Source organism: Microcaecilia unicolor, chromosome 9 (genome assembly GCF_901765095.1).
Source record: "Microcaecilia unicolor chromosome 9, aMicUni1.1, whole genome shotgun sequence".
Taxonomy (NCBI): Eukaryota; Metazoa; Chordata; class Amphibia; order Gymnophiona; family Siphonopidae; genus Microcaecilia; species Microcaecilia unicolor.
In genome coordinates, this window is record NC_044039.1 from 21,086,998 (window position 1) to 21,159,086 (window position 72,089).

Below are 72,089 nucleotides of genomic sequence, written 5' to 3' on the forward strand. Positions count from 1 at the left end.
AATACATTATTTATTAAAAGAAATATATTTAAATCAAAAATTCATCACTTACTTTGCAATTGCTGTGTATATAGCAAAGACAGACTTTCGTCTCGGCTAGGCGCTGCTGACGTCACATGCCAAACCTGGCGCTTTAATAACGGATACTCAACACGTGACTACACAATAATCAAATTAAAATCCAAACATTTTAAAAACATACATTAAAACTGCATCTTAATGGCATCAAATATTGCTAATGATTATCCTTTAGTACAAACTATGTCAGACACGCTGCCCTTTCAATGTCTTGATTCAAACCAGCAGCAAGTTGTAGAGAATTCAATGTATAAATCCATTGTGCCTCACATCGTCGTAACCTCTGTATACGATTGCCACCACGGTGCCACAGTGGTACTCGATCAATTACAAAGCACCTCAGATCTTTAAAAACATGCATTTTTGCATCGTACAATGATCTACAATTTAAAACGGTGTATGGATTTACTAAGGAAGAGGCGAATACTTTCTCTGTCCCTAAAGGGCTCATAATCTAAGTTTCTGTACCTGGGGCAATGGAGGGTTAAGTGACTTTTTTTTTTGTATGCCTTAGTTATATCGCACATGCAGCAGGTCCAAACATCTTTTCGCCAAAGCAACAGAATTGAATTGTAAAAATCTACTGGAGAAATCTATCAGCTGGCATTCCTTTTAAATGCCTGATCTCTGCAACACAACAAAACTAAAGTAACGTAATGGACATAACACAACTCTTCCGTTGCACAATTCCCTTCTATGAAAAAGTAAAGTAAATAACATCCAGAAACTGTACAAAAAGCACCGGAAGGTAGATGAACAAACAGGAGCGAATGTATCTTAATTCAGGTTTGCCGCTATTTCACTGAGTGTTCCAAATGTCCAACAGAAATCCCCGTTTCAAAACTCTTCCTCAGGGACGCCAGTGCTGCTTTCACAACGGGTCCAAATCCAAGAAAACAGGAGGAGCCTCCAGGGAGAATCAAAGCAAAACAGCGAAAGTAGAGGCTGACAAATGCGCAAACCAATAGGGAGATAATATCAAGAAGCAGTTTATTACTACTACTACTACTACTTAGCATTTTTATAGTGCTACAAGGCGTACGCAGTGCTGCACAAACATAGAAGAAAGACAGTCCCTGCTCAAAGAGCTTACAATCTAATAGACAAAAAATAAAGTAATCAAATCAATTAATGTGTACAGGAAGGAGGAGAGGAGGGTAGGTGGAGGCGAGTGGTTACAAGTGGTTACAAGTCAAAAGCAATGGGGCTTTCAGTCTAGATTTAAAGGTGGTCAAAGATGGGGCAAGATGTAGGGGCTCAGGAAGTTTATTCCAGGCGCGAAGTCTGGAGTTGGCAGTAGTGGAGCAGGGAACAAATAAGAAGGATTTATCCATGGAGCGGAGTGCACGAGAAGGGGTGTAGGGAAGGACGAGTGTGGAGAGATACTGGGGAGCAGCAGAGTGAGTACATTTATAGGTTAGTAGAAGAAGTTTGAACAGGATGCGAAAATGGATAGGGAGCCAGTGAAGCGACTTGAGGAGAGGGGTAGTATGAGTAAAGCGATCCTGGCGGAAGACGAGACAGGCAGCAGAGTTTTGAACCGATTGGAGAGGGGAGAGGTGACTAAGTGGGAGACCATAAAGAAGCATATTGCAGTAGTCTAAACGAGAGGTGACAAGGGTGTGGATGAGGGTTCTGGTAGAGTGCTCAGAAAGAAAGGGGAGGATTTTACGGATGTTGTAAAGAAAGAAACGACAGGTCTTGGCGATCTGCTGGATATGAGCAGAGAAGGAAAGAGAAGAGTCAAAGATGACCCCAAGATTTCGAGCTGAGAATGAGAGAGCCATCAACAGAAATAGAAAACGGGGGGAGCGGGGAGGTGGGTTTGGGGGGGGGGGGGGGAATGAGAAGCTCGGTTTTGGTCATATTTAATTTCAGGTGGCGTTGAGACATCCAGACAGCAATGTCAGACAAGCACGCTGAAACTTTGGTTTGGATGCAAGGTGAGATATCAGGGGTAGAAAGGTAGATTTGGGAGTCATCAGCATAGAGATGGTAGGAAAAGCCATGGGATGAGATTAATGAACCAAGAGAAGAAGTGTAGATAGAAAAGAGGAGGGGACCAAGAACAGAACCTTGAGGTACGCCAACAGGCAGAGGGATAGAAGAAGAAGAGGATCCACCAGAGTGAACACTAAAGGTGTGGAGGGAGAGGTAGGAAGAGAACCAGGAAAGGACAGAGCCCTGGAATCCAAGTGAGGACAGGGTATCGAGAAGTATGCTGTGATCGACAGTGTCAAAAGCAGCGGAAAGATCAAGAAGAATGAGGATGGAATATTGACCTCTGGATTTAGCAAGTAATAGGTCATTGGAGACTTTAGTAAGCGCAGTTTCGGTTGAGTGGAGAGGGCGAAAGCCAGATTGTAGTGGGCCAAGAATAGCATGTGAGGAGAGAAAATCAAGGCAGCAGTGGTGAACAGCACGCTCAAGTAATTTGGAGAGAAAAGGGAGGAGGGAGATAGGTCAGTAATTAGAGGGTCAAGTGAAGGCTTCTTAAGGAGAGGTGTGACCACAGCATGTTTAAAGGCAGTAGGGACAGTTGCAGTGGAAAGTGAGAGGTTGAGAATGTGACAGATAAAAGGAATAAGAGCAGTAGAGATGGCATTAAGAAGGTGGGTGGGAATGGGATCAGAGGAACAAGTGGTACATTTTGAGGAAGAAAGGAGAAGTGTAGTTTCCTCTATAGTAACTTCAGGAAAGGAGGAAAAGGATTGAGGGGAAGGAGAGAGAGGAGAACGGACTAGTGGAGGGAGAGGTGGTGAGGTAGAGAATTCAAGGTTTATCTTTTGAACCTTGTCGTGAATGAATTCAGAATATTCATATCAAGGACCCGACACGGTCCGTGTTTCAGCGCCAAAGCGCCTGCCTCAGAGGTCACAATCAACTTTGAGAAGAAGCTGATTGGCTTGAATAAACCCTTTATGTATACACGTGGTTATAAAAACAAGTTAATCCACAGAGAGAACAAGGAAACAGCCCTACTGATCAGCAAGCAACACTTTGTCACAAAGTGTTGCTTGCTGATCGGTTGGCTGTTTCTTTGTTCTCTCTGTGGATTAACTTGTTTTTATACCCACGTATATTCACAACGAGTCCTCCATTTTGAAAAACGGCAGCTGCAACTCCTAGTGGTAGTTTCGCAGTACTACTGATATTTGTGTGCCAAACAACTGGTTGTTAAATGCTCATTTTAGTTGACAAGCACAAAGTCAAACTGTTTGCCGCACAAAGTAAAGAGGCACAAGAAAAGACATTTCTCTGAGCTGGGTTATTGAAAAACTATTAGTCATCCGCCAGAGCAGTTAATAAATCTTCATTAAGCTCAAAATCTGTACTTTATTATTCAATGTGAAAAATTTCAATGTGATTCAAGGGCAAAATAAATGAGAAAAGAAAAATTAGGTGCAGTTGGTTATTTTTGAAAAAATAATGGGCAAGCTATTTATACTGGAATCTATCATTCCTCTTCATTACAAGCTGTATTTCTCTTTATCATTACCTACATTTTTCTTCATTACTAGTTGTGGTCATGTTGGTGATGATGAGTACTATTTGCTGGAGTATTTCTGTGACCAACCAAGCATACTGATAACAATTATTCAAATTGATATGAGAACGCTGCAGAAAATGAGATGAATGAACATTTCATGTTGCCTTGTTTCTTTCTTCGGTACAGAAATTTGCATATGGTTAGGAATACTAGCCAATTGTAGAGCAACACATAGCAGGACAACTTTTAAAATACTTGACGACATCACAACGTACCCCGATATCCTCAAAATTTCAACAAAACTGAAGCATCTGCAGCACAGTAAAATGTGAGCTAAAGATCACAGGGCACTTTATCATCTTTGGCAGAAATTTGAATGAAATTGGATAAATGGTTCAATAGCTACTAGGTGGACAAACAAAACAGCAGATCAAGATAAACGTGAAGATTTTATTGATATCATATACCAGAATACTGCCCGACACAGGCCGTGTTTCGCCCAAAAGGGCTGCATCAGGGGCTAAATTATTAACTGTGCAGAACCAATGTTCCAACTGGAAATATGATTTTTGTATAACGATCCAAACACCTCATAACTCTGAATACTGACGCAGCCCTTTTGGGCGAAACACGGCCTGTGTCGGGCAGTATTCTGGTATATGATATCAATAAAATCTTCACGTTTATCTTGATCTGCTGTTTTGTTTGTCCACCTAGTAGCTATTGAACCATTTATCCAATTTCATTCAAATTTCTGCCAAAGATGATAAAGTGCCCTATGATCTTTAGCTCACATTTTATTGTGCTGCAGATGCTTCAGTTTTGTTGAAATTTTGAGGATATCGGGGTACGTTGTGATGTCGTCAGACTCACAGAAACAGAAGCCTGCACAGCCTTCTACATGGAATGTTGCTAGTGGAATAGCAACATTCCATGTAGAATCTCCAGTAGTATCTATTTTATTTTTGTTACATTTGTACCCTGCGCTTTCCCACTCATGGCAGGCTCAATGCGGCTTACATGGGGCAATGGAGGGTTAAATGACTTGCCCAGAGTCACAAGGAGCTGCCTGTGCCTGAAGTGGGAATCGAACTCAGTTCCCCAGGACCAGAGTCCACCACCCTAACCACTAGGCCACTCGAGTGAATTCCTTCAAAAAGGTGGTAAATAAATCCTAATAAATAAATACAATAAAATAAATAACAATTACTCTAGACCATCTACTACTACTACTACATGACTACTTATCATTTCTATAGCACTACTAGACATACGCAGCACTATACACAAAACATGTAAGAGACAGTCCCTGCTTGAGAGAGCTTACAATCTATTCAACACAAATAGGAGAAATAAGAGATTAGATGGTTAAGACTTAAAAGTAGACTTAAAAATGTGGGGTTTTAGCCCGGATTTACATAGGTCCAGAGATGGAGCTTGACACACCAACTCAGGAAGTCTATTCCAGGCAGCACTTAAAGATAGAAGGAATGGAGTCTGGAGATGGCAATAGAGAAGAAGGGTACAGATTAGAGTGTCTTATCTGATGAACATAGTTCCTGGGAGGGTTATAAGGAGACATAAGAGAGGAGCAGTGGCGTTCCTGGCCTGGATGGCACCCGGGGCGGATGGCCGATGCACCCCCCCCCCCCCCCACGGGTGTAGCACACACCCCCCCCCCGCTAAATGACACCTCCCCCCCTCCAGCAAAATGACACCCCCCCCGGGTGCACGCTGCTGGGGGGGGTGCCGTGGTGCGCGCCTGCTCCGAATTCGCTAACTTGCTCGTTCACTGCAGCTCCCTCTGCCCCGGAACAGGAAGTAACCTGTTCCGGGGCAGAGGGAGCTGCAGCGAACGAGCGAAGATAGCGAACTCGGAGCAGGCGCGTGCCGCGGCACCCCCCAGCGGCGTGCACCCGGGGCAGACCGCCCCCACCGCCCCCCCCCTTGGGTACGCCACTGGAGAGGAGTGTTACTGAGGAGCTGCAAAATGAATGCACTTGTAAGTCAATGAAAGGAGTTTGAACTATATAGAGCAACAGATAGAAAGCCAACAAAGCGGAGGAGTGGCCTAGTGGTTAGAGCACTGGTCTTGACAGCCAGAGGTGGCTGATTCAAATCCCACTACTGCTCCTTGTGATCTTGGGCAAGCCACTTAACCCTCCATTGCCTCAGGTACAAACTTAGATTGTGAGCCCTCCAGGGACAGGGAAATATCCAGTGTACCTGAATGTAACTCACCTTGAGCTACTACTGAAAAGGTGTGAGTAAAATCTGCATCTAAAAAGTGACTTGAGAAGAGGGGTTAAGTGAGTGTAGTGACATTGGTAGAAGGTAAGTCATGCAGCAGAATTTTGAAGGGGAATAGAGATGGCTCAGTAGGAAGCCTGTGAACAGCAGGTTGAAATAGTCTAAGTGGAAGATGATGAAAGTAGATAAGAGTTTTGGTAGTGTGTTCAGAAAAAAAGGGATCAATTTTGGTGATGTTATAGAGAAAGAAGTGACGTTTTAGCAGATGTAGGCAGAGAAAGAAAGAGGGGAGTCAAAGATAACCCCAAGGCTACGAGCTGATTTGGTCGTGTTCAGTTTCAAATGGTGGTGGGACATCCAGGTAGCAATGTCAGACAAATAGGCTGAGATTTGGGCCTGGATTCCTGGTGAAATTTCTGGTTAGTAATATGTAATTTATCTCTAAAATCAAGCATGGTACCGGAAGATTGGAGGGTGACCAATGTAACGCCGATTTTTAAAAAAAGGTTCCAGAGGTGATCTGGGAAATTATAAACCAGTGAGCCTGACGTCGGTGCCAGGCAAAATGATAGAGACTATTGTAAAGAACAAAATTACAGAGCATATTCAAAAGCATGGATTAATGAGACAAAGCCAACATGGATTTAGTGAAGGGAAATCTTGCCTCAACGATCTATTACATTTCTTTGAAGGGGTGAACAAACATGTGGATAAAGGTGAGCCAGTCAATATTGTGTATCTGGATTTTCACAAGGCACTCATGAAAAACTCCAGAGGAAATCGGAGAGTCATTGGATAGGAGGTAGTGTTCTATTGTGGATTAAAAACTGGTTTAAAAGATAGAAAACAGAGAGTAGGGTTAAATGGTCAGTATTCTCAATGGAGAAGGGTAGAAAGTGGGGGTCCCCAGGGATCTGAGCTGGGACTGCTGTTTTTTAAACATATTTATAAACGATCTAGTGATGGGAGTAACTAGTAAATGAACTAAATCTGCTGACGACTTACTGCCACTTAGTAAAAGGAGACCTAGAAGTTTCATATATATATTTAGAGTGTACAGTTATACAGTTACAGGGAATTTCCAGCGCATAAAACAAACAGCTGAAGCAACAGATCGGTAAACTTTTTCCTAAGTTGAGGGGAAACTCCAGAAACCGGCTTTACAATCCCTAGCACTTTTGGTTTTGCTACAACAGGAAATGGCCTTTATACATCTTGGTTGAAGTTTCAGTGAAATGGCCACAGGTTAACAGAAAGTAATTTCTAGTTCCACTATTTAAAGGGCAAATGTTAATCTGTCCTATATTTATTTATTTTTTATCAAAACAGGAATGAATTCAACACTGTACTATACCAGCGTATGGCAATTCGATGTTTTTGCTTTATAGTAAAAGCGGGAACACAATGATCCTGTCAAACCCTGCTGTAATAGATCAGTCATGATGTTGCTAATCACTTAAGAAAACACTGAAAAAATGTAAAGCTGTTTTACACGGTGAAGCCTGGAGGTGTAACAAAGAAGTAAAAAACCTTAATGGTACTAAAGGCACAATATTTTATTGATTAGGATTTATTTACCACCTTTTTGAAGGAATTCACTCAAGGCGGAGTACAGCAAGAATAAGTCAAACATAAGCAATAGACAATTACAGCTGTAAAAAATATTCAAACAACAGTACAAAGTATGGCATAGAGGGGCATAATCAAACGCGGACGCCCATCTCCATGGGCGACTATCTCCGAGGACGGGTCCGCGAAGGGGCGGGACAGACCGTATTTTTGAAAAAGATGGGCGTCCATCTTTTGTTTCGCTAATACGGTTGGTGCCGGGCAAATGCATCGGATTTGGGCGGATTTGAGCTGGGCGGTATCGGTTTTCAGCGATAATGGAAACCGAAGGCGCCCAGCTCAAAAACGAACAAATCCAAGGCATTGGGTCATGGGAGGGGCCAGGATTCGTAGTGCACTGGTCCCCCTCACATGCCAGGACACCAACCGGGCACCCTAGGGGGCACTTGTAAAAAAAAAAAAAAAAATTAAAATACCTCCCAAGTCCATAGCTCCCTTACCTTGGGTGCTGAGCCCCCCAAATCCCCCCCAAAACCCACTGCCCACAACTCTACACTTATGGCTGAAGGGGGGCACCTAGATGTGGGTACAGTGGGTTTTGGGGGCGGTTTGGAGGGCTCCCATTTACCAGCACAAGTGTAACAGGTAGGGGGGGATGGGCCTGGGTCCACCTGCCTGAAGTCCACTGAACTCACTAACTGCTCCAGGGACCTGCATACTGCTGTGATGGAGATGGGTATGACATTTGAGGCTGGCATACAGGCTGGAAAAAAAAAGTTTTTAAAGTTCTCTTTTTTTGGTGGGAGGGGGTTAGTGACCACTGGGGGAGTCAGGGGAGGTCATCCCTGATTCCCTCCGGTGGTCATCTGGGCAGTTGGGGCACTTTTGGGGGACTTGTTCGTGAAAAAAAGGGTCCAAAAAAAGCGGCCCAAATTCTCGCTACTGCCGCCCTTCTTTTTTCCATTATTGGCCGAGCGCGCCCAGTTCTCCTTGGCAGATAAACATGCCCCAGTCCCGCCTTCACCACGCCTCCAACACGCCCCCATCAACTTTATTCGTTCCCGCGACAGACTGCAGTTGGAGGCGCCCAAAATTGGCTTTCTAGTGTTTACAGTTACTTCAAAAATCCAAAATGATACTTTTGTAGCTTAGCTTCTTAACTGGCTCTCCTTGGATGCCCTGTTTTGTGAAATCCATCATTTATGCATGTGGGTAAGGGCAGTTAGATGTGTAGGTGGCAAAGTCTGCCACCCATATACAGTGGGGGAAATAAGTATTTGATCCCTTGCTGATTTTGTAAGTGTGCCCACTGACAAAGACATGAGCAGCCCATAATTGAAGGGTAGGTTATTGGTAACAGTGAGAGATAGCACATCACAAATTAAATCCGGAAAATCACATTGTGGAAAGTATATGAATTTATTTGCATTCTGCAGAGGGAAATAAGTATTTGATCCCCCACCAACCAGTAAGAGATCTGGCCCCTACAGACCAGGTAGATGCTCCAAATCAACTCGTTACCTGCATGACAGACAGCTGTCGGCAATGGTCACCTGTATGAAAGACACCTGTCCACAGACTCAGTGAATCAGTCAGACTCTAACCTCTACAAAATGGCCAAGAGCAAGGAGCTGTCTAAGGATGTCAGGGACAAGATCATACACCTGCACAAGGCTGGAATGGGCTACAAAACCATCAGTAAGACGCTGGGCGAGAAGGAGACAACTGTTGGTGCCATAGTAAGAAAATGGAAGAAGTACAAAATGACTGTCAATCGACAAAGATCTGGGGCTCCACGCAAAATCTCACCTCGTGGGGTATCCTTGATCATGAGGAAGGTTAGAAATCAGCCTACAACTACAAGGGGGGAACTTGTCAATGATCTCAAGGCAGCTGGGACCACTGTCACCACGAAAACCATTGGTAACACATTACGACATAACGGATTGCAATCCTGCAGTGCCCGCAAGGTCCCCCTGCTCCGGAAGGCACATGTGACGGCCCGTCTGAAGTTTGCCAGTGAACACCTGGATGATGCCGAGAGTGATTGGGAGAAGGTGCTGTGGTCAGATGAGACAAAAATTGAGCTCTTTGGCATGAACTCAACTCGCCGTGTTTGGAGGAAGAGAAATGCTGCCTATGACCCAAAGAACACCGTCCCCACTGTCAAGCATGGAGGTGGAAATGTTATGTTTTGGGGGTGTTTCTCTGCTAAGGGCACAGGACTACTTCACCGCATCAATGGGAGAATGGATGGGGCCATGTACCGTACAATTCTGAGTGACAACCTCCTTCCCTCCGCCAGGGCCTTAAAAATGGGTCGTGGCTGGGTCTTCCAGCACGACAATGACCCATAACATACAGCCAAGGCAACAAAGGAGTGGCTCAGGAAGAAGCACATTAGGGTCATGGAGTGGCCTAGCCAGTCACCAGACCTTAATCCCATTGAAAACTTATGGAGGGAGCTGAAGCTGCGAGTTGCCAAGCGACAGCCCAGAACTCTTAATGATTTAGAGATGATCTGCAAAGAGGAGTGGACCAAAATTCCTCCTGACATGTGTGCAAACCTCATCATCAACTACAGAAGACGTCTGACCGCTGTGCTTGCCAACAAGGGTTTTGCCACCAAGTATTAGGTCTTGTTTGCCAGAGGGATCAAATACTTATTTCCCTCTGCAGAATGCAAATAAATTCATATACTTTCCACAATGTGATTTTCCGGATTTAATTTGTGATGTGCTATCTCTCACTGTTACCAATAACCTACCCTTCAATTATGGGCTGCTCATGTCTTTGTCAGTGGGCACACTTACAAAATCAGCAAGGGATCAAATACTTATTTCCCCCACTGTATGTAAGTAGGGTTATTTACACGTCCATTGCCCCAAGTGATATCATGCTTCGTCCTCGAGGGCCTTGGCATCCCCTCCCCCTCTCTGGGGAAGAAAAAGGGGAGGAGGCCCCACGGCAGGCCTCTCTCCTTCCTTCCCTGCCCTTTCGTCTACGACCTCAGATTAGACGTGGCGACTCGCTGAATTTAAGCATATTACTAAGCAGAGGAAAAGAAACTAACCAGGATTCCCTCAGTAATGGCGAGTGAAGAGGGAAGAGCCCAGCGCCGAATCCCCACCCGTGCGGCGGGCGCGAGAAATGTGGCACTTGCACAGTTTGAACATACCTACTACTACTACTTATCATTTCTATAGTGCTACTAGAGGTACCTACTCAGAGATGCCGAGTCTTACTCATTAGGCGTGTGCCACACTCGTTTGAAAGCTTTCTCACTCTCACACTCTTTGAGCCCTATTTCTCATTCTTTCATGAGAGGGAAGCCTTAGAGAAGTAAACCTAGTGGTTCAATCAGTAAGACAAAATCTGAGCATACCTTCCTGCCTACTGCTTCCCCTTGCACTGTCTCTTTTCCCTTTACTGCAAGTACATGTGCTTGGAATGATTTCAATACTTTTAACTACTGGGTGGAAGCTCAAAACATTTACCCAAACTGCTCCCCACTTTGTATTCTTTCTGAGGCTCCAAAGAAAAGCCAATATCATTTAATGCTGCCTTGATTCATTGCACAGCAATACTACACTGAAGTGTTAAATCATTCTAGAGTTATAACCTAGATGTACTGTCTGAAAAAATCTCACTCTTTGTCCTTCAATCTCACTCCTTGGTGTGGTAAATCTCACTCTTCGGCCTTCAATCTCACTCTTTGGTGTGGTAAATCTCATTCTTTGGCCTTCAATCTTACTCCTTGGCTGGTAAATCTCATTCTTTGGCCTTCAATCTCACTCCTTGGCATGGTAAATCTCACTCTTTGTCCTTCAATCTCACTCCTTGGTGTGGTAAATCTCACTCTTCGGCCTTCAATCTCACTCTTTGGTGTGGTAAATCTCATTCTTTGGCCTTCAATCTTACTCCTTGGCTGGTAAATCTCACTCTTTGGCCTTCAATCTTACTCCTTGGTGTGGTAAGTCTCACTCTCTGGTCTTCAATCTCACTATTTGGTGTGGTAAATCTCATTCTTTGGCCTTCAATCTTACTCCTTGGCTGGTAAATCTCACTCTTTGGCCTTCAATCTCACTCCTTGGCATGGTACATTTCACTCTTTGGCCTTCAATCTCACTCCTTGGTGTGGTAAGTCTCACTCTCTGGTCTTCAATCTTACTCCTTGGCTGGTAAATCTCATTCTTTGGCCTTCAATCTCACTCCTTGGCATGGTAAATCTCACTCTTTGGCCTTCAATCTTACTCCTTGGTGTGGTAAGGCTCACTCTCTGGTCTTCAATCTTACTCCTTGGCGTGGTAAATCTCACTCTTTGGGAAGGCTCACCCTTGGCATGTGTGCTACTTGGACATTCCTTTCCCTACCAAGACTGTGCAAAAATGAGCTTTGAATAATCTCCATTTGAAGAAAGTCTTACTGTTTCCCCCTTGACTAACTGAGAAAACTAGATTGCTGAGACAGTGACAGAACTTTCAACATAAGATCAGGGTCATACTGAGAGATGAGTGGGCAGGATGATCTCACAGGGTGCAAGTGAGCCTGAAGTACCAAAATTGCTCTATTACACAGTGGATGGAGCAGGGCACCAGTGGGAGGGGGAGGGGAGATGTTGCATAGAGCACAATTCCTTCTTGGTATGGCCTTTTTCTCTTTCTACCTATTTCTAGGTTGAGAGTGAATAGAAATAGAATAAAATAAAATAAAACATAGAAAAGAAAATAAGATGATACCTTTTTTATTGTACATAAGTACATAAGTAATGCCACACTGGGAAAAGACCAAGGGTCCATCGAGCCCAGCATCCTGTCCACGACAGCGGCCAATCCAGGCCAAGGGCACCTGGCAAGCTTCTCAAACATACAAACACTCTACACGTTATTCCCGGAACTGTGGATTCTTCCCAAGTCCATTTAGTAGCGGTTTATGGACTTGTCCTTTAGGAAACCATCCAACCCCTTTTTAAACTCTGCTAAGCTAACCGCCTTCACCACTTTCTCCGGCAACGAATTCCAGAGTTTAATTATACGTTAGGTGAAGAAAATGTTTCTATGATTTGGACTAACAATACATTTTTTGGTTAGCTTTCGAGGGTAGCCCTTCTTCGTCAGATCAGAAAAAAATCCCACAGCAGTTCCTACAATCTTTTCTTGGCAGAACATTCCAGAAGTCGCCTGCCCCACTTCAGGTATCAGTCAGACTAGACCCTGCTCAGTTTCAAAGATTCAACAAAACTCTCCCACACTGTTTTGAATGGTCAGCAATTTTTTTAAAACAGTAGCAACACCGGTCAAAAAAAATCCGGATATTCAGCACCACTATCTGGATAGTGGCTGGCACTGAATATCTCGATAATGTGCTCAGTGCTGGAACCGATTCAGCTAGGGCAGAGATGGGCAACCTCATTCCTTTAGGGCCACAATCCATTTGGGTTTTCAGGATTTCCCCAATATGCATGAGATCTATCTACTACTACTACTATTTAGCATTTCTATAGCGCTACAAGGCGTACGCAGCGCTGCACAAACATAGAAGAAAGACAGTCCCTGCTCAAAGAGCTTACAATCTAATATCTGAATACAATGGAGGCAGTGCACACAAATAGATCACATCTGTATTCACTGGGTAAATCCTGAAAACCCGACTGGATCGTAGCCCTCAAGGACCGAGATTGCCCACTCCTGAGATAGGAGGACATTCAGGGCAGAAGTTATCAACATGGGCAACAGTTAAGCCATCTTATTTTACCATAACTCATGCTACTTTAGCTCAAGTACCATTTTATGCAATGAGACTTAGGGATCCTTTTACTAAGGTGCGCTGAAAATGTCCTGCGGTAGTGTAAGCACGGTTTTTGGACGCACACAGATCCATTTTTCAGCGCACCTGTAAAAATGCCTTTTAAATTTTGACCGAAAATGGACGTGTGGCAAAAATGGAAATTGACGCATGTCCATTTTGGGTCTGAGACCTTACCGCCAGCCATTGACTTAGCAGTAAGGTTTCACATGTTAACCAGACACAGACAGCAATAGTCTATGTGCATCAATTGCCTTTTACCGCCTGGTAGTGCCGTGCAGTCGACGCACGCCAAAAATGAAATTACCACCAGACACACGTAGTAGCCGAGTGTTAACTCAGAACTGGCGCGTGTTGGGAGCGCATAGGCCCTTACGTGGCTTAGTAAAAGGGCCCCTCAGTTACTAATAACTGGGTGAAACAGTAAAATAACACCATAGCCTAATTGATAACTTCCCCTCTGGATAATTTATCTGGATAAATTTCTGTCCTTTGTCTGCACAGCAATCTGGAGAGCAGTTTTAATCTCACTGCTATCTGTCTAAGTGCTGCAAACTTCTAAGGATATTCAATATCTGGATAATGCCTCTTAACTATCCCAGTCAGTGGCACTAATCCGCGTAGCAGGTGCTCCCATCTGGGTAACTGCTTTTTACTATTGACCTACAAGAAATCTCATTGCAGCATATTCATGCAATGAACTGCAAGAGCTACTATTAAAGAGAATTAATTTAAAATAGGAATTGGTGAAAGCCATAAAGGAAAGAAGGGGATATAATTTCATAATTTTAGAGGAGTTAAACATTCCATTTAGGGAGTAGAAACCCACGAGAGACTTATGTGTTAGGCGGTGAGAGTCTGATAGGTACTGAGGGGAAGAGGGATCTTGGGGTGATAGTATCCGAGGATCTGAAGGCGACGAAACAGTGTGACAAGGCGGTGGCCGTAGCGAGAAGGTTGCTAGGCTGTATAGAGAGAGGTGTGATCAGCAGAAGAAAGGAAGTGTTGATGCCCCTGTACAAGTCGTTGGTGAGGCCCCACCTGGAGTATTGTGTTCAGTTTTGGAGGCCGTACCTTGCGAAGGATGTTAAAAAAATAGAAGCGGTGCAAAGAAAAGCTACGAGAATGGTATGGGATTTGCGTTCCAAGACCTATGAGCAGAGACTTGCTGACCTGAACATGTATACCCTGGAGGAAAGGAGGAACAGGGGTGATATGATACAGATGTTCAAATACTTGAAAGGTATTAATCCGCAAACAAATCTTTTCCAGAGATGGGAAGGCGGTAGAACGAGAGGACATGAAATGAGATTGAAGGGGGGCAGACTCAGGAAAGATGTCAGGAAGTATTTTTTCACAGAGAGAGTGGTGGATGCTTGGAATACCCTCCCGCGGGAGGTGGTGGAGATGAAAATGGTAACGGAATTCAAACATGCGTGGGATATGCATAAAGGAATCCTGTGCAGTAGGAATGGATCCTCAGAAGCTTAGCCGAAATTGGGTGGCGGAGCAGGTGGGGGAAGAGGGGTTGGTGGTTGGGAGGCGAGGATAGTGGAGGGCAGACTTATACGGTCTGTGCCAGAGCCAGTGATAGGAGGCGGGACTGGTGGTTGGGAGGCGGGAAATACTGCTGGACAGACTTGTACAGTCTGTGCCCTGAAAAAGACAAGTACAAATCAAGGTAAGGTATACACATATGAGTATATCTTGTTGGGCAGAATGGATGGACTATGCAGGTCTTTTTCTGCCGTCATCTACTATGCTACTATGTTACTATTGCACAGCGAAACATGTTCATCCAACAAGCATCTGTCGCAAGGAAAGATTGCTTTAATTTCCAGCCACCAACATCAGGTGCGTAATACAACTTCACAGCTCGTTCTCCATTTGGAAATATCGACCTGGACTGCTTCGGACCACAGCCTATAAAACAAATCCCGCTTTTTAAAAATCTTTTGGATAAATGAAATAAAGAAAGCTGAGAGTAGAGCTGTGTAAGGGAGAGAACCATGGAGACTAATTTCTCTTTCTCATTTATCTAGTAAAATATTTTCTTGAAGTTTGCTGTTTTCAGAGAAGGGATGCGAAAGGGAATCTACAGTGAAGATATTACGGGTAGCCACTTCTGCAAAAACAAGTCATTAATAGTGTGGTAAAAGGTACTCACTTGCTCTGGGATTTGAGAGGTAAGTACCATGGATTTCTTGGCTGTGTATGGCTTTGTTTGTTGAGTTACACATGGGTTTGTGGTTGGATGCAAGATGACATTAAGGTACTCTATGCTGACTCACAGACCACAATAAACAGACTGCAGAGAAACTGACATTTAGGGCATTGTTCAGTAAAGGGTTTTTTTTTTTTGTTTGTTTGTTTTTTTCCATCAGCATGAAATGGGGAAAAAGGTGCTCAAAGGTTTTCGACACAATAACTTCAAGCACAGGCAGAGGAAAACTGGCATCTATGCAGACTTTGCTGAAAAAATGGTATTTTAATGCAGGATCAGGCATTCATAACTAGGAAATTTAAACTGCTACAGCTGCGGCTGGTCTGGTGACTCAGTTCTGCTGCCGTCCACAGCTTTGCTGAAGATTTGCGTTTATCTCCCAGATCAGTCAGGGCTAAGGATGCAACAGTACTGGTAGTCCACGGATGGGGGGGGAGGGGTGGTCACTGCACAACTTAGTAGCCAGGTTTAGGGCTAAGCTGGGAGATGAAAGAACAGGAAAAAAAACCTGGTAGACCACAGGAAATGACAATCCAAAAACCTGACAGATGTGCATATGGGTCTGTTAAGAATGTCTGTAGTACCTAAAGCTGTCATAGAGCCAGGTATCCCTTGCTTTCACATTTAGGCAGGGGCGTAGCCAGACACCCAATTTTGGGTGGGCCTGGGTCCAAGATGGGTGGGCAGAAGAACTCCGCCTTGTCCCACAAGTGATTTGGTCTCTCCCTCTCTCACCTGCATACCATATGGTCTGTCAAACATTCCCCTCCCCCCCCCCCCCCCCCCGCATACCTTTTAAATAGATTTTCACCTGCAGCGAGCAGCAACTAATACACACTGCTCATGTTGGACCTACAGCATGTATCAGTCGCTACTTGCTGCAGGTGAAGATCTATTTACAAGGTATGCAGGAGGGACAGTTGTTGGGAGTTTTCGGCTGGTGGGGCTTGGGAAGAGTGCCTGCCAGCCACATCATAGGTGTACTGCTACTGGATGGGCCTGAGCCCAAAGTGGGTGGGCCTGGGCCCACCTGGGCCCACCCTTGGCTACGCCACTGTATTTAGGGCAGAGGAAGGGAGATAGAAACCAATGGGGAATTAAGGTGTTGTGCCTTAATCTCTCCAGTAGATTGCTGCTCAACCAAAGCACCTTTCTGTAACCTGGATATGTCAAGTACCAGGTCTAAACAACAACGTCCATCTTTTTAGACATGGATGTCTGTTCCCCTTCTATGATTGGAGTGGGACATCCATATTTTGGCCCCTCCCTAGTCCTGTCCAAAACATGCCCAGGCATGCACCCTTGCCATATGGATGTAGTGCAGTGTTAGATGTTGATATCCTGGCTTTATATAATCAGGATTTGGACATCCATGCAAAAGGGACATCTAAATGCCAGTTTTCAGATGTCCAATACAAGATTAGAGCTTCTATAATAACCACCAAAATGTATTTAGTCAAATAAAAAAAAGTATTATCTTATTTTCTTTATTTGTTTTGTTTCATTTCTAATTGTTACCTTTAAAAGTGGACAAACATGGCTACCACACCATTTTAACCAAACATGTTGAAAAAGACAAGCAGACAAACAAGCCTATTTTCGGTCTGACTTCATTCCCATGGCTGATGATGTCAGTAGCTCAGCAGAAAACTCTAAACAAACACCGGCAATGCAGAAACATTTTTTGTGCATTCAAAGAGAAAAGGTAGCAGAACATTCGTAGCTTCAGAACGTTACTTTGCTGAAGTCCAAAATGTTTTTTAAAACTACAGAGAAACCATCCAAAGATCAATATAGGGGTTTGCAAAAAAGAAAGAAAGAGCAAGTGACAGCATTCTCAGGCTTTGTGCTTCTAGAATGAGAGAGACTGATTGCATTGTCTACGACAAATGGCAGAGACAGAACCCTGGGAATGGGGTGGGGAGAACAGCATTGTTTCTGTCTCAGTGGCAGAGAAAAGGGAGTTTTAAAAATCTTTCAGGCTTGTGCCTCTAACAGCCATGCTGACTATATAATCAATAAGAAATAGCAGAGACAGAGCTCCAAGAGCTACAGCACCTAACCCCAGTGGCGTTCCTGGCCTGGATGGCACCCGGGGCGGAGCGCCGATGCACCCCCCCCCCCCGGATGCAGTGTGCCCCCCCGCTAGATGACACCCCCCCTCCGGCGAAATTACACCCCCCCCTGGGTGCATGCCGCTGGGGGGGGGTGCCGCGGCACGCGCCTGCTCCTCCGAGTTCGCTAAACTTCGTTGGTTCGCTGCAGCTCCCTCTGCCCCGGAACAGGAAGTAACCTGTTCCACGGCAGAGGGAGCTGCAGTGAACGAACAAAGTTTAGGCTTAGCGAACTCGGAGGAGCAGGCGCGTGCCACAGCACCCCCCAGCGGCGTGCACCCGGGGCGGACCGCCCCCACCGCCCCCCCCTTGGTACACCACTGCCTAACCCTCTTAATGCTTCTTTGCTTCACACCCAGAGGAACAGGCACTTTCATGTTACTTTGGTGCTAAATTACCCCTTTTCTGGTACCTTGGGGTCTCCATTCCACTACTTTGCCTTGGAGTCCTCATGCCATTGACAGTACCCTTTGCCTCTCTTTTAGTGCCAAGATGTCTGATGCCTTGGCAGTGATGATCCCAGGTTGGCTGCCACCCAGGGCGGATCACTGATGCGCACCCCCCCCTGGGTGCAGCACGACACCCTCCCCGACGCATCACCCCCCCCCCCCAGGGTGCAGCACGACACACCCACCCACCCCTGGTGCATCAACCCCCCCCCCCCCCCCCGGGTGCATGTTTAGCTGGTGGGAGCAGCCAGGCGGCTCTCGGCTCCACTGGCTCCCTGTGCCCCGGAACAGGAAGTAACCTGTTCCGGGGCAGAGGGAGCAGAGAACCAGCGGAGCCGACAGGCGCGCGGCTGCTCTCTGCACCCCCCCTAGCAGTGTGCACCCGGGGTGGACCGCCCCCACCGGCCCGCCCTTGGTACGCCGCTGTGCCTTGGAGTGCTTTTGCCTCTGTGGCACATGCATGCCAGCAAGTTTTAAGCAAGTTTGATTAAAAATAGGTGGAAACCTGCACATATGGGACGCAGTTTGGGCAGTTGTCAACCATGTATCTACCAACACATATGCCCGGAGGTATGAGTTAGCCATGATACATGTACAGGCTACTGACGCAGCTCTGGTTCTGGACAGAACTCATCTTTTCTCATTCCTACTTTTGGCAGCCAGATTGGTTATAACAATGCACTGGAAGCAACCACATCCCCCCCCCCCCCCCCCCCCCCACGGTACTCTATTGGATTGCAAAACTACATTACATCATAAAAGGAGATAGATTTTGTGCGATATTAGAGGGCCATTTGAAACGATGGGAGAGGCGATGGACTCCATTGCTTACATTTCTTGCCTCAGATTCTACTACTTGGGGACTCTCATTGACTTAACATGTACTGGATTTGCTGATGTTCTTTTATGGTTGGATGGTCGCCTGTATGTCTCTATTGGACAGATCCTCCCCTCCTCCCCCCCCCCCCCTTTTATTGAGGGTCCTATTATGCCACTAAATTTGTTCTCCTACATTTAGGGAACTATGGCCATTATGCTAAGAGGATGTTGTTGTTGTTGTTATTGTTATTGCTGTTTTTTTAGGCTTGTTCTTGTTTTAGTTTTGTAGACTTACAGTGTGATAGGGCAATATTTATTTTATTGTGCTGTTATATGCTACATTTAACAAATATTGAATTATATAAAAAAAAAAAAGGTGTAAACCCAATATCAGACTACAAAATTGCTTGCCCCATTGATGTTAATGGCCCTGAATGACCGGAATAATTTCAAATCCTTAAACAAACCAAACAGATGCGATTAAACTGTCACTGAACAAATCGATCCATCGTTGAAGAGGAAGGTAAATTAGAGGGCCCCGAGGGGACAACCCTCGTCTTTCCTTTCCTCTTTACCATCAGTACGGGAAATTATCACAGAGAATCCTGCGCGTTGGAGCAGATCTCACACGGTAGCAGCCATCTTGGTCAGGAGCACAACCTTTAAACTCCTAAAAGTAAGTGACTTTTCAGCAGAAAACTTAGGGACCTTTTACAATGCTGCGGTAAGTATTAATGCGTGCTCACTGTAGCAAAAATATGGCTTACCATGGAGCACAGTTTCCTCTAAACTGAGTGGGAGTTCCTCCAACTGCATTGCTACCAGTAGGGAGTGGTACTTGAATATTGTGTTTTCAATTTCTAGGGACAAGCAAGTTCTCTGAAGTCCTGTAGAACTTCCTTGTCCCTCACTACTGAAAATGTGACAGCAAAACAGCACCCCCAGTGGCAAGACTGTACGTGGAGGACTCCTGCTCAGTTTAAGAGGGAACAGTGCTGCTGAAGCGTCCTGTGGTAATTTGGGGATGTGTGCATGCTACCCACATGCTAACAAATAAGATTTAATTTTTAGTGCTGGGGTGAGTCTGGAGGGTGGAGAGTGGGTGTGTTCTGTGCTAATCAATTAGCATGTGGGCATTGCCACGTGTTAACCAATTAGCGCAGGTTTAATACGCGAGTCTCTACCGCTTACAAAATAGGCAGCGGTAGGGGCTCGTGAACTAATGGGAAAATTAGCGCGTGGCCGTTAAAAACTAAAAATAGGAAAATTGGCCATTTTACCCCGGCGGAGCAGTGTTGGGAAAAGAAGAAGATCAACACAGGAAGGGAGGGGGGCCCGGCGCTGCTAAAGTTTAACTTTTTATTTTCAGTTTTTAATTTAGTGAAGGGCGGAAGCGTGGAACAGCGGCGATCTGGGGGGGGGGGCAAGGCCGTCCATACAGGACGCTTCTGACGAGCGCCTTTGCCCCCTCCCGATCCTTTTTTAAGGTATGTTTATTTTTTTAGTAATGCAGGGGAAAGCGGGGAGCCAGTGTTTGTGGTGTTTTTATTTTTTTTTTTCTCACTTTTCATGTTTAAACATGCCAGCTTTGATTTTTCTGGTACAGGGGGCAGCGGGGAGATGACAGCTCAGGCCTTTATGACTGGTCTGACCACACGTTAAATATGTTGCGGAAAATGATTCGGTGTAATCGTCGGTATTGTTAGTGCATCCCGAATCGCCTTCATTACAATGGTAGTTACTCCGTTTTCGTTAGCTGCTTGCTTCGTTGGAAAAAGGCCTTTAATGCATGCAACGGTTGGGAATTTCGTTCGTTAAAGGGTTGTTAGAGGGTCGTTAAGGTTTAGTGCATCTAGCCCTCAGAGAGGACAGACCCAAAAGCGAAAGAACAGACCCCTTCCCTTCCTTGTCCCATCCCCTCATGCCAGATCCAGCCAAGATATTTTTCTCAACCAAATCTAGCATAAAAAGAAAAAGCAAAAAAAAAAAAATAATAATAAATCTGTTCCTTCACCCCTGGGCCCGTCCTCTCCGAGTCCTCCCAAAGCCTCCCCACCTATTCCACACTTGCCAGTGAAAACCCCTGGGCCAGTAATCTCTGCGAAAACTGTGTTCAATTTCTGTCCTGGTAATTTGCCTTTTTCTTCTGCTGGAGTTATATTGAAGCTCTCCCTTCTTCCTAATGCCTCCTCAATCACATACACCCTTCTGGAAGACCCCTTAGTGAAGGTCTCCCCTGCCCTGATGTTCACTGGGCTCCTATGCTGCAGCCCAATGCTCCAACACAGCTTCTTAAAGGGGCCAAACCAAACTGGCAAGAACCTCTCCCGTCTTCCTAATGCCTCCTCAATCACATACACCCTTCTGGAAGACCCCATAGTGAAGGTCTCCCCTGCTCTGTTGTTCCCCATTAACTGCTTTCCCCCAAGACCCTGCATTCCAAGATCCCTCCCCTCACAAAGACCTCCTCTCTAGCTGCCCCTTCAATCCAAGACCCCCATCCTGAATACCCCTCCAATCAAGACAAAATATGGGACCCAGTTATTTTTAACAAGTCTATTTACACGAAGGTGACGAAGGCTGCTAAGAAAATAGCAGGGGCAGATTTAGTCCAATCTCAAAATAACACTGCAGAATGCGAAGGTCTTCATTTTAGCAGCGCCTTCACTTCCACTGTTATGTCTCACTTCTTTTCTTAATTCTATCATCTGGCAGAGGCTTTGGAGCAAAGTTCATTAGCAGAGTTGGGATTTTCCAAGTTGCATCATGCCATTATTTGCTTCACATTTTAAAGAACCCTGCTATTTTCCCAGGGTTTGACCACAAGAGCACCTGCTGTCGATAAAAGCAGAAGTAATTATCTCTAGGGTTTGTTTTCCCCACTGATTCACTTATCAGTTGGTTGCTCAAGAATCCATTTCGTGTCTGCAATAAATGGCGGCTGGTGGTACTTAGATCAAAAATAAACATTTGTCCCATTGCCAGACAGATAAAGTCAGGACACCTTAATCTCTAAGTGGAAAGTTGGCTTAGTGAAACTGTTTTCAGCCTCTTACACTGGGGTCAAAAACACGGGTAGTCCAAAAATAATGACCAGGGCTGTCAAAGTCACCTTATCAGTTTATCTTTCATTCTTTTGTAAAAAAAAAAAAAAAAACAGTAATTGGTGTCCATGAAAAAATACTTTTTAAAAAAATCTCAACTCCTTGGGATACATTTCTGTGTTGGTTCTGTGTCAGGTTATAATGTCTCCCCTCTGGGTAGTCAAGACTGATACATATAGAGGGGCATAATTGAACGAAAACGTCTATCTCCATGGGCGTTTATCTCCGAGAACGGGTCCGTGAAGGGGCGGACCAAACCGTATTTTCGAAAAAAATAGACGTCCATGTTTTATTCGACAATTTGTGAGCTGGGCGTTTTTGTTTTTCAGTGATAATGGAAAATGAAAGCGCCCAGCTCAAAAATGAATAAATCCAAGGCATTTGTTCGTGGGAGGGGCCAGGATTCGTAGTGCACTGTCCCCCCTCACATGCCAGGACATCAACCGGGCACCCTAGGGGGCACTTTTACAAAAACAAAAAAAAAAGGTAAAAGAGCTCCCAGGTGCATAGCACCCTTCCCTTGTGTGTTGAGCCCCCCAAATCCCCCTCAAAACCCACTGCCCACAAGTCTACACCATTACTATAGCCCTAAGGGGTGAAGGGGGGCACCTACATGTGGTTACAGTGGGTTTGGGGGGGGTTGGACGACTAATAAGCATTAAGCAGCACAATTGTAACAGATAGGGGAGGGATGGGCCTGGGACCACCTGCCTGAAGTCCACTGCACCCCCTAATAACTGCTCCAGTGACCTGCATACTGCTGCCAGGGAGGTGGGTATGACATTTGAGGGTGAAAATAAACAGTTGTGAAACGGCATATTTTGTGGTGGGAGGGGGTTTGTGACCACTGGAGGAGGCAGGGGAGGTCATCCCCGATTCCCAACAAGATAAACTCATATGTGCTACTTTTTGTGTATACCTTACCTTGACTTGTATCTGCCATTTTCAGGGCACAGACCGTAGAACTCTGCCCAGCATTAGCCCTGCCTCCCAACCACCGGCTCTGGCACAGACCGTATAAGTCTGCCCAGCACTATCCCCGCCTCCCACCACTGGCTCTGATCTCAAAAAAGTACAAAACATTTTATACTGCTTATACCAGAAATAGTGGATTTTCCCCAAGTCCATTTAGTAATGGTCTATGGACTTTTCATTTAGGAAGCCGTTGTAGAAATATGCTAGCCCTTGCTCTCAGTAAAATACAGGCCAATGGCTCAGGCTAAAAAGAGCTAGGCCTCTTAAAAATTAAAATCATCTCTGATACAAATTACATTTTTCTGCAGCACAAGCTGAAATGAATTCCCAGAGAGCTGGCAAGGGAGGGGGGCATTTGCTCTTGTCCACAATCCTGAGAATAATGGCAACTGCGAGAAGTCATGAGCTAAGATGTTTTGATTAAAATGAAAGATAGTAGAGGGTCAGATGCAGTAGAGGGAGGGGGGAGCTGAAGAGAGCAAAATGACCTGTTTCACATTCTACTTTAAGACAGGTAGGACTTGCAGATCCTTACTTTGCATCATTGGGTAATAAGGTGCATTACATTACCATAATGCGCTTTAATTTAAGGTACCACAGGATATACAGTAATTAGAGGTAAAACATGCAAATGAATGCAAAACACCTTATTGCCAGGTACAATACAGTGAACGAGCTAGCATAATGCTCCTTGTCAGGACCATCAGCTCATGCTACTGGATACTTCTTAAAGAGGCCAGCCAATGCCTTCCCTTAATTACAAATCCCCCCACCCTGAAGACCCTCATCAAATTCTCTCCCCTCGACGCGTCCATCAAATTTCTTGGGGTGATAGTATCTGAGGATCTGAAGGCGACGAAACAGTGTGACAAGGCGGTGGCCGTAGCTAGAAGGTTGTTAGGCTGTATAGAGAGAGGTGTAACCAGCAGAAGAAAGGGGGTGTTAATGCCCCTGTATAAGTCGTTGGTGAGGCCCCACCTGGAGTATTGTGTTCAGTTTTGGAGGCCGTATCTTGCTAAGGATGTAAAAAGAATTGAAGCGGTGCAAAGAAAAGCTACGAGAATGGTATGGGATTTGCGTTACAAGACATATTAGGAAAGACTTGCTGACCTGAATATGTATACCCTGGAGGAAAGGAGAAACAGGGGTGATATGATACGGACGTTCAAATATCTGAAAGGTATTAATCCGCAAACGAACCTTTTCCGTAGATGGGAAGGCGGTAGGACTAGAGGGCACTATACAAGATTGAAGGGGGGCAGACTCAAGAAAAATGTCAGGAAGTATTTTTTCACGGAGAGAGTGGTGGATGCTTGGAATGCCCTCCCACGGGAGGTGGTGGAGATGAAAATGGTAACGGAATTCAAACATGCGTGGGATAAACATAAAGGAATCCTGTTCAGAAGGAATGGTTCCTCAGAAGCTTAGTGGAGATTGGGTGGCAGAGCCAGTGGCAGGAGGCAGGGCTAGTGCTGGGCAGACTTCTATGGTCTGTGCACTGAAAATGGCAGATACAAATCAAAGTCAGGTACACACATAAAGTAGCACATATGAGTTTATCTTGTTGGGCAGCCTGGATGGCCCGTACAGGTCTTTTTTGCCAGCCTGTATGCCAGCCTCAAATGTCATACCCAGCACCCTGACAGCAGTATGCAGGTCCCTGGAACAGTTGTTGTTGGTTGCAGTGGACTGCAGAAAGGCAGAGCCAGGCCCATCCCCCCCTTACCTGTTCCACTTGTGGTGGGTAATGTTGAGCCCTCCCAAACCCCCCCAAAACCCACTGTACCCACATGTAGGTGCCCCCCTTCAGCCCTTAGGGCTAGGGTAATGGTGCACACTTGTGGGCAGTGGGTTTTGGGGGGGATTTGGGGGACTCAGCACACAAGGGAAGGGTGCTATGCACCTGGAAGCTAATTTGGTTGTTTATAAAAGATGTTTGAAGTGCCCCCTAGGGTGCCCGGTTGGTGTCCTGGCATGTGAGGGGGACCAGTGCACTAGGAATCCTGGCCCCTCCCATGAACAAATGCCTTGGATTTATTCGTTTTTGAGCTGGGCGCTTTCATTTTCCATTATCGCTGAAAAACAAAAACGCCCAGCTCACAAATTGTCGAATAAAACATGGACGTCTATTTTTTTTTTTGAAAATACGGTTCGGTCCGCCCCTTCACGGACCCGTTCTCGGAGAAAAACGCCCATGGAGATAGACGTTTTCGTTCAATTATGCCCCTCTAAGGAATCCTTTTATTAAGACGTGTAGGCACCTACATGCGTACAACAAGTCAAATTAGAACTACCACCCAGCTACCGCATGCCCCTGGGCGATAATTCTAATTTATACACAAGTCCAAAACACGCAGAAGAAAATAATTTCTATTGTCTACCATGTGGCACTAACTGGGTGGTAATCGGCAGTGTACGAGCGCTGGCGATTACCGCCTGGTTAACGCTTGAGACCTTACCACTAAGTCAACGGGTGGTGGTAAGGTCTCAGGACCCAAAATGGAAGCGCACTGATTTTTATTTTGCCGCACATCCATTTTCGGCAAACAAAGAGCCTTTTCTGCAAGCGCGCAAAAAAAATGGACCTGCGTGCGTCCAATACACGCGTCTACCCCAGCGCAGGCCATTTTTCAGCGCACCTTAGTAAAAGGGCCCCTGAGTCACTAAGCAGCAGCCACAGCTGTGCACCCTTCCGCTGACACTGAACCCACAGTTCCAGGCACTTCTGTACATTAGTTAGCCATATACCGTATTTTTCGGACTATAAGACGCACCGGACCATAAGACGCACCTAGGTTTTAGAGGAGGGAAATAGTACAAAAAAATGTTCCTTTTTCCCTCCTCTAAAACCTAGGTGCTCCGGTGCGTCTTGTCCGAGTTCGGGATCGCCCTCCCCCCGGCCCTGTCACCACTTCTCCCTACTCACGTCACGCGATCTTCCCTGGTGGTCTAGTGACGTCGGGGCAGGAAAGAGCCCCCTCTTTCCTGCCCAGCACGCTGCTCTCCATCCTCCTGTATGCAGCCTGACGGTCTCGGCGAGATTCAAAATGGCCGCCGAGATCCCGAACTCGGAGGGCGGGCGGCCAGCCAGCCAGCCAAATCTACCTTCAGACTATAAGACGCACCCCCCATTTTCCTCCCAAATTTTGGGGGAAAAAAGTGCGTCTTATAGTCTGAAAAATACGGTACTTCCCCAGCCCCGGTGCCTCTGTTCTCCTGATTTTCGGCAACATGATCTTAGCCTCTCTTCCGTATCTCTCCTCTAGATCACTTCTTACCCTTCCCTCACTTTCCTGTCTGGTTTTTCTCCAGCGCCTTCCCTTCCAGCAGAAAAGAAGCTGCTGGCTCTGAACCTTCCCCTGACAGCTGCTCTAAATTGGCCAGGGAGACAGGGCAGAGCAGGCTGAAATTTCACCAGATGATCCCAGCTACTTATTTGTGGCTCCAATTTCCAATGTCATATATCCGTTTTCTTTAGGGATTGTAAACCTCCAAATCAAAATCCATTTACACTACACCTATGTGCACTGTGTCCATCTAAAAGTTATTCTGTTCTGGAGCTGCCGAGACATGTTTTATATATGCTGAGGACCCTACTGTGTTCTCACTCTTCCCTCATGAAATGACAAAGTATTCCTGCCTTCTTTCCCCAAGGTGCCATTACTATGCTCTGAGCTCCACTGTAAATAGATCACGTGGTCTGACTCCACTGAAAACAAATGGATTACATCAGCAGCACAATCAGCTTCCTGAAAAGCGAAACAGGTTCCCAGCTCGTTAAATGCCTTAGCAACCACCACCATACTTCAATACAGTGGCGTAGCCACAGGTGGGCTTGGGTGGGCCAGGGCCCACCCATTTATGGCTCAGGCCCACCCAACAGTAGCATATGTTTAGTGGTAACTGGTGGGACTCCTAAGCTCTGCCAGCTGAAGATTTCCCCCTGATGGTAACGAAAACGCTATTCTCCACAACACCGGCACCTGCGCATGCTCAATTTTTAGTGCATTCCTGCTGTCAAGGTGGAAAGAAGCGTTTTCCCACCAGCTGAGATTTTTTTTTTGGGGGGGGGGGGGGCGGGAGAACACGTGGTGCCCACCCAATTCTTGCCTAGGCCCACCCAAAATCTGTTGTCTGGCTACGCCCCTGCTTCAATATATATCCCACTGAACATTGCTTCCCAGATCAACAGTAGGACACAATATTGCTTTTCCTGTCAAAAAGACTGATATATTTTCCCTGACGACTGTATTAGTGTCCAGGATGCAAAATCATTTTACTAAAGGTACATACGTTTAACCAAGAATACTTACTACAATCTTACATCAAGACAGCTACATAAACTGTTAAGGCTAAGCTTTATTACTGTGCATTTCTAAGACATTTCCCTAGAGGTCCACAAATCTTAATGTGTCCATCTCGAACTCCAGAGACTGACACCTGAAGGATTTCTGAATTAGTACATAAGCATCGCCATGCTGGGACAGACCAATGGGTCCATAGAGCCCAGCACCCTGTCACCGACAGCGGCCAAATGAACGCGCAATTTGTCCCGCCCATCCTAGAAATACTGTATTATTCCCTCGTCCATTCAATAACGTTCTATGGCTTTTTCCTCCAGGAAGCCGTCCAACCCTTTCTTGAAGTCCGCTAAGTTAACCGCCTTAACCACCTTTTCCGGCAGCGAATTCCAGAGTTTAACTACTACGCGTTGAGTGAAGAAAAATTTCCTCCGATTCGTTTTAAATTGACCGCACTGCAGCGTCATCGCACGCCCACTTATCCTAGTATTTTTGGAAAGCATAAACAGACGCTCCACATCGACCCGTTCCATTCCACTCATTATCTTATAGACCTCTATCATATCTCTCCACAGCCGCCTTTTCTCCAAGCTGAAGAGCCCCAGATTTAGTAAATGTGCTGAACTATTGCTTAGCCCACCCCAGCGGGGTTCCAGGGCAGAGGGAGCAGGGAACCAGCAGAGCCGACAGCTGCGTGGCTGCTTTCTGCACCCCTCCAGCGGCGTGCACACGGGGCGGGATCGCCTCGCCCTCGGTACGCCACTGCTGTGGTAAGTGAATAAACACAGAGCAGAGGCTGGACCCACCCCTGCATTTACCGCACACGCTTCGTAGTTAAGATACGGTAAGTGCGAAAACTTACTGCACTTTAGTAAAAGGGCCCCATTATTCTCAGTAAGGCCTATTTACTAACTTAGCAGCCATTTTACTAAGCCGCGTAGGCACCTTCGTGCGCCCAATGCGTGCCAATTCAGAACTAACACCAGGCTCTCACGTGGTCCGGGCGGTAATTTCATTTTTTACATGTGTCCACTACGCACACTGGAAATTTTCCTACACGCGGCGCTAACCAGGCAATTTGGGGAGGCCCAGGCCTCCGTGCCCCCCCCCCCCCTGTAGCTACAACACTACTGCTTTTCTTGTTGTGTGTTTGTAGATATATATATACAAGCAACAAAGCCCGTTTCGCGAAAAATGAAACAGGTCCTAGGAAGGCTCTCGTCTAAGCGATTTCTCCTCTCTCCTCTGCCCTCCCCTCCATCTCCAGCGATTCTCCCCTCCCCTCCCATCCATGTCCAGCGATTCTCCTCTGCCTTGCCCTCCCATCCATGTCCCGTGATTCTCCCCTCCCTTCCCATCCATGTCCAACGATTCCCCCCTCTTCTCCCTTCTCCTCCATGTCCAGGGATTGTCCTCTGCCCTGCCCTCCCACCCCATCCTTGTCCCGTGATTCTCCCCTCCCCTCCCAGTCCAGCTATTCTCCTCTGCCCTCCACTCCGTCCAGTGATTCTCCTCTGCCCTGCTCTGTCCTCCCATCCTATCCCATCCCATCCATGTCCAGCAATTCTCCTCTGCCCTGCCCTCTCATCCATGTCCTGTGATTCTCCCCTCCCCTCCCTTCCCATCCATGTCCAGCGATTCTCCTCTGCCATGCCCTCCCATCCCTGTCCTGCGATTCTCCCCTCCCATCCATGTACTACTACTACTACTACTACTATTTAACATTTCTAAAGCGCTACTAGGATTACGCAGCGCTGAACAATCAAACAAAGAAGGACAGTCCCTACTCAAAGGAGCTTACAATCTAAAGGACAAAACAGTGCAGTCAATCAAATTGGGGGCAGTCTAGATTTCCAGCAATTCTCCTGTGCCCTGCCCTCCCCTCTTATCCCATCCCAGCCATGTCTAGCGATTCTCCTCTGCCCTGCCCTCCCATCCGTGTCCCATGATTCTCCCCTCCCCTCCATGTCCAGTGATTCTCCTCTGCCCTGCCCTCCCCTCCTATCCCATCCATGTCCAGCGATTCTCCTCTGCCCTGCCCTCCCCTCCATGTCCCGCAATTCTCCCCTCCCTTCCCATCCATGTCCCGCGATTCTCCCCTCCCATCCATGTCCAGCGATTCTCCTCTTCCCTCCCCTCCCATCCATGTCCAGCGATTCTCCTCTGCCCTCCCCTCCCATCCGTGTCCCACGAGTCTCCCTTCCCCTCCCTTGCCATCCATGTCCAGCGATTCTCCTCTGCCCTTCCCTCCCATTTGTATCCCACAATTCTCCCCTCCCCTCCATGTCCAGTGATTCTCCTCTGCCCTGCCCTCCCCTCCATGTCCCAAGATTCTCCCTTCCCATCCATGTCCAGTGATTCTCCTCTGCCCTCCCCTCCTATCCGTGTCCTGTGATTCTCCCCTCCCATCCATGTCCAGCGATTCTCCTCTGCCCTGCCCTCCCATCCTCTCCCATCCATGTCCAGTGATTCTCCCCTCCCCTCCCATCCATGTCCAGTGTGATTCTCCTCTGCCCTGCCCTCCCCTCCTACCCCATCCCATCCATGTGCAGCAATTCTCCTCTGCCCTGCCTTCCCCTCCCTTTCCATCCATGTCCAGCGATTCTCCACTCTTCTCCCATCCATGTGCAGCGAATCTCCTCTGCCCTGCCCTCCCCTCCCATCTATGTCCTGCAATTCTCCCCTCCCTTCCCATCCATGTCCAGCGATTCTCCCCTCCTCTCCCATCCATGTCCAGCGATTCTTCTCTGCCCTGCCCTCCCCTCCCATCTGTGTCCCGCAATTCTCCCCTCCCTTCCCATCCATGTCCAGCGATTCTCCCCTCCCCATGTCCAGCGATTCTCCTCTGCCCTGCCCTCCCATCCCATCCATGTCCCGCAATTCTCCCCTCCCTTCCCATCCATGTCCAGTCATTCTCCCCTCCTCTTCCATCCATGTCTAGCGATTCTCCTCTGCCCTCCCCTCCATGGTCAGTGACTCTCGTCTAAGCGATTTCTCCTCTGTCCCCTGCCCTGCCCTGCCCTGCCCTCCTCTCCCTGTCGAGCGAGTCTTCACTTCCATCGCATCCCAGCGATTCCCTTCCCTTCCCCTCCATGTCCAGTGAGACGTCCCAGGCCCCCACATGCCTCCGTTTAAGCACCCAAGGTCGAGTTGAACCACAGCCCTCACCCGTCCGCCGTCGTTGTCCCACAACAGCCCTCTTGTCCTTCCTGCCACACGGCCTTTAAACCGTTCATGTTACCTCAGGTCGCAGCGGCGGCAGGCTCGGCTCACGTCGCCTCCAGCCTTCCCTCTCAGTGTCCCGCCCTCCTCTGACATCATGTCGTCTTTCCGCGAGGGCAGGACACTGAGAGGGAAGGGAATGCTGGATGCGAGCTGACGTAAGATCATTAGCATACGGTTACGAACCTAGCCAGCCAGCCATCCAGGGAGGCAGATTGACCAGTTATTATACAGAGATTAATAAAGTATGGTACTTTAAAAGGAAAAAAAACAACCCCCCCCCCCCTTAGTAGAAAGGCCACTAATTGTTTTTTTTTTTTCTTTTCCTGACAAATCTTTTATTGTTATGCTGCCAGTTAGGTATCTTGGCCAGCTTGGGGGATGTTCATTCCTGTCTTACGAAGGATTTGCTTCTGTGTCTAATTTTCATGCCAGGAGACCATAGTTCTTAGAAGCCTGGATTACAACATTTCTGATTACACAGAAAAATATTAAGAAAAGCAATAGTTAATTATAATATCTAGAGCAGAGGGTTTCTTGAACTATACTACAGAAAACTGGTTTCTGTTCCTCATAAAACAAGTCTGAACTAGCCCGTAACTGGAAGACATGGGCTTGGTCTGTTTAGTACGTTAAGCCAAGTTTAGGAATTACCTTAAAAAAATCCTGTCATTTCTGAAATCGCCTACTTAATATGGTTATTGATGAGATAACATCAAAGGTATATTCATTCTTTTAATGTTTTAAAAATTAAAGTACACTGAACATTTTTTTTTTAGATCACAGTAATAAGAAATGCACAGGCCAATATTGAAAACAACTTACATATGTAGCAGCAGCTGCTAACAGTTTAAGTTTATTTTAATTAGGATATTTATACCACTACTACTACTACTACTACTTAACATTTCTAGAGCGCTACTAGGGTTACGCAGCGCTGTACAAATTAACAATTAAGGACGGTCCCTGCTCGGAAGAGCTTACAATCTAAAGGACGAAATTCAAGTTGGGGTAGATAAGTTTTCCTGAGAAGAGGTGTAGTGGTTAGGTGCCGAAGGCGACATTGAAGAGGTGGGCTTTGAGCAAGGATTTGAAGATGGGTAGGGAGGGGGCACGGCGTATAGGCTCAGGGAGTTTGTTCCAGGCGTGGGGTGAGGCGAGACAGAAGGGGCGGAGCCTGGAGTTGGAGGTGGTGGAGAAGGGTACTGAAAGGAGGGATTTGTCTTGAGAGCGGAGGTTACGGGTAGGGACGTAAGGGGAGATGAGGGTAGAGAGGTACGGAGGGGCCGCAGATCGAGTGCATTTGTAGGTGAGTAAGAGAAGCTTGAACTGTATGCGGTACCCCACGTTATCCCAAACTGGCTCAGGTTCAATGTGGCTAACAAGCAATAAACAGCAACTGACTAACAATAAAAGGTTAACAGTAAGGATAGATTATTAAATCACACCAAAAGACAGAGATTATTACTATCACGCACAGGAGCCGACTCTGTGGGTGCTGTGGGTGCTTGAGCACCCCCAATATTTAGAAAATTCCTTGTATGTGTCCAGGGAGGGGTCATTTCCATTGGGCTTAGCACCCCCAATAATTTTGAAAAGTTGGCTCCTATGACTATCAGAGAAGCATTGAAGTCAGATAATATCGTTAACAGTTGAATCATATTTTGTTATTAAAAACAGTACTCACTCATTACGAATGCTTTCAGCATTTTGTGAAAGGACAGAGACATATTTTCAAAGCACTTAGACTTACAAAGTTACTTGGAGGGGCATTTTCGATATGACGACTAAATCTGAGTTTGGACATTTTCCACAAAACGTCCAAATTCTGAACAGGAAAGGAGGTCATTTTCGAAAAGAAAAAACGTCTGTCTTTTTTTTCGAAAATACTATGGACGTTTGGTGATTTGGATGGTTTTTTTTTTTTTTTGGTCCATTTTGGAAAAAAAAAAAAACGTCCAAGTGCAAAACGTACAAAATCAAGCCATTGGGATGTAGGAGGAGCCAGCATTTTTAGTAGACTGGTCCCCCTGACATCCCAGCACAGCAAGAGGGCACCCTAGGGGGCACTGCAGTGGACTTCATAAAATGCTCCCAGGTACACATCTAACCATTGCTCCCTTACTTTGTCTGCTGAGCCCCCCCAAAACCCATTACCCCCAACTGTATACCACTACCATAGCCCTTACGGGTGAAGGGGACACCTATATGTGGGTACAGTGGGTTTCTAGTGAGTTTTGGAGAGCTCACAGTTTCCTCCACAATTATAACAGGTAGGGAGAGGTAGGAGCCTGGGTCCATCTGTCTGCAGTGCACTGCACCCACTACTAGACTATTCCAGGGACCTGCATGCTGTTCTAATGGACCTGAGTATAACATCTGAGGGTAGCACAGAGGCTGGCAAGTAATGTTTTTCATCACATTTTTGGAGGGGTGGGAGGGGTTAGTGACCACTGGGGGAATAAGGGGAAGTCATTCCTGATTCCCTCCAGTGGCCATCTGGCTATTTAGGGCACCTTTTTGTGCCTTATTCGTAATAAAAAAACAGGTCTAGCTCAAAACGTCTAAATTTTAGTCCTGGACGTTTTTGTTTTGTTCCATTATGGGTGAAAAATGTCCAACTCTTAGGAATGCCCAAGTCACGCCCCTGAAACGCCCCCTTGAGATTTGGACATACTTCTGACGGACTTCATAGAAAAGCATCTAAAAATAGGTTTTGAAAATACTGATTTGGACGTTTCTGTGAGATAAACGTCCAAATGCAGTCTTATGTCACTTTTTGGACGTTTTTCTCTTTTGAAAATGAGCCCAATAGTAACCTACGGAACTTTATAGGTCTAAGGTGCCCTTTTACAAAGGCGTGGGAGAGCCTATGGGTGTACAGCGCATGCCAAATCGGCACCACCGCCTGGCTAGCGCGTGAGCCGGGCGGTAATTCTGAATTTGGCACACGCCGAATCCCATGGTAAGAAAGCCTGAGTTCACATGTATATAAAAAGCACCGGAACATAGAGCAAACAAGGGCGGACTTAATCTGGTCTGCAACTGGTGAGCCGCTATTTCATTGGATGCTCCCAATGTCCAACAAGAATCCCTGTTTCAAAATGTTCCTCAGGGATGCCAGTGTTGACTTGTGGACAAAAATTATTATTTCCCAAAAACTTCTCTCAGGGACGTCAGTATTAACTTGTAAACAGGTCCTCCATGTGAATTCAGGCATTGTTGTTACCAGCCTTTGAATCTGTAGATGCTGTTAGTTTTTTCACTTTAATGAATCCTTCCTTATGTACGGATTTCTATTAAACATCTCTTCATTGTTTTTGTGTTAAATAAGTATATTAGAAAAGTTTAAATAATATAAGTACATAAGTATTAGCATACTGGGACAGACCAAAGATCCATCAAGCCCAGCATCCTGTTTCCAACAGTGGCCAATCCAGGTCACAGATATCTGGCAAGATCCCCCCAAAAAAGTACAAAACATTTTATACTGCTTATCCCAGAAATAGTGGATTTTCCCCAAGACCAATTTAATAATGGTCTGTGGACTTTTCCTTTAGGAAGCCGTCCAAACCTTTTTAAAACTCCGCTAAGCTAACCGCCTTTACCACATTTTCTGGCAACGAATTCCAGAGTTTAATTACACAGTGGGTGAAGAAACATTTTCTCTGTTTTAAATTTACTACTTTGTAGCTTCATCGCATGCCCCCTAGTCCTAGTATTTTTGGAAAGAGTAAACAAGTGATTCACGTCTACCTGTTCCACTCCACTCATTATTTTATAGACCTCTATCATATCTCCCCTCAGCCGCCTTTTCTACAAGCTGAAGAGCCCTAGCCGCTTTAGCCTTTCCTCACAGGGAAGTCGTCCCATCCCCTTTATCATTTTCTTCGCCCTTCTCTGCACCTTTTCTAATTCCACTATATCTTTTTTGAGGTGCGGTGACCAGAATTGAACACAATATTATAATAAATAAAAAAAACACAACTAAATTTTTAAAGGGGGGGGGGGCATTTTCCTAGAGAGTATCCATGATGCATAGAGCTTCATAAGTGAGCCGTCTTTGCGGTTACTCTCACTGAAATCTAGCTTGGCTGAAACAGCCTATACTGAACTCTCTTTTGCCCCCTCTCTAATTTTTATGAACAAAAGTTTTTTTTCTCTAGGCATCTGACATATGATTTTGGGATTGACTTCCTTTATTTTTTGGTGTCATAGAAATAGGCCTACTGTACAGTGGAGTAGGAAGGGGGGGCGGTGGGGCGGTCCGCCCCGGGTGCACGCCGCTGGGGGGGTGTCCGATCCGTTAGTTCCTTGCTCCCTCTGCCCCGGAACAGGTTACTTCCTGTTCCAGGGCAGAGAGAGCAAGGAACCAATGGAGCCGACGCAGGTCCCAGCGTCGTGGACTCGGGGGCGGATCGGCCCTCCCGCCCGCCTCTCGCTTTTAAATCAATTAAAAATGCGCTCCGGGGGGGAGGGTGCGTGCCGGAGGGGGGGTGCGCGTCGAGGGGGGGCACCGTGCTGCACCCAGGGGGGGGTGCGCAGCGGCGACCCGCCCCGGGTGTCAGCCGCCCTCGCTACGGCACTGCTACTGTACCTGAATGTAAACCGCTTCAATAGCTTTCAGGCTTGTAAACAGCATATAAGAAATTACGTAAATAAAGGTTGTGCTACTTCTGAAACGAATCAGCAAGAAGTAAAAACCTACGAAAAACTAAACACACATTTCAATTAACGACCAAGAGCTAACTGCATTAATGAGTTATTTCCTTCCGCAGAGCAGGTCTTTCAGTCCTTGCAAAGCAGGACAAGATGTCCTCAGTGGTTTCTTTAAAGAGCACTTATCCCACTTTGCTGATGTACACGCATTATATGGCAGTAGAGCAACTCTCCCTACCCAACCAGGCATGTTTTCCCCATCTCTCGCGTAGAAAGGAGGCTAGCAAGTAATTTCATCTTTACCTGAATCTATAAATATATCTGAGAAACAACTAAGAACTTTCACTTGCTCCGGAAAACAAAAAACAGGATGAAATGCCTGCTTATACAGTGGTGGAAATAAGTATTTGATCCCTTGCTGATTTTGTAAGTTTGCCCACTGACAAAGACATGAGCAGCCCATAATTGAAGGGTAGGTTATTAGTAACAGTGAGAGATAGCACATCACAAATTAAATCCGGAAAATCACATTGTGGAAAGTATATGAATTTATTTGCATTCTGCAGAGGGAAATAAGTATTTGATCCCCCACCAACCAGTAAGAGATCTGGCCCCTACAGACCAGGTAGATGCTCCAAATCAACTCGTTACCTGCATGACAGACAGCTGTCGGCAATGGTCACCTGTATGAAAGACACCTGTCCACAGACTCAGTGAATCAGTCAGACTCTAACCTCTACAAAATGGCCAAGAGCAAGGAGCTGTCTAAGGATGTCAGGGACAAGATCATACACCTGCACAAGGCTGGAATGGGCTACAAAACCATCAGTAAGACGCTGGGCGAGAAGGAGACAACTGTTGGTGCCATAGTAAGAAAATGGAAGAAGTACAAAATGACTGTCAATCGACAAAGATCTGGGGCTCCACGCAAAATCTCACCTCGTGGGGTATCCTTGATCATGAGGAAGGTTAGAAATCAGCCTACAACTACAAGGGGGGAACTTGTCAATGATCTCAAGGCAGCTGGGACCACTGTCACCACGAAAACCATTGGTAACACATTACGACATAACGGATTGCAATCCTGCAGTGCCCGCAAGGTCCCCCTGCTCCGGAAGGCACATGTGACGGCCCGTCTGAAGTTTGCCAGTGAACACCTGGATGATGCCGAGAGTGATTGGGAGAAGGTGCTGTGGTCAGATGAGACAAAAATTGAGCTCTTTGGCATGAACTCAACTCGCCGTGTTTGGAGGAAGAGAAATGCTGCCTATGACCCAAAGAACACCGTCCCCACTGTCAAGCATGGAGGTGGAAATGTTATGTTTTGGGGGGTGTTTCTCTGCTAAGGGCACAGGACTACTTCACCGCATCAATGGGAGAATGGATGGGGCCATGTACCGTACAATTCTGAGTGACAACCTCCTTCCCTCCGCCAGGGCCTTAAAAATGGGTCGTGGCTGGGTCTTCCAGCACGACAATGACCCAAAACATACAGCCAAGGCAACAAAGGAGTGGCTCAGGAAGAAGCACATTAGGGTCATGGAGTGGCCTAGCCAGTCACCAGACCTTAATCCCATTGAAAACTTATGGAGGGAGCTGAAGCTGCGAGTTGCCAAGCGACAGCCCAGAACTCTTAATGATTTAGAGATGATCTGCAAAGAGGAGTGGACCAAAATTCCTCCTGACATGTGTGCAAACCTCATCATCAACTACAGAAGACGTCTGACCGCTGTGCTTGCCAACAAGGGTTTTGCCACCAAGTATTAGGTCTTGTTTGCCAGAGGGATTAAATACTTATTTCCCTCTGCAGAATGCAAATAAATTCATATACTTTCCACAATGTGATTTTCCGGATTTAATTTGTGATGTGCTATCTCTCACTGTTACCAATAACCTACCCTTCAATTATGGGCTGCTCATGTCTTTGTCAGTGGGCAAACTTACAAAATCAGCAAGGGATCAAATACTTATTTCCACCACTGTACATTTTGAGAGGGTAATAAATACTGCAGAGGCTTTGAGACTTGATTTTCTGGTCAGAAACAGGATTGGATGGACATATCTGGCTCTTTGGTGTGTTTATTTCGAGAAGTTAAGGCACACCTTACACTGAATTCCAGGAAGGCTGAATTCATATTCATGGATACTGGGCCGGCTCTACGTATGGACCAAGCAAGGAGTGACACGGGCTGCACATACTGCAGCAGGACATGTTTATCCACTCCTATCCTAGCTGGGATAATATTTAACCATCTCTCTGACCTCATGTGCAACTTTCTTTAAAATTAGTCATCTTACTTTCTAGCTCCTCTTACTCTCTTACCTATCTATATGTTCCATCTTTGCTTATACCCTTCACTGTCAATTAAAATGTTCTATTATGTATTGTGTTGACATTGTAAGTAGAATACTATCCAGCTTATAATCGAAAGACAAAAACGCCTATATTGCGACCTAAATCGGGAGATAGGCGTTTATCTCCCAAAAACGAATAACACGGTATAATCGAAAGCCGAACTTGGACGTTTTCAACTGCACTCCATCGCGGAAGCGTACAAAGTTGACGGGGGCGTGTCGGAGGCGTGGTGAAGGCGGGACTGGGGCGTGGTTATCACCCGAACAGAGATGGGCGCCTTTCGCCGATAATGGAAAAAAAAGTATGCGTTTGTAGCTAGAATTTAGGGCACTTTTCCTGGACCCTGTTTTTTCACGAATAAGGGCCCAAAAAGTGCCCTAAATGACCAGATTACCACCAGAGGGAATCGGGGATGACCTCCCCTGACTCCCCCAGTGGTCACTAACCCCCTCCCACCACAAAAAATGATGTTTCACAACTTTTTATTTTCACCCTCAAATGTCATACCCACCTCCCTGGCAGCAGTATGCAGGTCCCTGGAGCAATTGTTAGGGGGTGCAGTGGACTTCAGGCAGGTGGACCCAGGCCCATCCCCCCCCCCCACCTGTTACAATTGTGCTGCTTAATGCTTAGTCGTCCAACCCCCCCAAACCCACTGTACCCACATGTAGGTGCCCCCTTTCACCCCTTAGGGCTATAGTAATGGTGTAGACTTGTGGGCAGTGGGTTTTGAGGGGGATTTGGGGGGCTCAACACACAAGGGAAGGGTGCTATGCACCTGGGAGCTCTTTTACCTTTTTTTTTGTTTTTGTAAAAGTGCCCCCTAGGGTGCCCAGTTGGTGTCCTGGCATGTGAGGGGGACCAGTGCACTACGACTCCTGGCCCCTCCCACGAACAAATGCCTTGGATTTATTCGTTTTTGAGCTGGGCGCTTTCATTTTCCATTATCACTGAAAAACAAAAACGCCCAGCTCACAAACTGTCGAATAAAACATGGACGTCTATTTTTTTTCGAAAATACGGTTCGTTCCGCCCCTTCACGGACCCGTTCTCGGAGATAAACGCCCATGGAGATAGACGTTTTCGTTCAATTATGCCCCTCCACGCTGTACTTTGTATTGTTATTTGAATATCTTTTACTGCTGTAATTGTCTAATTGTCTATTGCTCGTTTCATTTATTCTTACTGTACACTGCCTTGAGTGAAATCCTTCAAAAAGGCGGTAAATAAATCATAATAAATAAATAAATAAATACTAAGTGAGGCACTGGCTCAGGGCACCAGAATCCTGGTCTAGCATCTCTCCGTCTTCCCATTGCTCCATCCTTCTGCCTACCTGCAGTTCGGTATCCACAGGATAGGGAGAAGGGCAGAGAGATGATGAGATATCAAACTTGGATTTTGGCGCCCTTTATCACCAGTGGGGGGGGGGGGGGGGGGGGGGAGAACTTAGGAAGAGTAGATACTAGATTGCCAGCAGGAGGAAAAGAGTGGAAGGAGAGATACTGGATCACAGGTGGTGGGGGAGGGGAGGGCCAACATGAAAGCTGGCTCAAGGCGCCAGAGTCCCTTCAGCCAGTCCTGCGTGGATAACACAGTTTAGGAATGGGCAACCATAACATGTTCATGTCATTTCCAGGAAACTGGTAATAGCACGTACACTTCTATATTAGAGATAGCCCTATGAAAGATATGCTATGCCACCAGGCAAAAACAAATGACATTGCCTTAAAAGTGGTGGTTGTTTCTGAGGGCTCTCTATCAAATACTCAATCGGATTAGCAGAGTGTGGACATTTAATTCTAAAAGAACAACAATACTGAAAAATAATACTATTGAAGAGAGCGTCCACTTGTATGGTGCTATTAGCTCATACACATGGATAGGACATGGGTTTCTTCCATGCTTATGCACGCACCTTACAGAACAGGGCTGGGCAACATTTATACAGAAAGGGTTGCATGTATGGCTCCATGGTGCAACCTCACCTCGAGTATTGAGTGCAATTCTGGTCGCCGTATCTCAAAGAAAAGATATAGGGGCTCATTTTCGAAACAGAAAAATGTCCAAAAAATGGCATAACAGGCAGAAATACGTCTTTCTTGCAGAAAAAAATGTCTAAAGCGTATAAGAATAGTTAAGTTCTGGAACTCATGACCTGAGAATGAGATAGCATTCGTTAGCATATCTGGGTTAAAAAAAAAAAAGGTCTGTACAAGTTTCTGGAGGAAAAGCCCTTAGTTTGTTACTGAGACAGAAATGGGAAACGCCACTGCTGTTCCTGGAATTGGTCGTGTGGAACCTTGTACTTTTTGGGATTGTTTGGGCCTGGATTGGCCACTGCCAGAAGCAGGATACTGGGCTAGATGCCCCAGTATGGCTATTCTTATGTTCCTTTATGAATGTCAGTACTTGTTTGAACGGAAAATACACAGACCTCCATAGACCTTCTGTAATAAATATACAACTAAATAAAATTTTAATTGAACACAATGGAGTTACAGCAGCCATAAACCTGGCGTAAGCGGGTGCACCTAAATATGGACATATTTGATGTTGACTGTACTAGTATTCTATAATTAAATTTTAGCACCAAGATGCTGATAGAATCGACACTCAGCATGTGGCATTGAGTTATTTATTTATTTGCTGCATTTGTATCCCACATTTTCCCACCTATTTGCAGGCTCAATGTGGCTTACATTATGCCGCAATGGTGATCACCATTAACGGAATGTTAAGTACAAAGAGGTGTTACAATTAAGGTATATGGAAATATCACGTAAGTTAGACGAAAAATAAAATAGCAAGCGGATTAGAAGTAAATAAATAAATAGTTCATAACACATATATAAGAACAGGACAAGGTAAAAACATTCAATAATATTAATGTGAATTAAAGTAACCAGGTTGAGGAATCAATGTTGCTTTGTTCTGATGCATGTTTTATGTCAAGTCTTTATGAAGGATTCTTGCTATAAGCCTCTTTGAATAGGTTTGTCTTCAGTAGCTTCCGGAAGGTTGTCAGATCGTGCATTATCTTTATGGTGTTCGGTAGTGCATTCCATAGTTGCGTGCAGATGTAAGAAAAGCTAGACGTATATATCGATCTGTATATAAGTCCTCTGCAGTTGGGATAATGGAGATTTAAGAGAGTTCGTGATGAGCTTTTTGTTATGAAATCAACCCCTTACATTGTAAGCACTCCAGGGACAAGGAAATACCTTGGGTACATGAATGTAACTCACCTTGACCTACACTGAACAAGGTGTGAGCCAGGGGCGTAGCCAGACTTCCGTGGGAGGGGGGTCCAAAGCCCGAGGGGAGAGGGCACATTTTAGCCCTCCCCCCGGCGCCGCCATTGCCGCCCCCCACGTCTTTTCCGACCTCCCTCCCGCCACGAACCCTCCCCCGCCTACCTTCACTTTTGCTGGCGGGGGACCCCACTCCCCGCCAGCCGACGTCCTCTCCGTAACGTGCAATGCATGCAACAGCAGGAGCAGGACAGAGAGGACGTCGGCTGGCGGGGAGTGGGGTCCCCCGCCAGCAAAAGTGAAGGTAGGCGGCGGCGGGGGCGGGTTCGCCGGGAGGGGGATCCAGGCTGGAATCTACGGGGGCCCAGGCCCCCTCAGGCCCCACGTAGCTACGCCACTGGTGTGAGCTAAATTCAAGATAAATACAGTGCACTCCATTTAAGTGCACGTCGGATAAGCGCATGCTCTGTTTAACTGCATGCAGTACTTCGGTCCCATTTTTGGCGCCATCAATTTCTACGGGGACAAACTTCGGTTTAGCGCACCACTGATAAGTGCAAGATTCACTTATATGCATGGTTTAAGACCGCTCCTCTGCAGGAAAGATTCACAGAAGTAAATCTTTTGGCATAATGAAAAGCTTTGTTCAGCCAACGGGATAAGTAAAGATTGTTTTCCAAGTCCTGGTCATGGAATGGGAAAAACAAAAACACTGATGAAAAGCAATTTTTGCCACCTTCAACATTCTCCTCTGTGGTGTTTTGCTCGTCGAGGAGAGCAAAGCAATTGAGGGGAAATTATAGAGATAAACAGCCTCACTGCTGGGATTTAATACTTAGAATATAAAAATGCAGCTTGCTGACAGGCGTTTTGAAAATAAAAGGAATTTGTAATAATGATAAAAGAAGCAAGCATAATCCATTTGAAACTTGTGTTTCTCTCAGAGGAATTCGCTCAGATATCATCTGAGTGCTATTTTATCTGTATGTCTGTGTACTCAGAGTAATAACATCTAATATTCTCTGCAAAATATTTCAAGTTTAATAAAATACCACCACTTATTTTAGAGTGCTATTCGATATATAGAACACAGTAAAATGATGATAAATATTCAGATATGATAAGTCCTTTCCCCAAGGGATCTAAGTGGGCACCTAAGGCAATTAAGTAGCTTTAGGGCCGCCGAGAGGGGGGGGCGGAGGGGGGGGGGCAAAATTCTCGAAGCCTGGGCCTCCAAGGGGGGCCCGGAGCCAGGGTCTCTCTCTCTCACCTGCTCCTGATGGGACCCGATTGCATCCCGACAGGAGCAGGAGAGAGAAACTCCACCACCAGTCCCCCCTTGGAGGCTGGGGAGGACCCGGGCTTCCTCCAACGCTGCTCTTCTGCCCATTGCTGAACGGCTGCTTTTCCTCTCAGGCGCACATGCTTGGTTTTGAAACCGAACATGCCCGCAGGGGCAGGCAGTCAGCACTGGAGGAAGACGTCTTCTGCTGGCGGGGCCTCGGGATCCTCGCCAGCCAAGGCATTGGCAGCGAACAGGTGGGGGGAGCGGCAGCAGCAGCGATGGGGGGGGGTGGCGGCAGCCCTGCCCCGGGCCCAGTACAGTCTCTCGGCATGCCTACATCTATCAATCAACATACACATGTGAAAGTATTCTGTAAGATGCAGGCATTGATGGGTGACACTCCCACATCCTGCCCATGCTCCTCCCACATCTATGCCTCTTTTTCAATTGCACTATATCCCCCGGTTTCTATATGTGGCGACTAAATTTGCTCACTTGAAGGCCCATATCAAGGGAACTCAGTTTAAGGATTAGTAATCTATACGGAACTGTGTCAAAGGTTTGCTAAAATCTAAATACACCACATCTAGCGCTCTCCTTGAATCCAACTCTCTGGTCATCCAGTCAAAGAAATTAATCAGATTTATCTGACAAGACCTGCCTCTAGTGAAACCATGTTGCCTCGAGTTCTGTAATCCATTGGATTCCAAAAACTTTGCAAATTCTCTGTTTTCAAAGTGTTTCCATTAATTTACTTCCCACAGAAGTCACACTTATCGGCCTGTAGTTCCCAACCTCTCCTTTACTTCTGCTTTTGTGGACAGGGACTGCAACTACTCTTCTCCAGTCCTCTGGGACCACTCCCAACTCTAGAGAAGCACTGAAAAAGTCAGGGGAACCAATGATCAAGTGCCAGGTTTCTGTGCACGTTACTGTGCGCCGAATGCTCTCTCCCCGTCACAGTGGCCCCCTGACTAAGCCAGGCCAGGCCCAAACCCCCCTTCCCGCAAGTCACTTGCCCTGGTGGCCAAGCGGAAGCCCATCCCCATACCTCTGTAACTTTTTCAGGAAGCAGGAGCAAAATCCATTCACTCCTGATTCTCTGGGCCACCACCTTCAAAATGGCAGTGCCCCATCCAGTGCAGTGCATCCTGGGATACACCAGGTGGGGCCTAACAAACTCAATGAAACAAAAGCATACGTTGTTACGGCAATTTTCAAACAGCCCTTTTAGCCAGATGAATGTTACGTATAAACAAATTTTTTTAAAGTACCATATCCGAGTATATGTTCAGGAAGGAGGGGTGTCAGGGCGATCAAGATGACAAGCTTAATCAACAAAATCTTGGGGAAGGGGAGGGTTATTATTGCCTTAAATGTTCATTCAGAGGGATGCAAGACTGTAGGTTCATCTAGAGAAGTTTCTTGGGCTGGTTCTGAAGTACTTCCTAGCCAGTCTGGTTTTTAGGATGTTCCTAATAAAAACGAATGAGATAGAGCATCATACAATAGAGGCAGTGCATGCAAATCTATCTCATGCATATTTATTGTAGATAAACTGAAAACCAGACTGGCTAGTGTGGGTACTCCAGGACCAGCTTGAGAAACACTGATCTAAGACACCTAACACTCTTGTAATTGATAAGATGTACTGTACAAATCATGTCATTTTTTAAAATGATATAATTTCAAGGTATAAAGCTATCAGAGCAGACTGGAGCAGTCAATGTTTTTCAATTGTGCATTAAGTATTGCAGCTATGCAAGATGGAAGGAAGAAGGATGACGCCTTCCTGGCTCACTCAATCTTTATTTGTTTTTCCACCATAACTGGTTTCTACCAACATCTGATCCAATGAGGCCATATGTCAAGGCTGAGAAAATGCACAGCTATTAGAGGGGGCCTGAAACTGTTTAGTTGATTTTTGCTACAACAGAAAGCGTAGGAATAAAGTACACGAAGCAGTGGCAATTACAACGTTAAACACCTTACTAGGCAGTGTTTGCCTTCCATCACTGTGTGTTCCCCCCCCCCCCCCCCCCCCTTTCCCTGTGACTTATTACAAGGCAGGTAGAATGCAGGACTAAGAAAACGTATTATTAAAAAAAAGTGCTAGGCAGGCATCAGTCTGTTTTGTGAGTCATTAACTCTGCCTGGGAAGGTGCACGCAGCGCTGTCCTAAACCAGGATGTACCGCTTATCTATTACCCCTCCCTCTTGTGTTTTCCCCCATTCTGCAAGGCTGCAGCTGCCCAAATGTTTATGTGATCTGCAACACACACACACAGAGAAAAGGTCTGCTCTGACTGCCCCTCCCCCTCAGATCCTGTTATTCCCATCATGGTCCCTATAGCCCGAAAGAAACTATTCACACTTTGTCTTGCACGACGCGCACGCTCAGCTCTTCTTTGCAGCCAGCAGCACATATTTGTTTACATGACATTACGTCAACCTCCACCACCACCTCCTCCTTCCTTACCTAACCACCCCTTGCCGCTCGGGCGCCCGTGTGGCCTGAAACGTCACAATGGTGCGATTTCCTGATTGGCGGGCGGCGGTTCTCACCACGCCTCTCCGAGACGCCGCTTCCGCCCCTCGACCCCTATAAAAGGCCACGGCGCGACGCTTTTCCTTTCTCACTGTGTGTCCCGCCGCCTCGGAGGAAGAGAGAGAGAGCGCGAGCGAGGGAGAAGGGCGCGCTGGCGCTGCTGCGCCCCTGGTGGCGGACGTAACCTGGCAACTGCGGCAGAGCCTTTTCTTTTTTTTTTAATCCCCGGACCTTCATTGCACATGAACGTTCCTCGAAGCATCCTATAGCCCCAAAAAATTAAAAAAAAAAAAAAGCAGAACCAAATATTCTCTACCTATAAACACAGAGGAGACTTTTAACCTACATACGCGCACAACCTAGCAAACGTTAGCACTGAAACGCACCAAGGCCCTTCTTGCACATCCGTCTCCAGCAGCACTGCCCCCCTCCCCCGATCTCTAACCCTGAGCCGAAGAAGAGATCAGGGAGCCGTCTCCATGCATCCGTTTTTTTACGGCCGCGCCACCATGCAACCGGAGATCATCGCGGCCGTGGGCTTCATTTCCAAGTTCCTGCGGACTAAGGGGCCCATGAACGACCGGCAGCTGCAGACCTTCACCCAGTGCCTGCAGGAGCTGCTGGCAGGTAAGGAAAGGGGGGAGGGGAGCAACGCAGAAACAGGCTTTTTATGCAAAAAACGAAGTCTGCCAGGAGAAACTTTCCTTTAAAAATAAATGTGCACAAACATGTTATAAGTGGCCCCTTTTTGTTGGGGGTTAAGTACTTTAAAAACGAGTGCAGTGCAGCGCATTCTCTCTGTATCCCATACAGGGAAGAGGGGCAGAGGATTAATGATGATGAGAGACAATAGTCCCCCCCCCCCCCCCCCCCCCCAAAAAAAAAGAAAACAAGTGGCCAGGTGGTCTGCAAACTCCAGACCTTAGGAAATGGTGAGCAGACCACACACACACAAAAAAAAGCCCCAATTAATACGAAAATATCTTTAGTGTGCGACAAGAGTGGAGGGTTTTGAACACAGAGCCCAACTTGGCCAAGTTTCGCCAAATGGCTGCTTCAGGGGTAAGAACAGGCATGCATCAGATCTGGCTCGTTTGTAGGCTTTCCCTTTCCAAACACTGGCATGTTGAGGTCTGCTCACCATTTCATTCAGTGATAGTTGTAAATGCATTGTTTCTGCTCGGTGTTGTGTGCTGTCGTCAGCTGCACTTGTTTACGTTAAGATCAAGAGAGTAAAGACACCTTTGAACCCTTTTTCTTGTGCACATAAAAACGGGAAAGCCCTTTAGCATATAACTTTAAAACACCTGCCCTCTCCTCCTTCCCCTAGCAAAAGTAATCCTGTTAATTTTTGGCTTTTATGGGTTCTTCAGAGGGAGAGTTGTTATTGCTGTCGTTTGGGGCAAGTTTGCAGGTCCATTCGGGAGGGCAGTAAAGCTGGTACAAAATAAGTACCTGAATATATGTAAACCGCTTTGAATGTTGTTGCAAAAACCTCAGAATGGCGGTATATGAAGTCCCAATTCCCTTTCCCTTCCTCTGCGCTTTCTGCTGATTTTGGTCAGTATTCCTCAGTACCGAGTTTGTGCATATCATTTTCCCTGTACATTCACAATGGGAAATACCCTTTTAGTATATCTATTCTAAATATACTGTATGACTTCTCTCCCTCTCCGCCTTTTTGTTTATTTTGACACAGATCCAAGTGGAGGGACATGGTAAATGAGTGAGGATGGTGGAAAGCTCTGTGATGTAGCAGGTTAGACTCCCTGCCACCTAATCTCATTGGGGACAGAGCTGTAAAAGGATGATTGCCAGAGGAGGAGGATTCAACCTCCTCATTATGGAAAAAAAAAAAAAAGAGGAATTTGTTGGCAAGGGTTGAATGACAGCCCTGGTCTGGCTAAGAGCAGGGGTAAAAAAAATAAAAAATCTGTACTCTACAGCTTCAGACACAGCTGTTCCTCTTTGTTCACAGACCCAAATGTGTAAATTGCATACACCATGAGAATCAAAGACGCTTGAATGTAGTACCCCTCCATGTAAAAAGCTTCTGTCCTCATCGCCACCTCCCAGATACGTACTAAAGTAATTCCGGTATAAAATAAACATGTAATCAATTTACTCTGTAATATTGATCAAAAGAGCTAGCAGCAGTGACGTCTTTGTAGGCTGAGATACCCTTCAAAGTATCAACAAAGAGAAAAAATATTGTTGCTCAGTTTTTGAGGCCTTTCTGGTGTGTCATCTCTGAAGACCAGGCCTGTGACGTCTCTAAGCCTCTACTGCAAGTTCCTTTTAAAGAGTAACAAAGGATATCACACTCTGGAAACAATACACTAATGTGGCCTCAAGAACTCTTAAAATCCACCGGATAGCTTAGTGGGGTGTTATGTGGGTGGTCCTTTGTGAATTGTAAGGAGGAGAAGAGAAAACTGGAAGATTTTATTTTTGTTACATTTGTACCCCGCGCTTTCCCACTCATGGCAGGCTCAATGCGGCTTACCTGGGGCAATGGAGGGTTAAGTGACTTGCCCAGAGTCACAAGGAGCTGCCTGTGCCGGGAATCAAACTCAGTTCCCCAGGACCAAAGTCCACCACCCTAACCACTAGGCCACTTCTCCACTGTTGCTACTATTTGAGATGCTATTCCACTGTAGCAACATTCCATGTAGAAGTCGGCCCTTGCAGATCACCAATGTGGCCGCACAGGCTTCTGTGAGTCTGACCAGACTCACAGAAGCAGAAGCCTACGCAGCCTTCTACATGGAATGTTGCTAGTGGAATAGCAAAATTCCATGTAGAATCTCCAATAGTATCTATTTTATTTTTTTTACATTTGTACCCCACGCTTTCCCACTCATGGCAGGCTCAATGCGGCTTACATGGGGCAATGGAGGGTTAAGTGACTTGCCCAGAGTCACAAGGAGCTGCCTGTGCCTGAAGTGGGAATTGAACTCACTTCCTCAGTTCCCCAGGACCGAAGTCCACCACCCTAACCACTAGGCCACTCCTCCACATCTTCCAGCATTGACTTAGTCCCCCAATCATTAAACCTAATGAGATACGCATTTTGGTACTGAGACTTTTTCATCGGCTGTTTTGAATGTGGTTGATGAGCTAAGAAGCCAACCCATTCCAGCTAGCTGGTTAGTTATTTTGCAACCAAGATCACCATCTAAGACTTTTTGGGAGGAAGGAGAGTGACTAGAATAAATTTCACTTTGCTTATAGAGTAGCATAAGGGTAACATTCTGTGAAGACTAAAGTAATATGTTTCTGGTTAAGCAAATCTTTATAGCTGGCTTACCCATTTCAGTTTTGGAAGGGCCAGTTCAGTGAGTTTTCTATTGTTGTGCCTATAGGGGGTTAGAGGCCTACAGGCCAGATTCTATATGTAGCGCCTATAGAGTCCACTCAGAAAACGTTTCGGACTTGAGCATATTCTATAAGCGGCACGTAGATTTAGGCGCGGTATATAGAATACGCTTAGTTGATATCCCTGCACCTAAAACTAAGCACCTCTGTTTACACCAGTGTTTTGTTTTTGTTACATTTGTACCCTGCGCTTTCCCACTCATGGCAGGCTCAATGCAGCTTACATATACAGGTACTTATTTGTACCTGGGGCAATAGAGGGTTAAGTGACTTGCCCAGAGTCACAAGGAGCTGCCTGTGCCTGAAGTGGGAATTGAACTCAGTTCCCCAGGACCAGAGTCCACCACCCTAACCACTAGGCCACTCCTCCACCACCAGTGAAAGCGTGGCATAAATCCCAGTGCATAGATTTAGGTGCAGAGGGCCGTATTCTAGAACTACGCGTGCAAATTATGGAACACCCATGAAATGCCCATTTCTTCGCCCATAACTACACCCCATTAGAAGTTAGGTGCACTGCGTTAACAGAATAAGCTTAGCGAGTTGTGCGCATAAACTCCAATTATTGCCAGTTAGTGCTCTTTGTTGCTTGTTAAGTGCGTAAAGTGTGTGTAGCGCAAATTCTGGCAATTAGGAAATGGAAATGACATACCGCCTTTCTGTGGTATTTTGCAACTACATTCAAAGCAGTTGACATATATTCAGGTACTTATTTTGTACCTGGGGCAATGGAGGGTTAAGTGACTTGCCCAGAGTCACAAGGAGCTGCAGTGGGAATTGAACCCAGTTCCCCAGGATCAAAGTCCACTGCACTAACCACTAGGCTACTCTTCCACTCCAATTATGCACTTAGGTGCATAATTGCTGTTATAGAATATTATTATAAGTGCACAGTTAATAGTCCAACTTTTTGCTAACTCAGTGGCTGATGTTACCCGCCTAAGTACGAGACCTGCCCATGCTCATCTCATGGCTTCACCCCCTAGCAGTTGCATGCTAAAGAAATTACGCAGTAAAGTTAGAGAATACCAAGTGCAGTTACGCCTGTAATTGAAAATTAGCATCAATTAACTCTACTTACTTCCAGTTATTAACTGTTAATACCAGCTAGCACTTAATTTAGCGATGAAGTTAGGATCATTACTGCAGTATTCTATATCCTGCATGCACACTAACCCCCTGATTCCTAAACTTCCGGAAATCACTAAAAACCAACCTGTTCAAAAAGGCATACCCTACCGACCCAACATAAATGCCTACGCTCTACAACACAGCAAAGCCAAAGCTCATAATGGACATTATATAACCTCTCCTCTCTTCGATCCCCATTGTGCCTGAACCTTAATCGACCACAACATCACCATGTATTTGTTTCTCTACCGGACATGGCAAACGCCTTTACGGTACTATGTAAGCCACATTGAGCCTACAAATAGGTGGGAAAATGTGGGATATAAATGATAAAAGTTGTCAAAAATTGCGCGCACAAATTTGGGTGCATGCCTACGTTGCATGCGCAGTTTAATTAACCAATTAATGCCAATAATTGGCGTTTTTAATGAGCAATTATTGGTGCTAATTAAAATCAATTAAGATGTACGTGCATAAATTTAGGCTTGTGATCCAATTTTATGCATGTCCCGGAAAAGGGGGCACAGAAATGGAAGGGTCCTGGGCGTTTCGCACAGAATTATAGAATAAGGGGGGTACTGCACATAAATCTCATTACAGGCATTTGCACCACGTTTCCATTGATGCAAATGGACGCGCCTAAATTTACATACAACCCCAGCGCTTAAGCGCTATTCTATATACCGCGCTTAACATTAGGCACAACTTGTAGAACAACGCTTAAGCGGGGACTTTTGGTGCTGATATTTTTAGGTACGATTTACAGAATCTAGCCCCAAGTGTGAAAATGGGTGATCAGGATTATGGAATTAGGGGGATAACGCTTTAATTAAAAGCAGCACTTTTAACGTTTTGGGATTAGATTCAGTAAATGGCGCTCAAATTTGGACAACAAAAAATGAGAGCTGAGTGCTACTCTATACATGGTTCTCCCGTTAGGTGCTGTCTATAGAATAGCGCGTATCCCAGGGATCCACATCCAGTTTTGTGCACGAGAATTTACACAAAGAATCCTCGTGTAAATCGTTGTGCATAAATTAGGCATGGATCCTTCAAATTCTGTAACAGTGTGTCCATCTTTAGTGAACACGCCTGACCCCACCATAGCCACACCCTCTTTTTTTAGTTGTACGATAAGGGCCCCTTTTTCACAGTGGCAGTAAGCCAACGCGGGCTTACAGGTCACTCTTCCTGGACTACCGCCAGCCCAACACGACCGCCGGTGGTAGTCCCACCCCAAGCGGAAATGGCTTGCTCTGCGATAACGAGTGATTACCACTGGGTTAGCACAGTCTGTCCTAATTAGATTGTAAGCTCTGTCCAGCAGGGACTGTCTCTTCATGTTCAAGTGTGCAGTGCTGCGTACGTCTAGTAGCGCTTTAGAAATAAGTAGTAGTAGTAGTTATTGCCACCTCAGTGGGTGGCGGTAAGGGCTCTGTTCCGCATGGCCATACGGTAAGAGTTCTCTTACCGCATGGCCATGTGTGCTGTGGGTTTTTTTTACCCGCTGCGGTAAAAGGGGCCCTGGAATGCGGGAACAACGGCCCTCGCGTGCATCTTTATAGAATAGCGCCTAGCAAGATGCTCATGTAAATCCAGATTGTTGCCAATTAGTGCAAATAATGCCCAATTGTCGCTAATTGGCTTGTTACACAGTGAAATTGCGCCTGCAACTTTGAGTGTCGTATATACAATCCGAGGGTTGATGTTTATACTGTTGCTTATTATAGCATAATGCATATAACTTATGCAGTATCAGGATGTTTTTTATTAGCAGTGTAACTAAATTAATTGTATTGTAAAGTTTTTGCTGGTAGAATTTTTGTGTTCCTCAAATAGAAACCTTGACCCCACCACCAATGCACAAAGCTACTTATCACACATATTTTATTTTGTCTGAAGAAATCTCCTGAGGACAAAGTAATTTCCAAATTATGTAGCATAGAGCCTTTCCTGTTGGAAAAAGAGATTGCCACCCACTCATTTAAGATAGTAGTGCATATGAAATGACATAATGGGCATTTTCTTTTTTTGTGTCTTAACCATACATCTTCAACAGAGATTTCTAAATTTTCATTAGAAGAGAGTCCAGTAAAGCACTGTTTTTTTTTTATTTCTTTTTCCAGAGCATTATAAACATCACTGGTTTCCAGAAAAGCCCTGCAAAGGCTCGGGTTACCGTTGTATAAGAATCAATCATAAAATGGATCCTTTGATCGGACGGGCAGCCCAGCAGATTGGACTGAGCGGTCAGCAGCTGTTCCAGCTTCTGCCAAGCGAGCTGACGTTGTGGGTGGACCCCTATGAAGTGTCCTATCGTATCGGAGAAGACGGGTCAATCTGTGTGCTCTACGAGTCGGCGCCAACAGTGGGTAACACCCAGACCACCGGCGCGACCATGGTGGAGAGCAGGATCAGCTGTAAAGATGAACTGCTCCTGGGCAGAACTAGCCCTTCAAAAACCTACACTATGATGACTGTATCAGGTTAAGATATAGTCTGTCACTGGATCATCTTATCGTGGATGGATGAATATGGCTTTACTTTGGGAGGGCTCCTATGGGGATGGATTACAGAGTTCAAATGATGTCACAGCTGTGAAGATTGGCACAAAATATTGTGGTGACCTTAAAAAAAAAAAAAATAGGGTGCCATAGTTTGGACAGTACCTTTCGGTAATTTTAAATAGCCTGTGAGTCAAGTGGATTTCAAATTAAATTTTTCTTGGGAGTGACATCTTATGAAGATATTCACTCTTTTCTGACAATTTTAAAGAGTTGTGCGTTCATCACTCCCTTTGATCCAAAGTCCACTGTATATGCAAGAGAGTTGTTCCTCTTTGCAGAAGCTAATGGAGAGTAATTTGCACTATTAAATTCTAATATTGTTACTCTTACTGTTTTTGGCAGCTCAGCAGTGTGAATTGTAGTTTCTGAAAATATTGGAAGTTGTATTGGATGGACTTGACTTTGCACTGAAAATATGTATAAATGTATATAGAAGGTGATTAAAAATTTTTTTTTTAATCTGTTGGCCCTACCCATAGGAAAAGGGTCCAATAGGGATAATAACTTGGCAACAGGCATTTAAAAGACCCAATAAAGACACTGTCTGAACTGTGGTATTAACACCAGCTAGATACCTGTAAATTTGCTATCTTGTAGTTTTCTAAGACTCAGTAAAGTTCCTTTTTTTTTTTTTTTTTTTTCTGGGGAAAGTAGAGATCTGGTTTGTAACGTCCTTGTATTTTATTGGGTAAAAGTCTTTTCCAAAAACCACCCTCTATTTTGTGAACCTTGTTCTCTTTTATCCAGTAAATTATGAGCTGATGTAAATTTGTACAGTTCATGTATAATGATTGTGGAAAAGTTGTACAGATTTCTATATTTTGGACGAGAAATTTTTTTTTCTTCTCTATAATAAATTGTTTCCTATCTTGGCATTTTAAATCCTCTCTTGTCTTACTGTCCTAAGAGTGACTTCAGTATTTTATTCCATTTCTTGTTGCTCTGTGCGGAAAACATTTTGATACGGACCTGGATTACTGAAGACATTTGATTTATGTAGTTGGGATCGTAGCTGGATTTAGCCAAGAGAAACCTCCCCCCTTGTTGAGCATTACTCATGCTAAAATCTTTAAAATATATTTATAATATAGAAATGAGGAGTCACAGCAGTTGCCACCATTAAACAATCCTACATCCTTCAAGCAAGAAAATGGCTTCCAGGAACCCAACAGGATTAAAGAGCACTTAATTTCATACTGGAGTAAAGATATGTGGCAGCTTGAGTCCACTTTCACTGGCCTTTGAAAAGTTTCTAATCTTAATGACCGATGGATTCTGTGCTGAGTGTCCAGTAGGCCTTGAGAATATGCAGTAGCTCCGTAAAGAGGCTGGTTGCCTTCCACTGCCTTTAGGTTTAGATATAGTAGTCCATGGAAGGGGACTCATCAAAAGGTATGTGTACATTGCATTGTTTGTCATTTAATACCATTTTTTCCCATGATCTACTGTGGTAGATGGCTCTTAATTTTTAAAGAGATTTTTTAATATTATGCCATTGTTCACGCATTTCAGTCAGGGCTAAAAGTGTCATGGCAGTGATTGTCTGCCTATCCATCTGGGGGGGGCATGATAATGTCTAACAAAAAATCACAAGTCAGGTCAAGTTTGGTGGGAGTGAAGGGGGATCAAGGGCCTAGCACCTAGCATGTTAAAAACAGCTATGATTCGGTAAGGGATGAAGATACTTTCAACAGGGTAAGTGTTGGAAAAACACTCAAATCCAGTTTCTTGCCGCCTTGTGATTACAAAGAAGACAACACAGCGCAGCCAGCCATGTTTGAAATTACACCAGTAAATGATGTCAAGTACCTGCAATTGTATAACAGCACCTGGTAGGAGCCAGTTATACAAAGAAATATGGAGCTGGTGCAAATGCTCAGACCTAACTATCAGAGATACACGCCTAACTTACAGTATTGTATAAGTTACGCATGCAAGTTAGACCCCCTCACTCATGCTCTGCTGAAGGTCCGCCCAAGTGTACAACCCCCTTGCAAATCTGTGCTAGATAAGTTAAGTGGGAAATTACAAAATGGCACTTAGATGGAATTTTGGCCATTATTCTAAACACTTCTGCACATAATACTACTACTAATACTTATCATTTCTAAGGCGCTACTAGACGTATGCAGCGCTGTACACTTGAACATGAAGAGACAGTCCCTGCTCGACAGAGCTTACAATCTAATTAGAACATACAAACAGGACAATTAAGGGATAAGGACAAAGAGAAGCAAGATTCCGGAATCCCAGAGTAGCAAGATTCTGTGCAGAATCCCAAAGAGTAGCAAGATTCCGTGCAGAATCCCAAAGAGTAGCAAGATTCCGGAATCCCAAAGACTACTACTACTTATCATTTCTATTTCCCTACTAGACGTACACAGCGCTGTACACTTGAACATGAAGAGACAGTCCCTGCTCGACAGAGCTTACAATCTAATTAGGACAAACAGGACAAACAAGAGATAAGGGAATATTAAAGTGAGGATTATAAAATAAGGGTTCTGAACAAGTGAATAAGGGTTAGGAGTTAAAAACTGTGAATCAGGCGTTATTTGAACCTGAAAATAATGTAGTACAATTGAGAGATGAAGGAAACAAAGTGCTGGGACTCCTGGCTCTAATTGAGTTTTACAAGAAAAAATAAGAAACTCCACTGTAAACGTAACATTGCAGAGTAATCTATGTTCCAGAATCATTCCCTAGAAGTGTATTTTATGAATACAGTGTGCCTGTCAGTGTTTGCACTGGGCGTTTAGAGTAAAATACAAGTTACCATAAAAGGCATTAATTAAGTCTATTTTTGGAATTGGGCCGGTCAGACATTTCATCACCAACATGTGCAAGACAGGCCCTGTAATTAAAGTGTTTGTTAATGATTGGTATTTAGTAGAAAACAACAAAGATGGTAGACTGCCCTTGTCCCCTACCTTATAAATGTTTAATATTTTTACATTTCTTGTGTCTTCATATATTGTCTTTTCATTGGAGGTCTTAAATTTTGATTCCCAATTAAAAGCGTTCATATTCTACCAATAAGACCATTTAGTCTGCCGATTGAGTTTAAAGGAAGTTTGCTCTTCCATCTTGTCCGCTTGTATGCCACCTCAGTATATTAATATTTACGTTTTCGATGTTAGTTATTTTTCACAAATCTTTACAAGTCATCCTGTGAAAGCCATCATCACTCAGTTTTGAAACTTCTGGAATGGAAATTCTTTATCAAAGATGGCGGCAAGAAGTTTATGCTTCTGTCCTATCAGTTACATGTTTACCAAGTTGCAGTGGACTTTAGACTGCATAATAACTCATGTTTGTTTTCGCAGTGACCTGTTCCGGGACGCTGTGTACATTTTTAGATCTGTGCATCCAGGCAGTCACATAACCCAGCTGTGTGTGCAAGGCTGACCTGGCCCTGAGGCTGGAATAAGTACAACGCCTCAGATGGCTAGCATTTTAATCCTTTTAAGGCAGGGTGGTTTCATTCATGGCCTGGGTTAATTGTAGCTGCAGCTTCGATTGCAATATGTAATTTGAGACATCCTCCATCGGCTTTTTTCAAGTGGAAATAGATCGATTTTAGATAGCTTTCAAAACGTAGACCGTTTTGCTTTTTTGTAGAATGACGGGTTCTTGAAAGTTATGGCAGTTGTGTTAGATGGAGATAAATGTGAGGATAAATTAAGGTTGTATTTCATTATATTTCATGCCAAAAATTGCTTTAAGTAAGCTGATCATGTTAATCCACCATGTTTTATGACAGTACGAACTGCTTAATCCGTCTGTACAGTGCAAGATTTAATCTGGACAGTTTATTTCATGCTACTGTACTATAATTTCACCTATTGTGAAGATGTTAAACTTTGCATAGAGACAGTTTTGATAACCACAAAGATGTTCAGCTTTTAAAATATTTTTCAGAATCTCTGTGTTTCTCCGTATGGGAAAAAAATCCAAACCTTTTATACGTAGGCACTTTTGATCTCAAAGGTAGTCTTACAAGACAAATCTGTTTAATTCCTGCTCGGTGAATTATTTTAAGTTTCACTCACTACAGAGTTACCAGATATATTTTTTTGCATTCTGCTTTGTACTGAGACAACCAGTTCAGTCATGTTTCCTGCAGCATGCAAGTTACAGATAGCCTAGTGCTTAAATTAGAGGTCTCCAGCTGCTGAAAGTTTCACCACGTGATACAGCTGTGTGATCTTTTCTTCCTGTTTATTTCATTCTAGAGGTGCCGAATAGCAGTAGATCAGGTAAACTGGCCCTTTGCTAATCTGTGTTAAATCTGTGTTAAATCTCTAAGGGCCTTGTTTACTAAGCCGCGCTGTAGGTAACGCTAGCGTTTTTAGCGTGCGCTAACGCTACAGACACATATATTCCTATGGGTGTCTCTGTCATTAGCGTGAGCTATAAACACTAGCACACCTTAGTAATCAGCCCACTAATTCTACTCCGCTCTGACAATGACACTGCCTCCTACACCGATTATACCTTTAACCTTGTCTGCTAATACCCTTATACTCATCCTCCAATCGTTTCTTCTCCATCTTCCTATCCCATCCCCCTCCTTTTACCTGTCTATCCTTGATTACCCTCCCATATCCAACCCATATATTCTTCAAACCTTACTATTATTATGTTAGCATATATGAGTTTATCTTGTTGGGCAGACTGGCTGGACCGTGCAGGTTTTTTTCTGCCATCATCTACTATGTTATTGTAGTTTGTAATATTCTCCTTACAGGACTCTGTAATGCTTTTTCTTTACTATGTAAGCTGCATTGAACCTGCTGTATGTGGGAAAGCACAGGGTACACATATAATAAACAAGGCCATTAATTTAAATTCAAACCATTGTGCTTTAAAGTATGTCAGCCAAATAATTTTAGCAAGAGCCTTCTCAAGCTGAAGGAGTTAATTGAACAGACTGGGGATTTTGCGCGCACCTTTTCAGATGTAGCTCAATGCAAGTTACCTTTAGGTACAAACTCAGACTGTACCCGAGGCAATAAAGGTTTAAATGACTTGCCCCAAGATCACAAGGATTCACAGTGGTTTTAAACCAGGTTTCCCTGGTCCTCAGCCCATTACTTTAACCATTAGGCCAAGAATTTCTGGAGGACTCTTCAGTGCTTGGCCTACTTCAGTCTGGAATTTGTAGGAAACAAACCATGGAGACCCTTCTGGACTCTCTAGATAATGGGGTGGATAGGGGAGGAGCTTTACAATTTGTTTTCCGAATATTTGGTACCTCAGCTCATTTCATTCTTCTTCACAGGCTGATAGTAATTCACTGCCAGGTTGATTTGTGATAAAGGGGCCTGAACCATTTTCAATACTATGTTGGGTTGGAGGGATCTTGCCTCTGGGGTCCCTCAGGATTCAGGCTTTTCCCTGGTTTTGTTCTCTTAAGGAGTCACTTCAGTTCGTATCATTTTATGCGGCCCCAGGAAAAACACACTTCACTTTAAAAGATTGTGTGTGGCCGATCAGCTGTCGGTCAACAAAGAATAAGCTTTCCTTTTACGTGAAAATTTAAGATTTTGTGAATCAGCCACATACACTCATCTGATTGACCACTTTCATGCAAACAGGAGAAGCCACTTACTTTTCAGTCAAGAGGTACAAAATCTAGAGCTTATTTTAACTCAAGGCTGTTGTTCAATTTATACATTGGGTCTGTGGACGGTGCAGCTTTTTCTAGACTTTTTTCTAAATCTTAGATACACAAGTTATTTCCTTGGCCAAACTGGCTTACCATCTGAATGAAACATTGGAGGATGAAGTGACTTGCCCATGGTTACAGAGAATGTCAGTGGGAATATCGATGGAACTTGATTGTTGCAATTTTGTCTTGATAGGTGTACGTAACTCACTCTTCACTACCTAACTCCTCATCGAAGGCTCTTCAGCGTGCTCAGAACACAGCTGCCGAATCTGTTACAGGGAGTTATGCAACCCCTGTTTCAAAAAGTCTTACTAGTTGCCCATGACTCCTTGAATTAGATTTAAAATATGTCTTCAGAGTCTCCACAATATTAAAAAGCTATTCTTGAAGATTATATATACAGTTGCCTCCTCTGGCCATCAAGAAATTTGCTTCTTTGCCGTCTTTTAAATACGTCTGCTTCTATGGAAACTCATTCCAGAGCTTTTTCGGTAGCTGGCCCAGAGGATGTGGAATCACTTCCCTAAGAATTTTAGGAAGAAAATAAAGGTTTACTTTTTGTAAAAAGTTAAAGTGGTTTCAAGTTATTAAGAGGCTTATTTTGCTGTTTTTGTTGTGTATATCTCTCTCTACGTTCTGTGATTTTGCAGGCTTTTATTGTAATTTGAAAAGAAAAAAATACATCTGTGGAATATAAAATTTCTTGAGTAGATGACGTGGGGCTTATTTTCTAAGTTGTGTTAGCTGTCTAACACAGAAATCATGACACTAATAACACAGGCTTACACGAACAGTTAATTCCCACATGAAGCAGTTTAGGCAGAAAACACCATGTTGGGGCTTGGAATGAGCAGGAAATGGATAGGAACTACACCTTACGTAAACACAGAGGTCATTACTGTATCGGATAATGCAAAGCTATTTAAAAAAGGTGTAGGTAAGTGCCTCGTGAGGTCTGAAGAAACACAGATTCCTTAATAATTACGTCAACCTATTTAATCAAAGCTCTTGACCATGAGTGTATATACCATTTAGGTTCCTTTATGAGTTGTCCTGTTTTCTTAGGTTCCTCCATTAAGGTATCCCAATGAAAAAATCTATGTGAGCAACCACAATGAACAGTTTACAGTAGATATATGCAAACTTTGAAGTTCGACAGATTAATACATTATGACTCAAAAAGGGAAGACTGAAGACTTTTTGGACTATTCAGATATATGGTATGACTCCATTAGAGATTCATCAAGCCAGGTGTGGAACATGAGAAGTAGAAAATACAATGGCTAACCCTTAGAAATGGAAAACTGTGGTCAACTGACACTTTTGACACCCCAGTTGTTGTTTATAGGATATTTTTATGAACTTTAAATCCTTATCCATAATTATGAGAAGGAACTCACCATATGATTGATGGTCCTGATCTGTTGACGGCACCAAGCAATTTTATGGAATTCTTGTCTTTGCATGCTTGCATTTCCTCTTAGAGGTCAATGTTGAAAAAGGGTGTTCTCCACTGAGTTTTGACCATAATGAGTTACGTTAACAAGTCGCTAAGGACAGATTAACTTGTACATATTTTTGCAGAAGGAATGACATGTTTAGGCATATTTTCAAAGCACTTAGCCTTCCAAAGTTCCATAGAAACCTATGGAACTTTGGAAGGCTAAGTGCTTTGAAAATATGCATAACGGTTTACGAAACATATCATTGCACAGATTATTATTATTTTTTTACAGTGGAAATGTTTTGAAAGTAGTCCTTTATTTTAGGAATGGGCTGTTGTTTCCAACCAAGCTTTGTACAGTTTACGTCACCGACAGTTGCCGGTCAGACGGTGTTTGAATTACTGCACTTTTTTCCTTTCGAGGATTACACAGAGGTTTAACAGCTAGGATCTTGACCACGGGATTCGCAGGCGTAGCGGGGCAAACGTGCTGCTTACCCCTCCTTTTAGGCATTGGTGAGTAGGCAATTTTCCTTTTGCACGTCAAAGAGTGAAGGTTAGGAGCGGGGCTGCTTGACTGCGTTCCCTTCACGCCGCCATCTTGTCCCCCAGGTTACCCAAAACGTTACACTCTTATCTGAATTAAGAATCAAGCGGTTAGTCTTTAGCCATCCAGCAACAGCTTGCAAGCAAGATTGTAAGGGTTGTAAATTGAGGGAAACAGGATCAGTGTTGGTAGATCAATAAAATACCATCTGCATTGATATAAAAAGAAAGATCGATTGCATAAGAGTAGCCAGAGTATCTAAGAAATTGTTGAACAGTAGAGGGGATAAAATAGAACCCTGGGGCACCCCACATGTTAATGAAAAGGAGGAGGAAGTGGTTCCTGCATGGGTAACTGTAAAGGAATGATTCTGCAAAAAAGAAGTAAACCAGGCCTTGGTGCCTGTCAAACCCAGAAAAGACAGACGTTGAAGCAACAGTGTGTGATCGATCAAGTCAAGTGCTGCTGATAGGTCTAATTATACCAGCAGCCGAGATTAAACCCTTGTCTAAGTTAGCATGAAGCTCACTTAACAAAGAAGTGAGAATTATCTCTGTACTGTGGCCTATCTGGAAGCCTGACTGCCTAGGGTGGAATGCATGAATGGCTTCTACATGAGACAGTAGTTGTTGAAATACTAATTTTTCTGTAAGCTTGGAAAGGAAAGGAATAGTAGAAACCGGATGGTAGCTGGAAGTGAGGCTTGTAGAGTAGACTTCTTTATAATAGGACGAACAGCAGCCATTTTCCAAACATGTGGCAACAAGCCCAAAGATATACTTAGATGAAACAAGTTGAAGTGCCAAAGACAGGAGACCTAGAGAAGAAGTAGAAAGCCAACACAGAGAAACTGGATCCAAACAAGAAGAAGTGAGATTCATTGACATAAGCAATTTTTTCAAAGATCCAAGAGTAGAGAGATTGAACCAGTTTAAACACGTAAGGTTTGATACTCCTGGAGGAGAAATTGTATCCGTCAGTGGTGGGGAAAAAAGCTTCCAATCTATGAATTTTCTCAGTGAAGTAGAAACCTAACACTTCTGCTGGAGGAGTTTCATGACTAGGAGAGGGTTTCCCACATATAGGTTTAGAGTAAAGAGCAAATAATTGTAATACTGCATACATCCTTAGTGAACGTCCCTGACCCGCCCATGCCCCTCCCATGGCCATGCCCCTTTTTGAGTTGCATGCAATAAGATCTGCACATTGATCTTTATAGAATACTACATAGCAAGATGCACATGTGCCACAAAACGCCTAGCCACCCACCTGGTGCTACCCAGTGGCCACTTAGAGGGTCTATCCCCAGCACAGCTCAGGTCTGCCTGCACCTGACGCTTGTGCTCTATACTAGCACCCTCCTCCTACCAACTGGGCCCCAACTGCCTCTGGTCGAGTCTCCTGCTCTGAAACTATCCTCAGTGACTCCTAGTAGTCCAACAGTTCCTAGAAAGCACCCACAGACCCAACACACAAACCACCAGGATTCTTAGTCATTCCAGACAAGCAGAGGCAATAAATTAAAGATCTATTTCGCCAGCAACGTTCGATTATGCCCCTCCACGTTTCACATTCCACATATTGTTCACTATTTATTAATTTAATTTAATAGATATACTATATATGTTTATATCTGTTTATATCCATTTTTAATGTAGATTAATCAAGACCCCTGAGGCAGGCCTTCGGGCCGAAACACGGCCGTGTCTGGTCGTGTTTACGTTTTCTCAATAAAGCATCTTTTTTATCCTCCTTGGACTTACCTCACTGGTTTGTTTTGTTTCTCACGGCTTCGTGAAATCCTTTTCCTCCTCTTTGTTGGTTTATTATCTTGAACAACATATTGTGCAATGCTCCTCATAAAGCCTGTGACAGATGGCAACAGGCAGATTGGGGTGGGGGGAGGGCTGAGGGGGTGGGTATGCATTACACAGGTATAGATGCTGTGTGAGCTGAGATGACCATGGGGATAGAGGATGGCACGGTGGCCTTTCTGTGGAGCAACAGAGAACACGGAGACCAACTCAATGACTTCCAAGCTGGGAGGGCAAACCAAAGGAGTCTTTATTGAATCAAGTACTGGAGAAGAGGTGCTTGATTCAATAAAGGGATAATTCCAAAAACACTGAAATTTGTCCCATGCATCTCATGGAATATTTCTTGTGTCACCAGGTTTATCATGCACTTCTGCAGAGAAATGTACTGGGTGGGGCTTGTTTGCATATGTGTAAAGTTAAGTGTCTTGGACTTGCCTTAACTTTCATCTCTGCCTGAGTCTAGTGTATAGATGCATTTCTTAATGATTACATCCTGTAATTTTTTACTTTTTGTTTCAACTGTCTGTGGTGACTTACTGGCATTAGGTGCTACAGTAAATCTATTGGTCTTTTCCCATTTTTCTGATATAGGTTGATTGTGAATTCTATTGAGGCCCAGATACAACCCAATCTGTATTCTTGATCTAGGTTATTTCTGTGCAGAAATGTTTCTAAAACCATTGTACAAATACAATAGTAAAAATGCAAAACTGAACCAACCACACCCGAGAGTAATTCATAGGCTTGGAGGATTGCCTGTATATTTTGTGCTCTGGCACTCCTTGAATGGGTAAAATTGGAAACCGTGACATGATTAGTGCTGAACAACTAGAAGTTAAAAATAGGATAGTGGATACCAGTTTGTTCTGCTTTAGCATAAAGTGATGTGGTAGCCATGTTAGTCCACTTTTAAAGGTAATACATAGAAATAAAACAAAACATAGAAAAGAAAATAAGATGATACCTTTTTTATTAAACTAAAAGTACATTTTTTGATTAGCTTTCGAAGGTAACCCCTCTTCTTCAGATCAGAAATAAGCAAATGTTGGCAACCATCAGCATATATAAGTGAAACACGTGGAGGGGCATAATCGAACGCAAACGCCCATCTCCATGGGCGTCTATCTCCGAGAACGGGTATGTGAAGGGGCGGGACAAACCATATTTTCAAAAAAATGGGCGTCCATCTTTTTTTCCCGATAATATGGTTTGTGCCCTACAAATGCATCAGATTTGTGCGGATTTGAGCTGGGCGGTTTTGTTTTTCAGCGATAATGGAAACCGAAGGCGCCCAGCTCAAACACGACCAAATCCAAGGCATTGGTTCATGGGAGGGGCCAGGATTCGTAGTGGTTCCCCTCACATGCCATGACACCAACCGGGCACCCTAGGGGGCACTTGTAACAATTTAAAATAAACAGTTAATTACCTCTGAAGTCCATAGCTCCCTTCCTTTGGGTGCTGAGCCCCCCAAATACCCCCCCCCCCCACTGCCCACAACTCCACCATTACCATAGCCCTTATGGCTGAAGGGAGGCACCTAGATGTGGGTACAGTGGGTTTTGGGGGCGGTTTGGAGCGCTCCCATTTACCACCACAAGTGTGACAGGTGGGGGGGGGATGGGCCTGGGTCCACCTGGCTGAAGTCCACTGTACCCACTAACAACTGCTCCAGGGACCTGCATACTGCTGTGATGGAGCTAGGTATGACATTTGAGGCTGGCATACAGGCTGGAAAATAAAGTTGTTAAAGTTGTTTTTTTGGGGTGGGAGGGGGTTAGTGACCACTGGGGGAGTCAGGGGTGGTCATCCCCGATTCCCTCCGGTGGTCATCTGGTCATTTAGGGCACTTTTTTGGGACTTGTTCGTGAAAAAAAAGGTTCCAAAAAAAGTGACCCAAATTTGTGCTAAAAATGCCTTTCTTTTTTTGATTATTGGCAGAGGACGCCCATCTCTGCTCCGCCAATAAACATGCCCCAGTCCCGCCTTCACCACGCCTCCGACACGCCCCTATCAACTTTGCCCGTTTCCACGACAGATTGCAGTTGAAGACGCCCAAAATTGGCTTTCGATTATACCGATTTGGACGCCCACTGGAGAAAGACGCCCATCTCCCGATTTGGGTCGAAATATGGGCGTCTTTCTCTTTCGAAAATAAGCTGGAAAGGCATTTCAGTGACAGTCTCACAGGAAGAGGGTGGGGTGAGTTAGGTGAGAAACAGGGGGAGCTGGGTGGACGAGGGACATGGAGAGATGGATGGTAGATAAAAGGGTGATAAAAGATCTACAGCCACTATTTCAGGAGGGTGAACTACTGAAAGAAATATTCCCATCCCCACCAGTGCTGGCCTTCTGACAGCCACCCAACTTAAAACACAAACTAGTGAAAAGCAAGCTCCCGATAGAAACTCAAAAAGAAGAGAGTGGCACACATCCTTGCAATATATCTAGCTGTAAACTATGCCAAAACGTTTCACATGATCCCAGTCATTCACAAAGGAAAAATATTCAACCTAAAGGAATCTTTGACATGCTCATCTTCAGATGCGGTATATATCAGTGGCGTAGCCAAGGGTGGGCCCGGGTGGGCCTGAGCCCACCCACTTTGGGCTCAGGCCCACCCAGTAGCAGCACACCTATGATGTGGCTGGCAGGGATCCCCAAGCCCCACCAGTCAAACTCTCAACAACTGTCTCTCCTGCATACCTTGTAAATAGCAGATCTTCACCTGCAGCGGCCCCACAGACTTCCCTCCGATGTATTTCTGCCTATGCAGAAACAAGAAGTTGCCTCAGAGGGAAGGATGTGGGGTCAACATGAGCTGTGTGTATTAGCTGCTGCTCGCCGCCGGTGAAAAGCTGCTATTTAAAAAGGTATGCAGAGGAGGGGGGATGTTTGAGAGATCATATGGCATGCAGGCGAGAGAGGAAGAGACCAAATCACTTGTGGGACAAGGCAGAGTTCTTGGGCCCAGGCCCACCCAAAATTGGGTGCCTGGCTACGCACCTGGATATCATTCAATGTAAAAAGTGTGAAGAAGGGGTGCTATATCGGAGAAACAAGCCAGATGCTAAAGACGAGATATAATCTACATAGACATCATATGAAAAATGCCAATGCCAACCAGGATGTCACCTCTGTGGGACAGCACTTTACAAAACCAAAACATTGCATCAATGATTTTATGGTGAGAATACTAAAAGGAAACTTTAAGACAATCCAGGAACAGAAGACCTTTGAAGTCAAAATGATTAAATATTTTGACACCCACCAGACAGGACTTAACAATGATCTGGGTTTTCTAGCCCATTATAAACCATAAAATTCTACTGCTATGTCAGCCTCTTATCTTGAGCTTGCTATTTTCCCCAGACTAGGGCTCCGTTCAGTTTGGTCAATTGACTGTGGACAGCTTGGAATCGACTGCTGTCTTGGAGAGAGATCTGACTCGGGCCAGATTTCATTCTTACTTTAGTTATCACTTGTGTCTTTGACCCAGACAGAATCTGACTTATGAGAATGTTTTTCAGAATTAAGGATGTGACATTTATAGGTTGTCAGGTTCAGATTTTTCTAGATGTTGCTAAAATGACTCAAAAGAATTTATTTTTAAAAACTAGATTGGGGGGTTGTTTTCTTATGCTTTTGTCATTTAAGTGTATAACTAAATACCACAAGGTTAGATATGTATTCTTTGATCCCCAGCAGCTTTCAGGGGCTTTGCTCTTATTATCCGCCAACACTGAGACACTTTGAGGCTCATTTTCGAAAGAGAAAGACATCCAAAAGTGTCATAAAGCACCATTTGGACTGATTTCTTCTCAAAATGTCCAAATCAGTATTTTCAAAACCTGTCTTGTAGACGTCTATCTTTGCATTTCATCTGCAGTGCTAACTGGTTAAGTGAGTGGGGAAAATTAGGACAGTTGGAAGGTTCTCCTAAATTTATCCACCAAGCTACCATGTACATGTCTGAATATTGACCAGTACACAGTTCCCTTCTGGGTTGCCACACTAACCTGGAAATTCAGTGCTGGAGGCCTGACATGCCCCAGCATCGAATATCAGGGGTTAACTTGGCCCATGGCTGTGAGCGACTTACAAACCACTTACTGCTGCGGGCAGAATATCCACCCCCTTACTACTACTACTACTTAACATTTCTACTTAACATGGAAGGACAGTCCCTGCTCAAGGAGCTTACCCTTGGTACACTGCTGTTTAAGAGTAACTTAGAAATTCATATTGAAAGTAATGGAGTCAATATTCAAAAGGACTTACCTGTGTATCTTCCAAAGTTACATAAATATATCGTTTGCTTTGACATTTTTGTCCCACTGAATATGTAACATTTGGCCATACGAGTTGATATTATGGCCACAAGTTATTTAGATGAAGTGAAGCAGGACAGGGTTTAGATAAGTAACAATGATATTCATCAGTTGTTGGGTAACTTATCCATATAAGCCTGAACACACAAGTAGCAGTCAATGGATAAGTTATCCATATAAAGTTTGTCACCCTCCTCTCACCTACCCACACCCATCCTGCTAGACTGTCAAAGAAATGCTTTGATGTTTCTCTTATATATACTATCTGCTACCACATTTGCTTATTTCCGATCTGAGGAAGAAGGGCAACCTTCGAAAGCTAATCAAGAAATGTATTAAGTTATGTCCAATAAAAAAGGTATCATCTTATTTTCTTTTCCATGTTTTATTTTGTTTGATTTCTATAGATTCTACATGGAATGTTGCTATTCCACTAGCAACATTCCATGTAGAAGTCGGCCCTTGTAGATCACCAATGTGGCCGCGCAGGCTTCTGCTTCTGTGAGTCTGACGTCCTGCACGTACGTGCAGGACGTCAGACTCACAGAAGCAGAAGCCTGCGCAGCCTTCTACATGGAATGTTGCTAGTGGAATAGCAACATTCCATGTAGAATCTCCAATAGTATCTATTTTACTGTCATAGTAATGCTTGAATGTTTTCACTTATATACACTGTCAGCTAGCACATTTGCTTATTTCCGATCTGAGGAAGAAGGGCAACCTTTGAAAGCTCATCAAGAAATGTATTAAGTTATGTCCAATAAAAAAGGTATCATCTTATTTTCTTTTCCATGTTTTATTTTGTTTGATTTCTATAGATTCTACATGGAATGTTGCTATTCCACTAGCAACATTCCATGTAGAAGTCGGCCCTTGTAGATCACCAATGTGGCCGCGCAGGCTTCTACATGGAATGTTGCTAGTGGAATAGCAACATTCCATGTAGAATCTCCAATAGTATCTATTTTACTGTCATAGTAATGCTTGAATGTTTTCACTTATATACACTGTCAGCTAGCACATTTGCTTATTTCCGATCTGAGGAAGAAGGGCAACCTTCGAAAGCTAATCAAGAAATGTATTAAGTTATGTCCAATAAAAAAGGTATCATCTTATTTTCTTTTCCATGTTTTATTTTGTTTGATTTCTATTGATAACCATATAAAGTTAAAATCAAACATCCAGCTGAGTCAGCCTTCTACAGATATCTTTGCTGAAAGTATGTATATATATATATATAAGTAATGTATCTGTATATATTTATGCCTTCATTGTCCTGCGGATATTTCTCTGTTTTTCTGTATGTGCAGAAAATACAATAACATTAAACTACTACTACTACTACTAACAAACATTTCTAAAGCGCTACTAGGGTTACGCAGCGCTGTACAATTTAAACATAGAAGGACAGTCCCTGCTCAAAGAGCTTACAAGTGGACCAATGACCTTTATTTGGAGATGATTTGTTTTAGCTGTATTTTTTTGTCTCTTTTGTGTTAGGTGAATTCTGGTATATTTTTTTGATGTAGAGCTATTAGTTTTCGGAGATTTTAAACTGGGCTCTATGGGACGTAATTTGATTTTATATATTTATATGCTTTTATTTTGTGTCCTGGTTGATTGTTTGCATTTCATCTTCTTGTTGTACAGAGCCTTGAGCATTCTGGAAATGCAATTCAGATTCTGAATAAACAAAAGGTCCTTATCTGCTCATATCGTGTACGCTTTTGCGTTATTAGTAAGTCAAAAGCTGATGAGAATGTGGAAAGGTTATAGCTGTCCTAGACTGACGGCAAGAATTGAAATATGAAAAATGAGCTTCCTATGTAAAGTAATACACCTTGGCAGTGGTTACAAAGGTGCTGTATATAAACTGAATGATTAGGAGATCGGTAGTAGAAGCATTGAAAAAGACCTTGGTGTACTGTGGGGTAGCTCTGCTCTGAATGTCAAATGCAATGTCAAGCTGCGGCAACCAAGGAGTATCGTCTTACGTGAAACTGCAGAATTCTATCCAAGACTCATACTGGTGTATTACGTCTGTGTGAGATGAGACCTCTCCTGAGGTATAGCATGCATTTTTCTTCTACCTGTTCTAAGAGGAATGATATCAGAGCTGATATAAGTATAGTGAAAAGCCAACAAAGCTTATTTTGGAGCCTGGGACATTTATTTATTTTATTGCATTTGTATCCCACATTATCCCACCTTTTTGCAGGCTCAATGTGGCTTACAATTCAACATGAGTTGTGGAAATCTGTCTGAGAAAATACATTTAGTATAGCAAAAGGATCTTATGGTAAAGGTGGTAATAATAAAACAAGATAATGTCTTAACAAGTCTTAGAGTAGGACAGTTCTAGTTTCATAAGGAGGATTCACATGTATTAATCTGTGTGGTACGTTCTTTCGAAGAGGTGGGTCTTCAATAGTTTGCGGAAGGTAATCAGTTCATAGGCCGTTTTTAAGTTGCGTGGCAGTTCATTCCAAAATTGTTTGCTCAGATAGGAAAAGGTTGACGCATGAATTAGTTTGTATTTTAGACAGCACTTTACAAAACCAAAACATTGCATCAATGATTTTATGGTGAGAATACTGCGCAGCTCTACCACAAGCCTTTCTGCATTGAGGCCTGAGTCAGAGAAGGGGCAGCAGATGTCAGGGATGTGTATTGATGACAAGAACATTTCCCTTCTTATTTTGTACACCAGAAGAACATAAGAATAACCATACTGGTTCAGACCAATGGTCCATCTAGCCCAGTATCCTGTTTTCCAAACAGTGGCCGAGCCAGGTCACAAGTACCTGGCAGAAACCCAAATCGTGGCAACACTCCATACTACCAATCCCAGGGCAAGCAGTTGCGTCCCACGTCTGTCTCAATAGCAGACTATGGACTGTTCCTCCAAGAATTTGTTCAAACCTTTTTTAAACCCAGAAACGCTAACCGCCGTTACCACAACCTCCAGCAAAGAGTTCCAGAGCTTAACTAGGTAGCAAAAGAGAGGGTCAAGAAGTACAACGAGCAAAGACAACACAAAAAAATGGCCTTCAGAACTGGAACAATCAAGAGATCTTTAATCAAAGGACTTGACTCGTGCTTTAGAGCACCAATCTGTGTTCCTTAGCGAATACCGCCAAAAAGAGTATTCACTAATGAACACACGTGCGGTCCTCCAAAATGCGTTTCTAAGATGTGCTGGACTGGACATTTGCTTTCTTATCTGAAGATAAGTCATATTTGTGATTTATTTAAGCAATATTACTCCAATTGACCCCTGATGCAGGCATTTGTATGCCGAAACACGGCCCGTGTTGGGTCCTTTGATTCCAGGTCTCTTGATTGTTCCAGTCCTGAAGGTCTCTCTGAGCTTTTTTGTACTGTCTTTGTTCTTTCTCATTTTTGTCTTTTGTTTTTATTTCTGTGTCATAAATAGTGTACACTGTTGGGATGAGTGGATACTATTAACGATATTGTTACCAGAATGAAAAAAAAATGTAATAAAAGAAACAAAATGGAAATTCCCATAAACGGCATGGGAAACTAAACAAAACGAATATTTGAAGGCTGCACAACCCTAGCAGCTGATATGTGCTCTTGGTTGCCACTTACAAGTTGTTTAATCTGCCTATTACACATGCAGCTAAATACATAACAATAGTTTTCTAATCCTATCCTTCCTATCTCAGATAGCATGAAAATTCTCGGCGTTACAATCGACCGTAACCTCTCACTAGAGAACCAAGTGAAATCTACAACAAAGAAAATGTTCCACTCAATGTGGAAACTCAAACGCGTGAAACCATTCTTCCCGAGGGAAACATTTCGCAACTTGATACAATCAATGGTACTAAGCCATGTAGACTACTGCAACGGAATTTATGTGGGATGCAAAGAACAAATTATAAAGAAACTTCAGACCGCTCAAAACACAGCAGCCAGGCTTATATTTGGAAAAACACGATTTGAAAGCGCCAAACCCCTCCGAGAAAAACTGCACTGGCTCCCAATCAAAGAATGTATTGCTTTCAAAATCTGCACCCTGGTTCATAAAATTATCTACGGCGAAGCTCAGGATACATGACAGACCTCATAGACCTACCAACCAGAAACACAACAGGATCAACACGAACATACCGAAATCTCCACTACCCAAGCTGCCAAGGACTCAAATACAAATCAACTTATGCATCCAGTTTTTCCTACATAAGCACCCAACTATGGAACACATTACCAAAAGCCGTGAAAACAACTTAAGATCACCTAAACTTCTGGAAATCATTAAAAACTAACCAGTTCAAAAAGGCATACCCTACCGACCCAACTTAAATGCCTGTACCCTGCAACACAACGAAACCAAAGCTCGTAATGGACATATAATAACTCTTCCTCTCTACGATTCCCTAATGTGTCTGTTACACATGAACCTTATTCTACCACAACATCACTTTGTATTTGTTCATACCGGAATTGGCGAACGCCTTTACGGTACTATGTAAGCCACATTGAGCCTGCAAATAGGTGGGAAAATGTGGGATGCAAATGTAACAAATAAATAAAATAAAAAATATATTAAATTCATGCTGTGTATTTTTATTGCAGTTATCATAGCTTAATGTTAGATGCATTGAGTTATTGCAAGACAAGTGTGGATTATAAATCAAAGAACAGAAATTTTATTTATATCAGTTTTTATCGTTTGTCTCACTTGTTTTAATCTAAAATGTTTGCTAAATGATTTAATAAAAATAAAGAGAAAAAATAATTAGGGTACATATTGTTTTTTTAATAATATGATACAACACTCTAAACTGAAACAATTGCTCTGAGCCTAAATGTAGTTAGCTGTATTCGTGGTTTATTAATGTTGGACGCTGAAATAATTCTTTCATGTATTCACAGGAAGGAGTGACTCATGGATGACCAGTTCATGAGTTATGATTTTATTCTGTAGCTTCAGGAAGTAATTACATCCCACCCCAAAACATTTTCGGTTTAACCATATCCTCCTGTTTTTTTCCCCTTCTTTAATTCTAGTTTTGCTCCTCCCTGTGCCTCATTTCATTTCCAGTTGCTTTAGACAGTTTTTTTTTTAAATCCTTGATTCTTTCTCACTGGGTTATCAATAGAAATCAAACAAAATAAAACATGGATCTGAGGAAGAAGGGCAACCTTCGAAAGCTAATCAAGAAATGTATTAAGTTATGTCCAATAAAAAAGGTATCATCTTATTTTCTTTTCCATGTTTTATTTTGTTTGATTTCTATTGATAACCTTAAGAGTGGACTAACATGGCTACCACACTCCTCTACTTTCTCACTGGGGTAATTTTAGTAAGCTTTAGTAAAATCTGGGCTAACTTTTCAGAACAAAGGTCTTTTTTAAGACCACTACAATACAGACTGTATTTTACAACATTGCTAATTCTGGATCATCATTATCGTTCTCAAGAATTTAGACTCCTGATGAAGGCCCTTTGGCCGAAACACAACGTTGTGTCGAGTCAATATACTGATTAATAAAGTTTGGTTCATCTTCACTCTGGAACTCCTGGTTTTTTACCCACAGCTAATGTTCCCATTAGCACACAGTACCTGCAAAGAACTATGCATTATTTGGTTATCACACACTAATCATAATGCATTAGCCGGATAACATGGAACTGCCAACTTTCTGCCCATGACGCAACCCCTCCAAAATGTATTTCTAAAAAAGTTGTAACGCATGGGTTAGCGTGCGCAAATGGGCAAAATACCCCAGAACGCTTTGATACATTCCGTGGTAGCCTGTTAATGTGTGCTAACTGTGCTTTAAGAGTTTAATGCCCTCTAGTAAAATGTGAAGCGTCTGGTTACACTTTCCCAAAATACTAGGACTAGGGGGCATGCGATGAAACTACAATGTAGTAAATTTAAAACGAATCAGAGAAGCATTTTTCTTCACTCAACGTGTAATTAAACGCTGGAATTCGTTGCCAGAGAATGTGGTAAAGGCGGTTAGCTTAGCGGAGTTTTAAAAAGGTTTGGCCGGCTTCCTAAAGGAAAAGTCCATACACCTTTATTAAATGGACTTGGGGAAAAATCCACTATTTCTGGGATAAGTGTATAGAATGTTTTGTACTCTTTTGGGATATTGCCAGGTATTTGTGACCTGGACTGGCCACTGTTGGAAACAGGATGCTGGGCTTGATGGACCTTTGTGTTTTCCCAGTATGGCAATACTTATGCATGTACTTATGACCCACTTGTGTTTCATAGTACTCTTTCCTACTTTCTGCAATGGCCATAGCTATAGCAAGGTTGTATCAGAAGAAAGCCACAGAAGGGGGAGACTGTAGCCCACTTAGTCACCTCTCCCCTCTCCAGTCGGTTCAAAACTCTGCTGCCCGTCTCGTCTTCCGCCAGGGTCGCTTTACTCGTACTACCCCTCTCCTCCGGTCGCTTCACTGGCTCCCTATCCGTTTTCGCATCCTGTTCAAACTTCTTCTACTAACCTATAAATGTACTCACTCTGCTGCTCCCCAGTATCTCTCCACACTCGTCCTTCCCTACACCCCTTCCCGTGCACTCCGCTCCATGGATAAATCCTTCTTATCTGTTCCCTTCTCCACTACTGCCAACTCCAGACTTCGCGCCTTCTGTCTCGCTGCACCCTACGCCTGGAATAAACTTCCTGAGCCCCTACGTCTTGCCCCATCC

The 72,089-nt window shown here is 44.3% G+C and overlaps 1 protein-coding gene across 1 annotated transcript; it reads left to right on the top strand.

Moving 5' to 3' along the window:
- The first annotated feature begins 44,585 nt into the window (after positions 1 to 44,585).
- On the top strand, positions 44,586 to 52,460 carry BTG1 (BTG anti-proliferation factor 1). The gene is made up of 2 exons (XM_030215511.1): positions 44,586 to 45,129; positions 51,138 to 52,460. Exons 1-2 carry the CDS (start codon positions 44,982 to 44,984, stop codon positions 51,500 to 51,502), a joined length of 513 nt encoding a protein of 170 aa, XP_030071371.1. The 5' UTR covers positions 44,586 to 44,981; the 3' UTR covers positions 51,503 to 52,460.
- The last annotated feature ends 19,629 nt before the right edge of the window (positions 52,461 to 72,089 follow it).

Excerpts from the sequence above, each read along its gene's own strand:
- BTG1 (XM_030215511.1), top strand. The coding sequence starts at position 44,982 with ATGCATCCGTTTTTTTACGGCCGCGCCACCATGCAACCGGAGATCATC. Across the intron at positions 45,130-51,137 it reads CCTGCAGGAGCTGCTGGCAG|AGCATTATAAACATCACTGG; the intron begins GTAAGGAAAGGG and ends TTCTTTTTCCAG.